The 72,089-nt window shown below is 31.5% G+C and overlaps 2 protein-coding genes, 1 long non-coding RNA gene and 1 pseudogene across 3 annotated transcripts; 3 read left to right on the top strand and 1 right to left on the bottom strand.

The window, feature by feature from the left end:
• Positions 1 to 34,232: 34,232 nt before the first annotated feature.
• Positions 34,233 to 36,784, bottom strand: LOC123901252 (annotated as a pseudogene).
• A 953-nt stretch (positions 36,785 to 37,737) lies between these two features.
• LOC123901251 (uncharacterized mitochondrial protein AtMg00810-like) lies at positions 37,738 to 38,679 on the top strand. Its single transcript, XM_045951590.1, has one exon. The coding sequence runs from the start codon at positions 37,738 to 37,740 to the stop codon at positions 38,677 to 38,679; it is 942 nt and encodes a 313-aa protein (XP_045807546.1).
• A 2,955-nt stretch (positions 38,680 to 41,634) lies between these two features.
• On the top strand, positions 41,635 to 43,448 carry LOC123901254. Its single transcript, XR_006806666.1, has 4 exons — positions 41,635 to 41,714; positions 41,801 to 42,184; positions 42,307 to 42,357; positions 43,183 to 43,448. It is a non-coding gene; the product is annotated as an uncharacterized LOC123901254 (long non-coding RNA).
• Positions 43,449 to 62,162: 18,714 nt separating this feature from the next.
• Positions 62,163 to 63,629, top strand: LOC123901250. Its single transcript, XM_045951589.1, has one exon. The coding sequence runs from the start codon at positions 62,163 to 62,165 to the stop codon at positions 63,627 to 63,629; it is 1,467 nt and encodes a 488-aa protein (XP_045807545.1).
• The last annotated feature ends 8,460 nt before the right edge of the window (positions 63,630 to 72,089 follow it).

The following is a 72,089-nucleotide window of genomic DNA, read 5'->3' as shown; positions in this document are numbered from 1 at the left end:
CTTAAATTGGCCAAAAACTAAAGAACGACCCTAAAATAGGCCAAAAACATTAAAACCACTACAAACACTAAAATTGGTCAAAATCCCAAATATCGACCCTAAAATATGCCAAAAACCATAAAATGACTACAAACAATAAACGACTACAAACACTAAAATTGGCTAAAAACCATAAAAACGACTACAAACAATAAAATTGGCCAAAAACTATATAAACGACCCTAAAATAAGCCAAAAACCATAAAAACAACTACAAACACCAAAATTGGCCAAAAACCATATAAACGACCTAAAATAGGCGAAAAACCATAAAAAAAACGACTACGAACAATAAAATTGGCCATAACCCATTAAAACGACTAGAAACACTTAAATTGGCCAAAAACTAAAGAACGACCCTAAAATAGGCCAAAAACATTAAAAACCACTACAAACACTAAAATTGGCCAAAATCCCAAAAACGACCCTAAAATTGGCCAAAAACCATGAAAAAGACTAAAACCACAAAAATTGGCCAAAAACCATAAAAATGACTACAAACACTAAAATTGTCCAAAACTACATAAACGACCCTAAAATAGGCCAAAAACCATAAAAACCACTACAAACACTAAAATTGGCCAAAAACTATATAAACGACCCTAAAATAGGCCAAAAACCATAAAAACCACTACAAACACTAAAATTGGCCAAAAACTATATAAACGACCCTAAAATAGGCCAAAAACCATAAAAACAACTACAAACACCAAAATTGGCCAAAAACCATATAAACGACCTAAAATAGGCCAAAAACCATAAAAACGACTAGGAACACTAAAATTGGCCATAACCCATAAAAACGACTACAAACACTTAAATTGGCCAAAAACCATATAAACGACCTAAAATAGACCAAAAACCATAAAAAAAAAAAACGACTACAGACACTAAGGGTCTGTTTGGTAAAAATAAGCTATAAGCTAGCTGATAGCTGAAAAGCTAGCTTATAGCTGATAGCTGAAAAGCTAGCTAATTGAAATTAAAGTGTTTGGTAAAATAATTTTTAAAGTGGTTAATAAATATAAAATGACATAATTGTTAGTGGGTAGTTTATTTTTTAGAGTGGGTAGTTATTAAATTAAAGGGTAAAAATGGAATAAAGTATAAAAAGCTAGAAGCTATAAGCTCAAATGCTACTTGAAATAGCATCTGAAAAAAAGCTATAAGCTAGTAAAAAAAGCTTGTTACCAAACACCTCTAATTTTTTGAAACAAGCTTATAAGCTCATATAATAAGCTATAAGCTAGCTTATTTGTGTTACCAAACTCACCCTAAAATTGGCCAAAAACCATATAAACGACCCTAAAATAGGCCAAAATAAAAAAAAATGACTACGAACACTAAAATTGGCCATAACCCATAAAAACGACTACAAACACTAAAATTGGCAAAAAACTATATAAACGACCCTAAAATAGGCCAAAATCAAATAAACGACTACGAACACTAAAATTGGCAAAACAAACTATATAAACGACCCTAAAATAGGCCAAAACATTAAAAACCACTACAAACACTAAAATAGGCCAAAAACCATAAAAACGACTACAAACACAAAAATTGGCCAAAAACCATATGAACGACCTAAAATAGGCCAAAAAACATAAAAATGACTACACACACTAAAATAGGGCAAAAACCATAAAAAACGACTACAAACACTAAAATTGGCCAAAATCCATATAAACGACCCTAAAATAGGCCAAAAACCATAAAAACGACTACAAACACTTAAATTAGCCAAAAACTAAATAACGACCCTAAAATAGGCCAAAAACATTAAAAACCACTACAAACACTAAAATTGGCCAAAATCCTAAATATCGACCCTAAAATATGCCAAAAACCATAAAAACGACTACAAACAATAAAATAGGCCAAAAAGCATAAAAACGACTACAAACACTAAAATTGGCCAAAAACAATAAAAACAACTACAAAAACTAAAATTGGACAAAAACCATATAAACGACCTAAAATAGGCCAAAAACATTAAAAACCACTACAAACATAAAAACGACTAAAAACACAAAAATTGGCCAAAAACCATATAAACGACCTAAAATAGGCCAAAAACCATAAAAACAACTACAAACACCAAAATTGGCCAAAAACCATATAAAAGACCTAAAATAGGCGAAAAACCATAAAAAACGACTACGAACAATAAAATTGGCCATAACCCATTAAAACGACTACAAACATTTAAATTGGCCAAAAACTAAAGAACGACCCTAAAATAGGCCAAAAACATTAAAAACCGCTACAAACACTAAAATTGGCCAAAATCCCAAAAACGACCCTAAAATAGGCCAAAAACCATAAAAACGACTACAAACACTTAAATTGGCCAAAAACTAAAGAACGACCCTAAAATAGGCCAAAAACATTAAAACGACCCTAAAATTGTTCAAAAACTATATAAACGACCCTAAAAAAGGCCAAAAACCATAAAAAACTACTACAAACACTAAAATTGGCCAAATATCATATAAACGACCTAAAATAGGCCAAAATCAAATAAACGACAACGAACACTAAAATTGGCCATAACTCGTAAAAACGACTACCAACACTTAAATTGGCCAAAAACTAAAGAACGACCCTAAAATAGGCCAAAACATTAAAAACCACTACAAACACGAAAATTGGCCAAAATCCTAAATATCGACCCTAAAATATGCCAAAAACCATAAAAACGACTACAGATAATAAAATAGGCCAAAAAGCATAAAAACGACTACTAACACTAAAATTGGCCAAAAACCATATAAACGACCTAAAATAGGCGAAAAACCATAAAAAACGACTACCAACACTAAAATTGGCCATAACCCATATAAAGACCTAAAATAGGCCAAAAAACATAAACACGACTACAAACACTAAAATTGGCAAAAAAACTATATAAACGACCCTAAAATAGGCCAAAAACATTAAAAACGACTACAAACACTAAAATAGGCCAAAAACCATAAAAATGACTACAAACACAAAAATTGGCCAAAAACCATATAAACGACCTAAAATAGGCCAAAAAACATAAAAATGACTACAAACACTAAAAATTGGCCAAAAGCCATAACAACGACTACAAACACTAAAATTGGCCAAAATCCATATAAACGTCCCTAAAATAGGCCAAAAACCATAATAACGACGACGAACACTAAAATAGGCCATAACCCATAAAAACGATTACAAACACTTAAATTGGCCAAAAACTAAAGAACGTCCCTAAAATAGGCCAAAACATTAAAAACCACTACAAACACTAAAATTGGCCAAAAACCATATAAACGACCTAAAATAGGCCAAAAACCATAAAAAAACGACTACCAACACTAAAATTGGCCATAACCCATATAAACGACCTAAAATAGGCCAAAAACCATAAAAACGACTACGAACACTAAAATTGGCCAAAATCCATATAAACGACCCTAAAATAGGCCAAAAACCAAAAAAATGACTACGAACACTAAAATAGGCCCAAAACTAAAGAACGACCCTAAAATAGGCCAAAAACGTTAAAAACCACTACAAACTCTAAAATTGGCCAAAATCCTAAATATCGACCCTAAAATATGCCAAAAACCATAAAAATGACTACAAACACTAAAATTGGCCAAAAACCATAAAAACGACTACGAACATTAAAATTGGCCAAAAACCATATAAACGATTACAAACACTAAAATTGGCCAAAACTATATAAACGACTCTAAAATAGGCCAAAAACATTAAAAACTACTACAAACACTAAAATAGGCCAAAAACCATAAAAATGACTAAGAACACTCAAATTGGCCATAACCCATAAAAAACAACTAAAAACACTTAAATTGGCCAAAAACTAAAGAACGTCCCTAAAATAGGCCAAAAACATTAAAAACCACTACAAACACTAAAATTGGCCAAAAACCATATAAACGACCTAAAATAGGCCAAAACCATTAAAAAGATTACAAACACTAAAATTGGCCAAAAACAATAAAAACGACTACAAAAACTAAAATTGGCCAAAAACAATATAAACGACCTAAAATAGGCCAAAAAGCATAAACACGACTACAAACACTAAAATTAGCAAAAAACTATATAAACAACCCTAAAATAGGCCAAAAACATTAAAAACCACTATAAACACTAAAATAGGCCAAAAACCATAAAAATGACTACAAACACTAAAATAGGCCAAAAACCATAATAACGACTACAAACACTAAAATTGGCCAAACACCATATAAACGACCCTAAAAGAGGCCAAAATCAAAAAAACGACTACGAACACTAAAATTGGCCATAACCCATAAAAACGACTACAAACACTTAAATTGGCCAAAAACTAAAGAACGACCCTAAAATAGGCCAAAAACCATAATAACGACTACAAACACTAAAATTGGCCAAAACTATATAAACGACTCTAAAATAGGCCAAAAACATTAAAAACTACTACAAACACTAAAATAGGCCAAAAACCATAAAAACGACTAAGAACACTAAAATTGGCCATAACCCATAAAAAACAACTAAAAACACTTAAATTGGCCAAAAACTAAAGAACGTCCCTAAAATAGGCCAAAAACATTAAAAACCACTACAAACACTAAAATTGGCCAAAAACCATATAAACGACCTAAAATAGGCCAAAACCATTAAAAAGACTACAAACACTAAAATTGGCAAAAAAACAATATAAACGACCTAAAATAGGCCAAAAAGCATAAACACGACTACAAACACTAAAATTAGCAAAAAACTATATAAACAACCCTAAAATAGGCCAAAAACATTAAAAACCACTATAAACACTAAAATAGGCCAAAAACATTAAAACGACTACAAACACTAAAATTGGCCAAAATCCCAAATATCGACCCTAAAATATGCCAAAAACCATAAAAACGACTACAAACAATAAAATAGGCCAAAAAGCATAAAAACGACTACAAACACTAAAATTGGCTAAAAACATAAAAACGACTACAAACACTAAAATTGGCCAAAAACTATATAAACGACCTAAAATAGGCCAAAAAGCATAAACACAACTACAAACACTAAAATTGGCCAAAAACTATATAAACGACCCTAAAATAGGCCAAAAACCAAAAATACGACTACAATCACTAAAATTGGCCAAAAACAATATAAACGACCCTAAAATAGGCCAAAAACATTAAAAACCACTACAAACACTAAAATAGGCCAAAAACCATAAAAATGACTACAAACACAAAAATTGGCCAAAAACCATATAAACGACCTAAAAAAGGCCAAAAAGCATAAAAACAAATACAAACACTAAAATTGGCCAAAAACCATATAAACGACCTAAAAAAGGCCAAAAACCATAAAAATGACTACAAACACTAAAATTGGCAAAAAACAATAAAAACTACTACAAAAACTAAAATTGGCCAAAAACGATATAAACGACCTAAAATAGGCCAAAAACCATAAAAATTACAACAAACACTAAAATTGGCCAAAATCCATATAAACGACCCGAAAATAGGCCAAAACTTTATAAACGACTCTAAAATAGGCCAAAAACATTAAAACGACTAAGAACACTAAAATAGGCCAAAAAAACATAAAAATGACTGCAAACACTAAAATTGGCCAAAAACTATAAAAACGACTAAGAACACTAAAATTGGCCATAACCCATAAAAACGACTACAAGCACTTAAAAAACGTCCCTAAAATAGGCCAAAAACCACAAAACGACTACAAACACAAAAATTGGCCAAAAACCATATAAACGACCTAAAATATGCCAAAAACCATAAAATCAACTACAAACAACAAAAATTTGCCAAAAACCATATAAACGACCTAAAATAGGCCAAAAACCATGAAAACGACTACAATCACTAAAATTGGCCAAAAACCATAAAAACGACCTAAAATAGGCCAAAAAGCATAAAAACGATTACAAACAATAAAATAGGCCAAAATAAAAAAAACGACTACGAACACTAAAATTGGCCATAACCCATAAAAACGACTACAAACACCAAAATTGGCCAAAAACCATATAAACGACCCTAAAAGAGGCCAAAATCAAAAAAATGACTACGAACACTAAAATTGGCCATAACCCATAAAAACGACTACAAACACTTAAATTGGCCAAAAACTAAAGAACGACCCTAAAATAGGCCAAAAACCATAATAACGACTACAAACACTAAAATTGACCAAAAACTATATAAACGACCCTAAAATAGGCCAAAATCAAAAAAATGACTACGAACACTAAAATTGGCCATAACCCATAAAAACGACTACAAACAATAAAATAGGTCAAAAAGCATAAAAACGACTACAAACACTAAAATTGGCTAAAAACCATAAAAACGACTACAAACACTAAAATTGGCCAAAAACTATATAAACGACCCTAAAATAGGCCAAAAACCATAAAACGACTACAAACAATAAAATAGGCCAAAAAGCATAAAAACAAATACAAACACTAAAATTGGCCAAAAACCATAAAAACGACTACGAACACTAAAATTGGCCATAAGCCATAAAAACGACTACAAACACTTAAATTGGCCAAAAACTAAAGAACATCCCTAAAATAGGCCAAAAACATTAAAAACCACTACAAACACTAAAATAGGCCAAAAACCATAAAAACGACTACAAACACAAAAATTGGCCAAAAACCATATAAACGACCTAAAAAAGGCCAAAAAGCATAAATACAAATACAAACACTAAAATTGGCCAAAAACCATAAAAACGACTACAAACATCAAAATTGGCCAAAAACCATGTAAACGACCTAAAAAAGGCCAAAAACCATAAAAATGACTACAAACACTAAAATTGGCCAAAAACAATAAAAACTACTACAAAAACTAAAATTGGCCAAAAACGATATAAACGACCTAAAATAGGCCAAAAACCATAAAAATTACAACAAACACTAAAATTGGCCAAAATCCATATAAACGACCCTAAAATAGGCCAAAAACCATAAAAACGACTACGAACACTAAAATTGGCCATAAGCCATAAAAACGACTACAAACACTTAAATTGGTCAAAAACAAAAGAACGTCCCTAAAATAGGCCAAAAACCATAAAAACGACCACAAACACCAAAATTGGCCAAAAATCATATAAACGACTACAAACACTAAAATTGGCCAAAAACTATAAAAACGACCCTAAAATTGGCCAAAAACCATAAAAACGACTAAAAAAATAAAAATTAGCCAAAAATCATAAAAATGACTACAAACACTAAAATTGGCCAAAAATCATAAAAACGACTACAAACATCAAAATTGGCCAAACACAATAAAAACGACTACAAAAACTAAAATTGGCCAAAAGTGATATAAACGACCTAAAATAGGCCAAAAACATTAAAAACCACTACAAACACTAAAATAGGCCAAAAACCATAAAAACGACTACAAATACAAAAATTGGCCAAAAACCATATAAACGACCTAAAATAGGCCAAAAAACATAAAAACGACTACAAACACTAAAATTGGACAAAATCCATAAAAACGACTACGAACGCTAAAATTGGCCATAACCCATAAAAACGACTACAAACACTTAAATTGGCCAAAAACTAAAGAACGTCCCTAAAATAGGCCAAAAACATTAAAAACCACTACAAAACACTAAAATTGGTCAAAAACCATAAAAATGACTACAAACACTAAAATTGGACAAAAACCATATAAACGATTACAAACACTAAAATTGGCCAAAACTTTATAAACGACTCTAAAATAGGCCAAAAACATTAAAACGACTAAGAACACTAAAATAGGCCAAAAAAACATAAAAATGACTGCAAACACTAAAATTGGCCAAAAAACATAAAAACGACTAAGAACACTAAAATTGGCCATAACCCATAAAAACGACTACAAGCACTTAAAGAACGTCCCTAAAATAGGCCAAAAACCACAAAACGACTACAAACACAAAAATTGGCCAAAAACCATATAAACGACCTAAAATATGCCAAAAACCATAAAATCAACTACAAACAACAAAAATTTGCCAAAAACCATATAAACGACCTAAAATAGGCCAAAAACCATGAAAACGACTACAATCACTAAAATTGGCCAAAAACCATAAAAACGACCTAAAATAGGCCAAAAAGCATAAAAACGATTACAAACAATAAAATAGGCCAAAATCAAAAAAACGACTACGAACACTAAAATTGGCCATAACCCATAAAAACGACTACAAACACCAAAATTGGCCAAAAACCATATAAACGACCTAAAATAGGCCAAAAACATTAAAACAACTACAAACACTAAAATTGGCCAAAATCCCAAATATCGACCCTAAAATATGCAAAAACCATAAAAACGACTACAAACAATAAAATAGGCCAAAAAGCATAAAAACGACTACAAAACTAAAATTGGCTAAAAACCATAAAAACGACTACAAACACTAAAATTGGCCAAAAACTATATAAACGACCCTAAAATAGGCCAAAAACAATAAAAACGACTTCAAAAACTAAAATTGGCCAAAAACGATATAAACGACCTAAAATAGGCCAAAAAGCATAAACACGACTACAAACACTAAAATTGGCAAAAAACTATATAAACGACCCTAAAATAGGACAAAAACATTAAAAACCACTACAAACACTAAAATAGGCCAAAAACCATAAAAACGACTACAAACACAAAAATTAGCCAAAAACCATATAAACGACCTAAAATAGGCCAAAAACCATAAAAACAACTACAAACACCAAAATTGGCCAAAAACCATATAAACGACCTAAAATAGGCCAAAAACCATAAAAAACGACTACAAACACCAAAATTGGCCAAAAACCATATAAACGACCTAAAATAGGCCAAAAACCATAAAAATGACTACAAACACTAAAATAGGCTAAAAACCATAAAAACGACTACAAACACTAAAATTGGGCAAAAACTATATAAACGACCCTAAAATAGGCCAAAAACCATAAAAACGACTACAATCACTAAAATTGGACAAAAACTTATTAAACGACCCTAAAATAGGCCAAAAACATTAAAAACCACTACAAACACTAAAATAGGCCAAAAACCATAAAAACGACTACAAACACTAAAATTGGCCAAAAACCATAAAAACGACTACGAACACTAAAATTGGCCATAAGCCATAAAAACGACTACAAACACTTAAATTGGCCAAAAACTAAAGAACATCCCTAAAATAGGCCAAAAACATTAAAAACCACTACAAACACTAAAATAGGCCAAAAACCATAAAAACGACTACAAACACAAAAATTGGCCAAAAACCATATAAACGACCTAAAAAAGGCCAAAAAGCATAAATACAAATACAAACACTAAAATTGGCCAAAAACCATAAAAACGACTACAAACATCAAAATTGGCCAAAAACCATGTAAACGACCTAAAAAAGGCCAAAAACCATAAAAATGACTACAAACACTAAAATTGGCCAAAAACAATAAAAACTACTACAAAAACTAAAATTGGCCAAAAACGATATAAACGACCTAAAATAGGCCAAAAACCATAAAAATTACAACAAACACTAAAATTGGCCAAAATCCATATAAACGACCCTAAAATAGGCCAAAAACCATAAAAACGACTACGAACACTAAAATTGGCCATAAGCCATAAAAACGACTACAAACACTTAAATTGGTCAAAAACAAAAGAACGTCCCTAAAATAGGCCAAAAACCATAAAAACGACCACAAACACCAAAATTGGCCAAAAATCATATAAACGACTACAAACACTAAAATTGGCCAAAAACTATAAAAACGACCCTAAAATTGGCCAAAAACCATAAAAACGACTAAAAAAATAAAAATTAGCCAAAAATCATAAAAATGACTACAAACACTAAAATTGGCCAAAAATCATAAAAACGACTACAAACATCAAAATTGGCCAAACACAATAAAAACGACTACAAAAACTAAAATTGGCCAAAAGTGATATAAACGACCTAAAATAGGCCAAAAACATTAAAAACCACTACAAACACTAAAATAGGCCAAAAACCATAAAAACGACTACAAATACAAAAATTGGCCAAAAACCATATAAACGACCTAAAATAGGCCAAAAAACATAAAAACGACTACAAACACTAAAATTGGACAAAATCCATAAAAACGACTACGAACGCTAAAATTGGCCATAACCCATAAAAACGACTACAAACACTTAAATTGGCCAAAAACTAAAGAACGTCCCTAAAATAGGCCAAAAACATTAAAAACCACTACAAAACACTAAAATTGGTCAAAAACCATAAAAATGACTACAAACACTAAAATTGGACAAAAACCATATAAACGATTACAAACACTAAAATTGGCCAAAACTTTATAAACGACTCTAAAATAGGCCAAAAACATTAAAACGACTAAGAACACTAAAATAGGCCAAAAAAACATAAAAATGACTGCAAACACTAAAATTGGCCAAAAAACATAAAAACGACTAAGAACACTAAAATTGGCCATAACCCATAAAAACGACTACAAGCACTTAAAGAACGTCCCTAAAATAGGCCAAAAACCACAAAACGACTACAAACACAAAAATTGGCCAAAAACCATATAAACGACCTAAAATATGCCAAAAACCATAAAATCAACTACAAACAACAAAAATTTGCCAAAAACCATATAAACGACCTAAAATAGGCCAAAAACCATGAAAACGACTACAATCACTAAAATTGGCCAAAAACCATAAAAACGACCTAAAATAGGCCAAAAAGCATAAAAACGATTACAAACAATAAAATAGGCCAAAATCAAAAAAACGACTACGAACACTAAAATTGGCCATAACCCATAAAAACGACTACAAACACCAAAATTGGCCAAAAACCATATAAACGACCTAAAATAGGCCAAAAACATTAAAACAACTACAAACACTAAAATTGGCCAAAATCCCAAATATCGACCCTAAAATATGCAAAAACCATAAAAACGACTACAAACAATAAAATAGGCCAAAAAGCATAAAAACGACTACAAAACTAAAATTGGCTAAAAACCATAAAAACGACTACAAACACTAAAATTGGCCAAAAACTATATAAACGACCCTAAAATAGGCCAAAAACAATAAAAACGACTTCAAAAACTAAAATTGGCCAAAAACGATATAAACGACCTAAAATAGGCCAAAAAGCATAAACACGACTACAAACACTAAAATTGGCAAAAAACTATATAAACGACCCTAAAATAGGACAAAAACATTAAAAACCACTACAAACACTAAAATAGGCCAAAAACCATAAAAACGACTACAAACACAAAAATTAGCCAAAAACCATATAAACGACCTAAAATAGGCCAAAAACCATAAAAACAACTACAAACACCAAAATTGGCCAAAAACCATATAAACGACCTAAAATAGGCCAAAAACCATAAAAAACGACTACAAACACCAAAATTGGCCAAAAACCATATAAACGACCTAAAATAGGCCAAAAACCATAAAAATGACTACAAACACTAAAATAGGCTAAAAACCATAAAAACGACTACAAACACTAAAATTGGGCAAAAACTATATAAACGACCCTAAAATAGGCCAAAAACCATAAAAACGACTACAATCACTAAAATTGGACAAAAACTTATTAAACGACCCTAAAATAGGCCAAAAACATTAAAAACCACTACAAACACTAAAATAGGCCAAAAACCATAAAAACGACTACAAACACTAAAATTGGCCAAAAACCATATAAACGATTACAAACACTAAAATTGGCCAAAACTATATAAACGACTCTAAAATAGGCCAAAAATATTAAAACGACTAAGAACACTAAAATTGGCCATAACCCATAAAAACGACTACAAGCACTTAATTTGCCAAAAATTAAAGAACGTTCCTAAAATAGGCCAAAAACCACAAAAACGACTACAAACACAAAAATTGGCCAAAAACCATATAAACGACCTAAAATAGGCCAAAAATCATAAAATCGACTACAAACACAAAAATTGGCCAAAAACCATATAAAAGACCTAAAATAGGCCAAAAACCATAAAAACACAAAAATTGGCCAAAAATCATATAAACGACTACAAACACTAAAATAGGCCAAAAATTATAAAAACGACTCTAAAATTGGCCAAAAACCCTAAAAACGACTAAAAACACAAAAATTGGTCAAAAACCATAAAAATAACTACAAACACTAAAATTGGCCACAAATCATAAAAACGACTACAAACATCATAATTGGCCAAAAACCATATAAACGACCTAAAATAGGCCAAAAACCATAAAAACGACTACAAACACTAAAATTGGCCAAAAACTATATAAACGACCCTAAAATAGGCCAAAAACAATAAAAACGACTTCAAAAACTAAAATTGGCCAAAAACCATATAAACGACCTAAAATAGGCCAAAAAGCATAAACACGACTACAAACACTAAAATTGGCAAAAAACTATATAAACGACCCTAAAATAGGACTTAAACATTAAAAACCACTACAAACACTAAAATACAAAACCATAAAAACGACTACAAGCACTTAATTTGCCAAAAATTAAAGAACGTTCCTAAAATAGGCCAAAAACCATAAAAACGACTACAAACACAAAAATTAGCCAAAAACCATATAAACGACCTAAAATAGGCCAAAAACCATAAAAACAACTACAAACACCAAAATTGGCCAAAAACCATATAAACGACCTAAAATAGGCCAAAAACCATAAAAATGACTACAAACACTAAAATAGGCTAAAAACCATAAAAACGACTACAAACACTAAAATTGGGCAAAAACTATATAAACGACCCTAAAATAGGCCAAAAACCGTAAAAACGACTACAATCAGCTAACACCACTGATGACCCACGTTCTCAAAAGAGGACAGACAGAAAGAGATTAGCTGTTCTGATCAGGCTTGAAAGGTCCTTTTCTTCATTGGTAGAAGAGTTGACTTGTAAAAGAGAATCTTTACAAACTTCAAGAAGATCATCAGAGTTTGATGAAGCTTAGACCTTAAGAAGTTCTGAAGACTTCATCGTCTGAAGATTACAACTTCTGAGTCTCACAATCTTCTGAACGCTTACAAACTTCTGAAGTCCTTATCTTCTGATCTTTAATCAGAGCTTAATTGAATCTAAGTCCTGCACACTTAAATTAAATTTTTAGTCCTTCCAATTGTTTATTAATACTTTGTTATCATCAAAACCTTAATAGATTTAGGGGCAAACATTTTTAAATCAATTTTGTTCCAACAGTAGTTGCTCAAAAGTTTTACTTGAAGCTGACTTTGTAGAAAGACATGTCTTATCTTCTTTATCATATAATCTTCTCCAAATATGTAGTTTGTGCGATTATCTTCATGTTGAATCGTTGCAAGAACCCTTTAGAAGAAAACTCACAAATTCTTGTATCCGATGAATCACACACTTCAACCAAATCACATTCATGATTTATCTTCTATAATGCTCAACTTTCCTCATCATTTTGTTTCATAATATTGTTATTGTTGTTTGTTTCATAGATCTCCATGAGTAATTATACTTCTTCATGTGATCGTATAGTTTGTTTGTGATCTATAACTTTACGAGGATTAAACCAAATACATGCATATCTAAAATAACAAAATATATACTTGATGATATATTGACAATAAATAAGAGGTCCATAATGTATTTGGCCCCAGTTGAACTAAAATGTGGTACTTCATGACCAATTAGTTCTTCATCATTTACTCGAACTCTAAAATATTCTTCAAATACTTATTTTGTAAGAAATGACAATATTTCAAGCTCTTAAGGAGTCTCTTGATGATATTTTTATCATCAACATAGATAGATAAAAAAATTCATTGCCAAATATTTTCTTAAAATGAACAAATTGTCATTTTCATATTTCTCACTTGGAAATATTCAACAAGAATATTATACAACATGCATATATATTGCTCGAGTATTTAAGGAGACTTATTTATGTTTATTAAGTCACCTTTCCAATAGTTTGATATATGTGTCTCACGAAAATTAAATCCTTTTGGGATTTTCATATAATTATCAAGTGAGATGATTTTCATGTAATCATCATTATTAAGTGAGTCATTCAAATACATATACTAAACTTAATCAATTATAAAGAAGTTCTGAATTCACTTCAGGTGAATACGCCTCTTGAAAATTAAGGATAGACGTTTATCATTATTCTTTAATAATGAGTCAAACTTTAAATATTTGTATATTTTCTTTTCGCGCGAAAACAAATTTGTAATAATTATTTTCATCTTCAAGTGTATGGACTGCTGGTCCAACAACCCTTTGCTTTGCAAAGCTGGTTTAATATTGTATCAATCACGTCTATCTATTTAGCCAATAATTTCATTGTCTATAATCTTCAATAGACTTTGATCTATGATCCTCATTGTCATTTATCACATATATAGCGCTTTACTATGTGCAAAAAATATTGTCAACGTTGACTTCATCTCGGTTCCATCATATTTCATCCATGACATAATTTATTGAGATCTCTTTATTTTCATATCTTTCAGGTACCTGATAAGTTCTTCTGGAACTCGGAAAATCAATTATTCATATCCTCTCTTGGTCATCTTTCTTTTTAGCTTCTTTTCTTATTTGAGGATTTTCATCTTTGGAACCGATTCGCTTACCACGCTTCAGGGTGGTTAAATTTCATTTGCTTGTCCATCAAGGACATCCATTTTGATTGGAGCATTAGCAGCTGTTTATTAATTTCATAGACTATGCAAATGAATTATCTTTAGAACTTCTGGTTCATGCTAATTTGTAAGAGGATCAAAACGAGATAAAAATAATAATAATTTATTTCAAGTGATTCAATTGAACTTCTGGTTCACAATTTCAGCTGCTTATTCCCTCCCCCTAATATTGGGAAAACTAATTAATCACTTGAGAAGCAGCCTTCTGGGCTATAAATAATTCTCCAATTTTTGCTCAAAAATTTATCAGCCTTCTGGGCTATAAATAATTCTCCAATTTTTGGCTCAAGAATTTATAATAGATGGAGATTCATATCAAATACATTTTTCCAATATTCTTTAAGATTTCATCTTAGTGCATTATATTGGAGCAATCAGAACATACCAACACATCCAAAAATGCTTATATGAAAAATATTAGGTTATAGACCTAAACTCATTTGTAAATTTAGGGGAACTTGCATATAATAACTTGTTGGCTTGATGCGAATCAATATCTCAACATACACGTTTGAGTGTTTTCAACATATAAAATGGAAGTTATGATCTCATAAGTAGCAGTCATGTGATTACTCTAGACGTCTAAAGAATAGATCTTCTAGTCCATTTTTTGTATGATCATATTCTATTTGATATCGATTTCAATTGACATACGATACTTATCAAATATTTTCTAAGCATTTAGAAAATGAGATCTTAGCAAAACTATTTGAGAAAACAAACTCACAAACTTCTGGTTGTGAGTAAACATGCATGTGACCAATTTAGTTGATGCATCAATTCAAGTCACAAAATATCTAAATGGTCCAAAATCTCAAATTATCAATTTCTTTTGGGAATTAGTAACCGATAAAAATTATTAGAATGAAGGAACTTCGTGCCCTTCAATATATATTTATAGTTTTTTTTTCGCATCATAATAAATCCGGGATGACCCAACCGGTATTGCCAACAATAAATTTAATATGATTTGTAAACTTCTGGTTTACAATAATTTGTGCTTCGATTGCACTAATATATTGATAAGTGTAGTATATAAACTTCTGGTTTATATCTTTCTCATTAGACTTATTTCCTTCAAAATATGTGTCATAGAGATATTCAACATCTCTTCATTTGTTTCAAAATAGGTGTCATATAAATATAATTTTGAACCTTCATATAACAATATATACTATACCCAAATGTACATAATTGACCTATTTTATATTTTCTGTAACCACAACATTAATTACTTCCTCTATAATATTCTGCGTTTAAAATATGAGAAAGGTTATAAAAAAATTGATTGGCAACTAGTTAAGAGATATTATTGCCAAATAATTAAAAGATTTCGATAAACGATTGCATACCTTGAATACAATTAAAATAATTGAGATATGATCATATAATATTAATCAAGGGGAAAATAGGAGTACTATTCATATTGAAAAATAATGTTTCTCTTTCATGATTCATTTCCTAGATGTCATCCTCTCATTTATCAATTTCTATGTGGCATTCTCTCAAAACTCCTCAAAAAATTTAATCCTACGTGGCAACTTTTAATGGCATTCTACTTATCAAAAAGTGAACAAATTCAAAATAAACAAAAATCTATATTAATCAATTTCACATCAAATAGTAATAATTATAATTGTATCGTAAATGGAAACAAATTAAATCAATGGTCAAGCATAATTTGGAATTATATCCAACTTTCATTAGAAAATTAAAATATAATGATTTATATTCTATATATACTTGATTCCATTTTTATGAGATTATTTGCTCTTTTAAAATTGTTAATTATTGATTGACATCCTGTAAAAGTTTATGCAAAACTTTAGGGATACTGCCTTTAATTGTTAGTAGCATCATGGTATTATATATACATCACATTTTCATTCGAAAACAGGTAGTATATACTTTTTCTCAATATAATGATAGTGTTATTGTTTTATTTGTTTGAACATCAGTTTATTGTTTGAATAGTTATTTTTTCTTTTGTTTCACTCTTACTCATTCATTTAATTTTTAATTTTTTTCCAATTTTACAGGTTTTTTATATGATTATTTTTTTCATTTGATTATTTGATCTTTTCAGGTTTTGAGGTTTCTTTTTAGTTTATTGTTTGAATAGTTTTTTTTTCCTGTTGTTTCACTCTAACTCTTTTCTTTAATTTATTATTTTTTCCCATTTTACAGGTTTCTTGGTTATTTCTTTCCTTTGATTATTTGATCTTTTCAGGTTTGAGGTTTCTTACTATTTGTATATTGCAATCGAAGTTAATTTTTTTTATCATTATTTTTTGTGTTTTGTTTTTACAACCGGTATTTGGTCCATTGGACAGCCTATTTTATTTTTCAACAGGATCTAATCTTCAAGTTTGATGAAACTTTAATTTGGAGGATAAAAAAAAAAAAAAATACTGCATTAACTTGTGCCCAGAATCACAGATGGTGCAATATTTTCTTTTTTTGTGACATTTTTTTAATCTGATTATATATTTGGCAGTCCGCACTCTACAAGCTTTCCTATGTTATTTGATATTAAATTGTAAAACTATTGTATTTTACTTTGTCAAAAAAAAAAAAGAACAACAAGTTATTGCATTTTTATATTCGCTGTTTGAAATATATTTATTTGTGATTCGATTTATGGCTTTGAATTTTTTTTATTTCTTAATTATTTGATATTTTAGTTTTCAAACTGTTCCATCAATTGTGTAAAAAAATTCTTTTCCATCAATTGAAGAATGACAGACAACTTGATGTTTTCTTATATAAGCTTAATTTAAATTGTAAGGTTACATAAGATATATTATATATAAAAATTATTCCATCAATTGAAGAATGTTAGACATTTTTGGTACGGGCACAAATTGTTTATTTTGTACTTCGGATAGATATTTGTATTTTTATTTTACATAATTAATTTTATAATATAATATATATTTTAATTATACAAATTACGTTTTGATTATAATCTTCTAATTTATTTATTTTTGACAAAAGTAAAACTAAACAAATTCATTAATAATCAATTTCAATAATGCATATTGGAACATCATCTGATCATCATAATATTGAAAAATAGCAATAAATATAGTCACCCCTACCAGAGCCACTACATGGACTTTCTTCCTTAAAAACTCTAACGACGAGTTGTAAAAATAACATAATAAACTACTCCAGGATAAACTCTTCTCTTCTAATTGAACCCTACAAAATTAGCTTATATGCATTTATTCAAAACCTGGTCAAAAGACCATAAACGATGTAAACTCTCTCTACACCAAATTCAAATTAAAATATAAAATGATAAATAATTTTTTTAATTAATATAAATGAACTGAATGTATATATATATTCAGTAACATATATAAGTTTATTATTATTTTTTATAGATATATAAGTTTGATAGATATATAAGTTTATTATAATTTATGAATTTGTGAAAAATCAATTTATTTTTATTACTTTCAACATAAAAGTTTATACTAATTAATAGTTTTTTAACTTAATTTCCGAGACAATTGTTAGTGCTTTAATATTTGTTTCCTTATCAATTTATTTGTAATTAATTTGGTACAATAATTTTGGGAAAATTTGGTACAATGATTTGGTTCATAGTAGTTACTTTTTTACCCTAAAAAAGAAGCAAAATATATGAATTTTTAATATTGGGATTCGATTAAGTATAATATAAGAATTGTTATTATATGCTTTAACATGGCATTATGACAACAAATAAATAAGGTCATCCGCATACTTATACATTTATTAAAAAAAAGGACAGATATACGCTCGAAATTATTTTGACTTTTGTTTTAATGTTATTTTTAGATGACTTAGAAAGATCAAAATCTATCTATCTATATCTATCTATATATTATATGTTTTAGAGTTTCTCTCTCATGCTCAATTTCTTAGGTGGCGTCCTCTCATTTCTTTTACCGGTCAAAATCTCACGTGGCAATCTCTCAATTCATTTTGCTGATGTGTCATTCTTCTATGTTTTTTCCTTTAGTCATTAGTGCTCAATTATAAATATAGAAATTGCTCAATCAGGTTTTATAAACAAATGTCTATATTAATATTTTGATACAATTGAAATTTTACATATGAAAACTTTTGATTATTGACCAACTCATTTTTGGAATATATATTGATTAAATTAAATCAATGCTGAAATGTATGGAAATTTCAAAAATTAAGGACCAAAAATCTACTATAGTTTCTATATATACGGGTCAAAAATGAAATAAATTTCACAAGTAATTTGAAAAACAAAAATATCAAAATGAACATCTATGGAATACGGGGAGCTATATTTCTATCCATATACCAATATTTGGACCACTTTTTCTTAAAATTTGTACGGAACCTTTATTTATACTCAGGGGTTTATTTTTTTGTAATTTTTACGGAGTTAGATTTCTACAGATGTTTTAATACGAGATTTATTAATACGGGGCGAATGACCTCTTTTCTTTTTTTTTTTCTTTTTTTTCTATGGGAACTTATATTTCTACACGTATTAATGCTAGATACCTATTTTTTTATAATTTTTACTGGGACTTATATTTACACTCATATTAATAATAGTGCATTTTTTTTATAGTTACATTTGTTTTTAGTGTAAACTCTGATACACTTACTTATTTACTTTAAAAAGTTGAAATTTTACTTAACAAAAAATACATTAACTAAAAATAAGAATAGAAAAACTAAAATTAAATTTAGAAAAACTAATATCTCAACTAATTGACTTTAACCTTAATCATATATAATAATAATCTAATTTTTTTATATGATGATCAACGAGATTCTTGCAGAGACTGATGAAGATGACTACGAGGGATAAATAACATGTGGATTGGGAACAGAGGAGTGGATAAAATATTCAAGTTTAATTCTACAATCAGAAAATTGTACTAATTTTGAGTTATAATTCTTTATTTGCAGGTCCATATACGGAAGAACAACATTGTTTGTTATTCAAATTAGGATTAAGTATTATCAATTGATGTTAGAGTTTTAAGTATTTATTTATATTTTTTATATTTTATTGTCATTTTTTTTAATCATATGTTTACTTATTAAAAAAGAATTGTTGTTCATATTATTTTTTATTGGATTTAAATCATGCTTATAAATGTTTTTTTACTATTATTTATAAATAAATGTTGTACTCTATTTTTTTACTCATTATTTTTTTATTTGTCTAATTTTTCATGTGATATTTAACAAATGTGGAATTGAGAAAAATGTGGAATTGAGAAATTGATATGCTTAAAAAAAATTATTCTTAAACTTCATACTTATCAAGTAGAGAAAAAGGTGTCATTGTCTGAAATATAAAAGGAATGAAGTAATTGACTTCATAGATTATTTTTCTATTTCATTTTATTATTCTATTAATTATGGTTTACCTTAACGTGATTTTTCTAATAAAAAAAAATACATAATGATTTGTACCAAACAAAATATTAAAATACGGGGGTATTGATAAAAAAAATAACCTACATGGAGGTATTAAGCAAAAAATAACTTACACGGGGTGAGACATACATTTGTAGATTTTATTATATAAAAAATACGATATCAATTGAAAGCAGGGAAAGTAACAATGATTTTATATATATAAAAAAAGAATTAAAAGCAATAATATCATGTATTACTTTATTTTTATTCTCCATACATCACTGTAAAATAAACAAATAAAAAAAAAACAAATAGATACATTTTTTAAAATTTGCACATTAACAAATGAGATATGCTTAAAAAAATTATATAATTATTTTTGTGTAAAGCAAATGACAAACAATTCTACTGTTCATTACTTTTAAATAAATAATATTAAAATTAAAATCGCCCCATTTTGCTTCTCAAATGTGAAATTTTTTCACACGGGGACATGAGATAAAATACTCCTGAAGAAAACAAATGTCTAAAGGAGAGAGATGACGATTAAGAACCAATATATTAACGTTAGATTAGTTTTTGCATAATGACATTTTTTTTATGAAAATAAAAGAACAAATATATGAACATGTGAGTTGGGAACGGGGAGTGGAGTATCACTCTCCATTATGCCATTTCTCCTTAAAATCTCCAAAATTTGGATCTTTTATCATATTTAAATAAACTATTACATTAAATATAAAATTAATTTTACAAATAATTAAAAAAATCACAATATTAAAATTTTAATAATCCATATTTTTCATGTGTGAAAAAAAATGATCTATATTTTTCATAGAACATTAACCCGGGCGATAGCACGGGTAAGTTATACTAGTAAAAATATAAGTTACAAAGACATGATCATTGCATATAAAGAAAGGAAGGTTAATTTCAAAGTAACTAAGACAGTAACCAAAAATAGATATGAATGTCAAATCAAAATTATAACTAATATCCATTAATTAACAATTAAGGTGATTTAACCACATCACAAAACTTCATTTTTCTTCTCTTTAACATATCTCACTTTTACCCTTTTGTTCCACACATATCTCACTTAATCATTTGAGAAAATTTCAGATCATGTACAATTCTTTACACAAAGAAAATAGGCTAAAAAAAATTATTTGTGCATGTATAATCCTTAGTATAAAATTGAACAACACCATATAAAAAAAATTATACTCAGGATAAGTAATCATAATAAATCATAAATCAGCCTAAAAATGCAGGTGATGCCATAGAAAAAATCGATGCTAAAATTAATAGCAACAAAAGGAGATAAAATAAATATAGTAAAATATTGCAAAATTCAAAATATATCCAACAATTTTTCTTTTGTTCAATCACAAATGTGACGGATTTTTCAACATACTCAAAAAAATTATTTCTTTAATTTGCTACTTTAGGAGTATATTAATGAAGATCTAACGTTGTTTGGATGGTCCTTAAGTTTAGAAAAGTTGGTTTAAAGTACCAAAATATTAGTGAATAAGTTGGTATCCGAAAAAAAAATTGCACACTTGTGTTCCTCTTTTGTTAAATTGCCTTAACAGTAGGTAAGTTAATTAGTTTCTATCTCTTTTGTTAAAAGTATGACAATTGGTATATGGAAACAAAATCAATTATATAAAAAAAAAAAAAATCCATAAGGAATATATATATATATATATATATATATATATATATATATATATATATATATATATATATATATATATATATATATATATATTTTAAAAATAAAACATTGATAGTTATATTTGGAAACAATATTAAATATGAAGATTTGTCTTGATTTAGAATTTTTAACAGAAAAATCAATACGGCTATTGACCTTTGTTTTTAAGGTTATATTACTGCAGGCCGTAAAAACAAACGGTGCGATTCATGCTACATGCTTTCTGTGAAATTTACTTAGCAATTGAATTTTACAATTTTATCCATTGAGTTCTTCAGGAACTATATAATAAATCACTATCAATTTACAATCCTTCAAGGATGTAGGAATATTGAATTCATCTAGAATTCATTGAAGAGAAAAAGAAGTTGTTTTATTAGTTCTTCAGGAACTATATAACACATAAAAGTATTTTGATGTGCAATCATTAGCGATGCATGGTGATAAATGGTGATATTTCGTAAGTTCTTCAGGAACAAAATTATTTTTTTCTAAGTTCTTCGGGAACTAAGATTATGAATTCTTCGGGAATTCATGTATTAAATGTCTAAGTTCTTCAGGAACTAAGAATAGGTTCTTTAGGAACCAAGATTATGAATTCTTCGGGAATTCATGTATTAACTTTCTAGGTTCTTCAGGAACCAAGATTATGAATTCTTAAACATGTTTATGTTCTTTTGGATGATCGAAGTGTCGATGTTTCACCATACAGGTGTCGGTCACGAAGCATAATGATGCTTCACCAGACTATTGTCGGTTACGAAACTCAAACAATATCAAACATCCAAAATATATATTATAAATAAATAAATAATTGATCAACATTTTATGTAATATTAATGATCAAAGTGTTATGCTTCACCATACAAATGTCGGATATCACGAAGCGTAAACAACATTGAATCAATTAAATACATAAAGAAATGATGCTTATTTATTTATTTAATTATTATTATTTGATCTTTATAAGTATACAAGGTTCAAACGATTCATAATCATATAATAATCAAAAATAAAAACTACTTGTGATTTCATAAAAATAGAATAAGAATTGCGTACCTCAGTTGCTAAGCTCGTGCTAATAACGTGATATAAAATATAAGCAAGAGTAATAATATATAAGTATAGAGGAGAGCAGAAGAGAAGAGAGAAAGAATAGAGATTGTATTATTCTCATCAAGGTGTATCTTTACATGACAATACAAGTCCTATTTATAGGACAATATAATGGGCCAGTGGAATGGGTCAATGCTTAATGGACATCCACCAAATTATTCATAACATAAATATAATAGAATATTTAAATTATTATTTTCAAAAATCTGTTTTTGTTTTTATTTTCATAAAAAATTCTGATTTTTTTTTATAATAAAAATCAGTACTTTATTTTTAAAAAATTTAAAAATACCCATTTTTTAAATAATAGAAAATGTTTTAATTTGTCAAAAAAAATGTTTTAAAATAATAGTTTTATTAACACTTTAGTGGTATTTTTAGTGGTCATTTTTTAATTTTTGCTTTTTTTTTGTTATTTTTGTTTTAAAAAATTGGCTATTTTTGATTTTTTTTTATATTCATGATTCATTAAATTTTAAAATTAAGATGGATGGATCCGATCAAATGGTATTCGTTTTGTATTTTTTTCTCAATTGCTATATCGTTCATTTATGTGAAATTATAATGATTGTTAAGTGCTTGCCATGCTTTTTATAAATGTAGATCAAAGTATTTTATGTTGATTCACGTCTCTTTTGTTTCTCATGTAGATTGTTGATCCATGTCCTACATGTGCGTTGAAAACCAATGTTCCATGTTAACTAACCTGATTAAAAGCAACGTGAGAGTCACTATCCTAAAATTTTAACTAACCTGATATGCTAATAAGAAACTACATTGGTTAAAGATATGTGTCAAATATCACTAGATTAATTAGTATTCACAAGGTACCAACTATATGATGACTTTTAACATTTATAGTAGTCCATATGTTTTTAGGATGAAATTATATTCTCTTTTTTGTTTTGGGTGCAGACGTCAAGTTCATGCGTGTCAATGCCTCAACGCATTCTGCAATTTCACTGAACAAAACAGAATTATGATCATTTTCCAGATGGTGTGCTTTTTTTTATATGAGGTGCGCTAATCTTTTGGCCAATTTTAGTGTTTATATCGATTTTTATGGGTTTTGGCTGAATTTACGTTTTTTGGCCAATTATTTGGGTTTAAGGTCTTTATTTGGATTTTCGGTCGATATTAAGGTTCGGGTCGATATTTGGGTTTTCGACCAATTTTAGTGTATGTAGTCGATTTTATAGTTTTTGGCCAAATTTAAGTTTTCGGCCAATTATTTGGGTTTATGATCGATATTTAAGTTTTCGGTCGATATTAAGCCTTTGAGAAGATCTTCTGCTTTACAAAATTCTCCGGTCTTCGCCAAAGCCCAAACCGTCAATATATCAAGATGTCAATCTATATACCAGTTGACCTATAATTTTGTACACACTCACACAGGGGCGGAGCTACATGTGGGCTCGGCAGGGCCGTGGCCCGCCCTAGTTTTTTTAAAATTTTTTTTCTTACATGAAAAATTACTATTATGCCATTGGTAACTCTTTTAAAATACAATATAATCTTTTCCTCCTAGAATCACACGCGTGAGAAACTGAGAATATTCTTGCTCCTTCACCTTCACACCGTTGCAACCGTTTACGGCAAGTCGGCAACCACACGAAAGCACCGTCTGTGCAACCCACGACACCACCTTCCACCGTCGACCTCGTTTTCTCATCTCTCTGATTTCTGTTCTCATGTATGTCTCACGAAACCCCTTTGTTCTCTCAGATTTTTATGTTAAAGTGTTATTATTGAATGTTGTTGTAGGTCACCTGTTGTTAAATTGTTAGAAAACTTGCTCAATTTTAGTTGTTTGTTGCTAAATTTGATAAAGAAGTGGGGTTTTTAAGTTAGTGGAACAGTGTCATTGAGTTTTATTTGCCTTCAATTTTGAGTTAGTAGAAAGCAATAGAATCAACAAAGTTGAAGTGGTGTAAAATTAATTAGTGAAGTGTTTGATTTTATTTAAGTGTTTGTTTGTACTGGTTTTGGAATGCAATGTGTAGGAGCTGTTTTGGGTTTTGTTGTTTGCCTGCTATTAGGAGTGTGTTGGTTCAATTTGCAACTTTTTATGGCTTGGGGTTGCACATCTTGTTGTGATTGTTTGAATTTGTTGTGGTGTTAGGTGCTTTGGTATGTAATGCAGCTTTGTAATGGTGTCCCTTTACCTTAATTTTTTTGGTGTTATAGATGTGGCTAGGTGTATTTTGTAATGGTGATTACTCAGATCGTTCATGATCTGATGTGGTGTCCTCCTAGTTATTGTGTATTAGTCGAGGCTTAGACAAAGATAGATAGGCTTGAGGTGTGTTAGTGTTGGTGTTGTGTATTTGGTGTTTTTGCATTCATGACTTTTTATTTTCTTTAAAAGAAAAATTGCGGCCCTCTCCAATATTTTGAGCTAGCTCCGCCACGGCACTCATACCAAAGAAATATATACAAGTATATTTTTGCTAAAGTTTCCTACAAAAGAAAGAAGTTGTATGTTTTATCTAGCAACACTTAATGAGGAAATGACAAAAACGTGTTTATGTAGAGTGTTTCTTAACTTACTTGATCAGTGATGCATTTTGCTTGCATCTTGAGGCGATCTCCAATGGTATCCATTTCACCAGGTACACACAACCTCAAAAGTAGACCTGAAACATTTAAATAAACCTATTTGCAAAAGAGGTTAGAATTTGTAATTGAAGAAATGAAGAAAACGAGAAACTGTTAGTTGCGATGAAGTTGAGTAGTTGACGATATAAGCTACCTCTGCACTCACAACATCAGTTTTGTCTAACTCCTTCCATATATGATGGTCATATATCTCAAGTACTCTTTTCGTTGGAGAATTACCTTCTAAGTAATAAAGTGCTACATGCCACCAATTGTGTGTCAGCCTGAAATAACGGAGATATTTTAACCGACTTATAGATAGTTAGAGAAAATTACAGTTACAGAGAATCAAATACATACATAAATGATGAACAAGAACTCCATGAAGATGAACATCCTTCCATGAATTTCACAGCTTCCTTAAGACGGCACTGATACTGAAAAACATGGCACAACTGCAGAAACAAAATTTTGACAATCACAACAACTATTTAGGTTATAACTTATGATAAGGTCTCCTTTTTTACATATTTCTGACCGTAATATACTTTTAATATTTGGGTTTTTGGTCGATATTAAGATTCAAGTCGGGTTTTGGGTCAATATTTGGGTTTTTTTGCCAATTTTAGTGTTTGTAGTCGATTTTATGGTTTTTGGCCGAATTTAGGTTTTTCGGCCAATTATTTGGGTTTTCGGTCGATATTAAGGTTCAGGTCGTGTAACATCTCAACTTTAATTAATAAAAGAATATTAATTAGTAATTATTTAAGACTAATTGGAGATAAGTAAGTGAAAAAGAATAATTAGAGTGATTTATCTTGACCAATGAGAAGAAGACATGGTGACAAGTGGGACCTCACTTTCATTATAAGCCACAAGACTACAAAGTGGCCAAACCATTCATTTTTTCACTTCCTGAAATAACAAAAAATCAGTAAGTAATGTTATCTCTTCTCTCCTCTCTCACGACAACAACAACACAACAACACCACTAACCTTTTCTTAGCCCTTTAATGGAACTTCCAAGCTATTTCTATTCACAAGTTCATGATACAAACATCATGACCCAAGTGAGAACTCAAGATTTCTCTCTACTTCACTCTTTTTCTTTCCCGACGCTCTCTCACCCATTTTGCATCTCAAACCCTTTGTTGTTCAAGAAAGCTTTGCATGTGTTAATCAATAGCACCCAAGGAATAAGGTGAGGAACAGAACCACCATTAATGGTGGAGGAGGTTAGGACGAACTGGACAAGGCCAGAATCAGAACTTGGAATTGGAGTTAGAAGGGATTCATGACCACCAAGGTATTTGGTAAGAAGTTTTTTGCAGAAATTCGTAATGACATACCTCCAGTAATTGAGTCATATATGTCAAACCGTAACTTGGTTTTGATTGGTATTTACATGTCTGGAAAGCTGACGAAATTACCTTCGTTATGGTGTCAAATTCGTGGAATTTGACTGAGAATTGAGATCTGGAGACCAGTTTGAAGTTGAGGGTCTGATATGGAAATTATGCGGAAAATCCTGTTTACCGGTTTAAACTGCTTTTGCTGCAAATTCTGCATTTTGGCTAGTTCCAGAAATATCGGTTGTATTGTTCGAGCGTCAACTCAGGTGGGTTCCCTTAGAGCCTTAAACTCTAGTTAGTTTAGCTCCATTAGTTTCCCCAAAATTTAATGTTTCCCGATTCAGTTATGTACACTCTTGTCGATATTCTAGATAAATCGATATGGGGCGTTATAATTGGTATCAGAGCAGGTCGATTCAGTATCGGACCTTGTCGCGGATCATTAAAGTTCAATAAAAGTAGTACGGACCCTTTGGAGTCTAGACTGTTTACGCTGAAATCATCGCGTGCTGAGCCCGATCAACTCAGTATCGTGTATGGTAGGCAGGGTATTACGGTTGAGAACCGAAGTGGACCAAGGAGGTCGGGTAGTAAGAACAAGTAGAAGTGCAAACTCAGGTGGAAGTATGAATGGAGATCGTTAGAAGCGGATATTGTAACTGCATCAGTCGATGCCACAAGAGTAAGTTGAGTAACGCCAACAAGTGGCGCGCAGGGAATAATATATGGCGTAATACCAGTAGTAAAGAGGAATAACGGGAAATGCACGAATCGGACGAGTGCAACTGAAGGTAGCTTTTGTAAGGATCTAAAGGATTTTGGGAATGGAAAAGCTAATATCAAGGTAAGTTTTGACGGAGTTGATTCAAGACGGAGTGCAAAAGTAAGATATTCCGATAGCCGCAGTAGGTCTGAATTGTGCAATGAGGCAGATGAAGTGTAATTGAAGCGTGTAGTACTCAAGTAGTATCCAACTAATGCGTATGTGTCATGTCGACTTCTTCGAACCTAGAAGCAAACTCCTCTCACTTGTGAAACTTTTCATCAGGAACATGTAGAATCAAGCAAGACCTAATGCTAGTCAGTAAACCAAAACTTTTCCCAAATCTGTCTAACCTTCATAGCAGCCGAGTAGTCCATCCCAGAGAATTCGAAGTTAGACCATAAAGATTCCATTATTGCGGTAATGTTCGTTATTTGTATAACTTTCTTAGAACAATACCACCAGTTGTCCTTAATTAAATCACTTCAGCCTCTCAGTTCACAATCAATCATCATATATGACCATTATAAGTCAAGCAATGTTTAGATTAACAATTATGAATTGTTTTTAGTATCGTCAAGTCATCGGAGTCGATCCGTTAAGCATCCTCATTGAGTGGCTCATGAACAAGTAATTCAGTTCGGTACTGAATTCAACAAGTTATCAGGATTTCATGTAGTCAATAACCCAACAAGTTCAATTAAGCCTCTGGTGAGGGTTTGTCAGCTAAATCATATAAAAGTCAAGTCATACCTGGTAGGACAATCAGAATTTTTTTATTAAACGATACTAGTCATCCAGATAGGCCTATTAAGTGTCATCATTCGATCACCCTTAAGCTAGTAACTCAGTGTCGTAGATCGATTAGATACTTAATAAGGGAAGCCAAGTTAGACAGCCTACATTTTATTATTCATCAATGTCAGCCTGATATATTGTCGCTTAGGATGTCACCATTGCATGCCGATGAAGTAGAGTCCGCTTATCAGTTTATAACAGTAATCACACCAAACCTTTAGTGTGAAGCCTTGATTAGAAATCACTTCCAAGGTCATCAGTCGCCTAATTTGATTCATTAAACGTCATTATTAAGTTGTTTAGAAACCAGTAACTCAGTTTGGCTTTAGCCCAGCTAGTCACCAAATAACCTTAGGTGCTTGAGACTCGCAGCCACTAGACATCAGTGTCAGTTATGCATTCTAGTGAGAGTTTTGTCATCCCAATTCAGAGTGAGAACCAAGCTTTCTAGTTCGATGGAACTGCCAGTAGACAATAGTAACTAGTGAGTATTAAGGTCCAGTGATAATCAAGCCGAGATAGCAAAAATCCTAACCCTAAACAAAGAGTAGCATGAAAACTAAGTGTGCAATATCAACTACAATTATATGACGTGTAAGACCTGAGAGTGCAAGTTACCATTCAATCCAGTTAATTTTCCTTAGGAGATTTTATACACTAGTTTCTAATCGTATCAGATACATCCGTGTCTAAGGGAATTAAGGAATAATAATAATAAGATCGGTGGCCAAGGCAAAGTCTATTAGGTACCACTCTTAGTAACCAGTTGGATAAGTGTAATCTGGGAGAGTTAGTCCATGAACATGAGTGCCTAGAAGGAATTATCAAATATTCTAGTAGGCTATTTGTTGACATCAGCTAGTAACTCAGAGTTAGACAAATCCAATAGTCTCACCACTAGCATTAGAGGATTGTATCATTTGTGACTCAACCATACAATAAGTAATCAAGCTAATTTAGCAAATTCCTCATTAGAAGCTTATTAACATTACCGACAGATATTTCCGTCTTAACTTAAGTAATTCTGACAAATGTCTTCGACTCTCCAATTTCATTACCACCGGCTTGTCCGAATCAATACAAGCTAAACCTTTTCGCTACATATCAAATTGTCTTCCTTGTGGACATCAGTTATCTTAGTGGATCTGTTAGTAACTCTATTCAGTTACAGTTTTAGAAGAATCACAAATTTTAGACGCTTAACTTTCAAGCAGTGACCAGTCTATCTTAACAAGTTCTGTGGAAAAACCTTACCAGTGAGCCTATCATAAGAACCAATCCTTATCCTTAAGATAGTTAAAGGTGGCGTGCAACTGTAAGATCAAATTCACAAGAGCATTCCGACAGTTGTTAGAGGTGAGAGAAGTAAGAGGTAGTAAGCGAAAGAGCAGTTCAAAGGAAATAGATAGGAGAAAACGCCGGATAAGATGAAACAAAATATGACAATGTCCGGAAATTAGTAAACGAAAGCCGTAATGGCGCATTCGGAAAATGTTAGTAAGTAGTCGAATCAGAGTGCGCAGCCGAGAAGTGGTTGAGAATGTAGTCGGCATATTGATTTGTAGGTCAACAACTCTTTGAGAGAGGAAATTTTATTCCAAGGAATTGAAAGTGGAGGACCGTAAAATGAATAAATATCGTGTGACGAGTAAGCTATGCCTACTTTCGCATTTAAAACTTGAATTGTTGGTAACAGAGTACCCATGAAAGCAGAGATTGCGTTGTGAAACTAGTTAGACTGAAAAGTTTGACGCGGTGATCTAATAAGATTAAATATTCTCCGGTGTTGAATTCAAGAGTGCAGGAAAAGGGAATATTGCGCCATGATCGCTTGTATTGAGGAGAATAACTGAAAGAACTAATATAAGACAAGGGCAAACCTAAAAGTTGTACTACGGGATGAGATTATGAGATCGATGTCATGAAATGAATAAGTACGATTTTCAGAATTAATATAAGCAAGTGATAATGTATGGAAGGATGATGACTCGTAACCTATTGAACGACAAATTGTGATAGGTTAAGAGACGAAGTCTAGAATTAGGTTAAGAATACAGACAATGTACTTGGTGATGAATAAAGAAGTTCTTGAATTTCGCGGACGAAATTCTTTTAAGGGGGTTAGATTGTAACATCTCAACTTTAATTAATAAAAGAATATTAATTAGTAATTATTTAAGACTAATTGGAGATAAGTAAGTGAAAAAGAATAATTAGAGTGATTTATCTTGACCAATGAGAAGAAGACATGGTGACAAGTGGGGACCTCACTTTCATTATAAGCCACAAGACTACAAAGTGGCCAAACCATTCATTTTTTCACTTCCTGAAATAACAAAAAATCAGTAAGTAATGTTATCTCTTCTCTCCTCTCTCACGACAACAACAACACAACAACACCACTAACCTTTTCTTAGCCCTTTAATGGAACTTCCAAGCTATTTCTATTCACAAGTTCATGATACAAACATCATGACCCAAGTGAGAACTCAAGATTTCTCTCTACTTCACTCTTTTTCTTTCCCGACGCTCTCTCACCCATTTTGCATCTCAAACCCTTTGTTGTTCAAGAAAGCTTTGCATGTGTTAATCAATAGCACCCAAGGAATAAGGTGAGGAACAGAACCACCATTAATGGTGGAGGAGGTTAGGACGAACTGGACAAGGCCAGAATCAGAACTTGGAATTGGAGTTAGAAGGGATTCATGACCAGGGGCGGATCCACCACCCGGCATGCCCTGGCACGTGCCCGGGCTCGGCACCCAATTTTTTTTTTTTAGGGTTGTTACTTTAATCTGAAAATTCGAATGTTTGAGTAAGAATTAATAAAATTTAAGTGTATATTCATAATCCTCATGAAATTCTGAGCAAAATGGTATATTTAATTGTCCAATTTGGTGCTAGAATTGAAAAATTCGATTTATGATTTTGGTTGTTTTGGAGGTTGAAGATGATGAACAGTAGATTAAAGGGTTGTTTTAATATATATTTATATATATTAATGAAGCCTTATTTAGACACAAGCGTGCATACTAGCTCAGTGCCTGAGAGATGAATTGGTCACACTAGAGGCCTGTGTTCAATTCCCAACTTCCTATCATTTTTCAAAACTTTATGTTTATTTTGGTTTTGTTTTCTTTATTTTTTTACATATATATTATCAAAATTACCCTTTATTTCATTTAAGTTAATTTTATGTTATTTTCTTTATTTAACATATCTAAAAATCACAAAAAATCTTTATAAAAAATACTAAAAATATCAATTTTGTTTCCCTTTTTATATATGGTAAAAATAGTAAACAAATGTATTATTATTGTTTTTATTTGATTTTAATTTTTTACCTCATGCTTAAGTATAACCCAAAATACCAAAAAAATATTATTCTTTTGTGTTAATCTCAAATATGTAAAATATGTTGTAATTATACTTTCTTTTATATGTAGGATTGTGAGGAATTTATGACTTTTACTTATATAATTATTATGAATCAAATATTTAGATGAAATTCTTAAAATTAATTACTTTTATTATAATTTAAGTATGGAGAATGTTAACTTGTGCCCTTAAGGCACATATTAAGGAAGCAAAAATAGAAATTATTAAATGCTAATTTGTGCATTTTGACTTTTGAAGCATTAAATTTCTTGTATCATTAAATGATGAATTTCTATTTTGGTATATCTTAACATGTGCCCCCTAGGGCACATGTTAACAAGACCCACCCTTTAAGTATATAAATAATATATATTATTAGTTTAAAACCATCTGATCGATCCGAAAATCTTAAACCAATAAATATTTGTGCATTTGTGGTTAAAATTGTGCCCGGGCTTAACACCATTTCTGGCTCCGCCACTGTTCATGACCACCAAGGTATTTGGTAAGAAGTTTTCTGCAGAAATTCGTAATGACATACCTCCAGTAATTGAGTCATATATGTCAAACCGTAACTTGGTTTTGATTGGTATTTACATGTCTGGAAAGCTGACGAAATTACCTTCGTTATGGTGTCAAATTCGTGGAATTTGACTGAGAATTGAGATCTGGAGACCAGTTTGAAGTTGAGGGTCTGATATGGAAATTATGCGGAAAATCCTGTTTACCGGTTTAAACTGCTTTTGCTGCAAATTCTGCATTTTGGCTAGTTCCAGAAATATCGGTTGTATTGTTCGAGCGTCAACTCAGGTGGGTTCCCTTAGAGCCTTAAACTCTAGTTAGTTTAGCTCCATTAGTTTCCCCAAAATTTAATGTTTCCCGATTCAGTTATGTACACTCTTGTCGATATTCTAGATAAATCGATATGGGGCGTTATAGGTCGGGTTTAGGGTCGATATTTGGGTTAATTTTAGTGTTTGTAGTCGTTCAGAGTCTGTAGTTTCAAAAGTACTTTGTAACCAAAATACAATCTATCGATCGTATCAAAATGCATTTTTTTTCTGGATAATATATGTCGATACTTTTTCTTTTAGAAATAAAAGTAAAAGAAAGAAGCAATCACTTGATTTACTTCTTCTGAGTGGCGCTATAATAGATGTTGAAGTTAAAATAAAAATGGAATCTACATTTGATTGCACATCAATTCACGGGCTCCACTATTATCAGCTACATTTAAATAAGTTTGAGGTTCAATTCCTACGGGATGCACGGCAATAAAAACCCCCTAAAGTTCATTTGTGTTCAAGAATTCGTATTTTAAACTGTCAAAAGTTCATCCTTCGCAACTCTATGAAACAAGCCTTTTATTTAGTAGGTAATATCGATGAAGCTACTTCGAAGGCTGTGAACTTACAAAATTAGAAATGGAAAACAAATTCAAGAAATGACTTTAAATCTTTGTGTACTAACCCCTAATCGAATTGTTTGGGATTCAGAAGTGAAGGAATCTACATATGGTCTTTTTTTCTTAGGTGCCCATTTTGTATGGGCTTTTAGTTTAATGTTTCTATTCAGCGGGCGTGGTTATTGATAAACCAACATAGTCGTTAAGAAATAAAATCTAACCGGAGCCATTCTATTAATGTTATTACTCAACAAGAGGAAGAAATTAGAAATCAGTGTTGTCAACAAAGATGCAAGGATAATCCAGACAAACGCAACATTAACAGTAACAGAGGCATTTCACCAATGTTTTACAAACAGTATGACTTAGAGATAATCCCAAACCAAATGCAGCCAATTAGAAATTTGGAATTTCATTACGAAAGGGGGAAATTTTGATCTTTGGCCAGATCCACTAGTCTATCTGAAAAATAAAAACAATGAAGAGATAGGCAATAAAGTATTCGAACAATCATGAACCAGAAATGTAATGCAATACATGCAAGCAACTTGCAAAATCGAAGTGCAGGCAAGGAGAAATCACCAGGGTTTGTCATTCTCAAAGGGGATTGCGGCTCAAGAAGCCGAATTTCATTTTTCGACTGATACAGACAGGTTCAGAATTTAAACAAATAGGTATAAAACATTGAGCTTTTAGTTTTTGGTTCGATTTTGAGTAAAGTTTTTTTTTTCAACAACCCTACTTATAGAAAGTCTATCATCATTGATTACAGTTCTCTATAACAGGTTTTGAAAGCTGGCAAAACTACACCACAAACATAGAATGTTGCAAGAATTGCTTTCATTCAAAATCTCTATGTACATCTTTCTATCCAAAAAAAATTCTATTACAGTTGTTTCTGTAACTGAGGGGGCAGCAAAAGGGACAAAAGCAGGCATGTCCTTCTTGCAAGATCTTAAAACAATAACCCCAACAAATCTCGAAGTGTCTTTAAATTTGAAGTTATTACTACCCGCTTTGTGTGTTTGTGAAATAATTTACTCCAGTGTTTTGCAAAACACCTTGAAAAGTCAAGCATCACTACCTTAATTTAAAGTTATTACTACCCGCTTTGTGTGTTTGTGAAATAATTTACTCCAGTGTTTTGCAAAACACCTTGAAAAGTCAAGCATCACTACCTTTAGGATGACAAAAATTGGTGTTAATGATGTCAAAGTTAATTTCAACTGAACCACCAACGAAGAATAGGACATAAGTCGACTAAGTTTCATTAACGAGACATTTCTCTATTGCTTCATCCCAAAGCTCAAGAGTAATTTCCCAGTTTCCTTCTTCATAGTTCACATCAACGAAAATGTCATATATATCTTTCTCAGCAACCAAACCATGTGTTCTCATCTCCTCAAACAGCTTCCTAGCTTCCACATATTTCTTCCTCTTATAGAAACCTCTTATAAGAGCGTTATATGTAGCAGTGGTGACATTAAAATATTGTACGTGTTGCTGTCAGGCATCACTCCTCGAGCGTGCATAGCCTTCTAAATCTCGGTAGATGCACGCATGTTATTTCTAATGCAGTACTGCTTCATAAGAGAATTGAATGTTGTAGCGTTTGGCATTACACCTTTCTCAAACATCCACTTGGTTAACCTTTCACCATCTTCCAATATCCCTGACATGAAAAACCCATTCATTAGCACATTGAATGTAACAATTGTAGGTTGAAGTCCTTTATCAAGCATAATGCGCAGCAACCAGTGAGCCTTGGCCATTTCCCCCATCTTACAATATGCATCCATGAGTGTAGTGTATGTAATAGTGTCAGGATAACCCTGCCAGGTCCATTTCATCCATAATTTTAACTGCTTGTGCTATATTTCCTATCTTACAAAGACCATTTACGATCGTGTTATACGTGCAGACATTCGGTCGAAGTCCCTTTCTAGACATTTCATGAAGAAGCTCATTCGCTACATCAATCTCTCCGTTCTTACAAAGGCCGTCAACCAACGCAGTATAAGTGACAACATTTGGAATCAGACCCTTCTGAACCATCTGGGGTGAACGGCGAAAGCCTCTTTCATTTCACCAGCCTTGCAATACCCGACATCAATAAGTGCAGTATAAGTAACTTCATCCGGTTTGAACCCTTTAACAAACATTTCATTAAACATTTCATGCGCTTCAGCAATCTTTCCACTCTTACAAATCCCGTGAATCACAGAAGTATACGTCACAAAATCAGGAACTATTTTCTTATGTTTCATTTCATTGAACAGTTTGCACGCAGCCAAAAAATCTCCAGACTTGCAAAAACCGCTATTGAGAGTCGTATACACTACAATAATGTTATTGTAAATGTATTCATTAGGTTTCGACCCTTTTCTCTTCAATTCATCCACAAGCTTCAAAACCTTATCTAGCTCCCCAAATTTACAATAGCCACTAACAACAACACCATAACTTACAACATCAGGAAAATCTCCTCTATGCTCCATTTGTACAAGCAAGTTGTGTGCTTCTTTCACCTTACCCAATTGAAAAAGACAATGAAGAACAATATTATACGAGACGGTATTCCAACAAACACCCAATTCAGGAAATTCCTCAAACACCTTAACTGCAATCTTTTTTTTTTTTGGTACATCCTTAGCTGCAATCTTAATCCCCTCAAAATTGCAAGACAGCTTAGACAGAAACAAATTACAAGAATCTACAGAAACAACAAGACCATACCCTAACAACTTATGAAAAAGTTTCTCAGCTTCTAAAACAAAGCCAGTTTCAACAAGCACTTGGAAGTAGACATCAAAAACAACAGGATGTGAACCCCAATCTTTATAAGTATAAATTAACCTCTCAGTAAAAAGCTCAAAATATTTCAAAACATCCAAACGCGGCCTAGCCCAGAACTCATAAACAAGTCTTTTAGCAGTTCCAACGTCGTTTGAAGCAACAGCTATATGAACAACAATGCAAAGCGATTCCAAAGTAGGGTGAAGAAGTTGTTGTTCATGTGAACGTGATTTTGCCCAGTTGAAGAAATTTAATGCAAGTTTGTAATCGTTTTTAATGTTGATGAGAACCCAGGTGAGATGACTTGGTTTGAAGCGAGATTCGTAAGGTTTGAGAACACGACGAAGAGGTTCAAGACGGCGTCGTTTGATGGTTGTGGTGACGTGGCGGATGAGGTGAGTGTCTGTGACGACGGAAGGGTTTCGTGGAGAGTAGTCGGGAAAAGGGCGGGGAGTTGTTGAGAAATTGGCGTCGATGGTGTGTGGAGATCGGAGAAGATGATTGATATTGTTCTTCTCTTCATGTGTTGTTGTGTAGAAGATGAAGGACCCACAATTAGGATCCTCGGCTGCCAATTTGCCTGCAGCTGCATCATTTTGGGCCTCTTGATTCATCCAATGGTCGACATATATGATAGAAATTAAGATTAAAAATATGGGTAAAGTATTTTAGCCATCGTCTTTCCTTTCGGTATTACCACCGCCATAATTAATTTCCTTTATTTTATTCTTCACAAACACCATTTTTGCAGCATAATAGAAAATCATGTTTTTTTCATTTTAATTTTGTTAAACACTCACAATTATTTTTCAATTCATTTTCTATACAACGATTGTTAAGAATTCATGGCCTCTTCAACCTCAACTTTATATCTTCTAATGTTATTGTTATCAGTAATAGTAATGTCCTCGGCGACCAAAAATACTTATATACTGTAGTTCATATGAAACACAACAACCACAATGCATTATGTGCTCTTCCATTCTCCAATCTTCTTCTGATTCTATTTTTTATTTTGATTCTGATTCACTATTTTATTGTTAAATATGCTTGGATCTCAACCCCAAAAGTTAGCTCAAAGGGTGAGGTTGCCCTCACATATTTATACATTTCACATCCCGGGAACCTAAGCAATGTGGGACTTCAAACAATCTCCAACAACACAACAACATATTCAACAACATATTCAACACCCACCCTCACGCCTAGCGTGGTCCTGGGTCAAATGCCCACATTGCAGTCCTTAACCCGGCTCTGATACCATGTTAAAACTATTCAAAAAGAGGCTAGGGTTTTCCATTACAATAAACCAAAAAGTCATATAGAATAATAGATACAATAGAGTATATAAACTAGTAATTATGAAAGACTAAACTACCCTTACAATAATAATATAATTATTATCTAACAAGAATGTTTTTCTCAAGAATGTTTGCAATGTACTTGGTATGAGAAGTTTTCTACTGTGATTAGATCTCTTGGATTCTGCTCTAGTGATCACGATTCAGCTTTATTTGTTAGGACAACTTATCATGGTCGTATTATACTCTCTTTATATGTTGATGATATGATTATTACAGGTGATGATGTTGATGGAATTAATGAGTTGAAATTACAGTTAGCTAAAAGATTTGAGATGAAGGATTTAGGCCCTCTTCGCTGCTTCTTAGGGATTGAAGTTGCTTATTCTCCTAAGGGCTATCTCTTATCTCAATCCAAGTACATTGCAAACATTCTTGAGCAAGCTCGTCTCTCTGATACTCGAGCAGTAGATAGTCCTTTAGAGTTGAATGTGAAATATGTTCCCTCTGATGGGATTCCTCTACCGGATCCTACTTTGTACCGTACTTTGGTTGGAAGCTTGGTATACCTTACTATTACTAGTCCTGATATTGCTCATGCAGTGCATGTCGTTAGTCAGTTTGTTGTTTCTCCCACTACAATACATTGGGCAGCCGTGCTTCGTATTCTCCGTTATCTTCGGGGAACTCAATTTCAGAGTCTTTTGTTTCCGTCATCCTCTTCCTTAGAGTTACGTGCTTACTCTGATGCTGATTGGGCTGGTAATCCTACTGACCGTAAGTCTACCACAGGCTTTTGTATTTTTCTTGGAGATTCTCTCATCTCTTGGAAGAGTAAGAAACAAGACATCGTTTCCCGCTCTTCTACAGAAGCTGAGTATCGTGCTATGGCATCTACCACTACTGAAATAGTTTGGTTGCGTTGGTTACTTTGTGATATGGGTGTGCCTCTTTATGAACCAACCCCTATGTACTGTGATAACAAGAGTGCCATTCAAATTGCGCACAACTCTGTCTTTCATGAACGTACCAAACACATTGAGATTGATTGTCACTTCACACGTCACCATCTTCAACATGGTACCATTACTTTGCCGTTTATTTCTTCCTCCTTGCAGATTGCTGATTTGTTCACGAAGACGCATTCTACTAAGCGTTTTCGTTTCTTAATTGACAAACTCTTGATGCTTCATGTTAACACATCGTGAGTTTGAGGGGAGATGTTAGATAATAATTATATTATTATTGTAAGGGTAGTTTAGTCTTTCATAATTACTAGTTTATCTACTCTATTGTATCTATTATTCTATATGACTTTTTGGTTTATTGTAATGGAAAACCCTAGCCTCCTTTTTGAATAGTTTTACATTTATAACTATACTAACTCCTATAATGGCTTCGCCGTTAATGAACAAGATCAAAAACTGGGTAGTTCTGATTCAGCACAATCAATCAATTGGGATTTTTTTTTGAAGCACAATCAAAAAAGATATTAAACGCATTATTAATATCATATACAACAACAATACATCACTTCTCTATGATATTAAACTTCAACAACAACAAATTTGTTATTGAGTCGAGGGCAATTTGCGTTTTTGATATATGATGACAGTACCATCCGGATATGATCGTTAAGCTAAGCGCTGGGTATAACATAGATTTAGCATAACAATAAATAATAGCGCGTATTCTGTTTGGCTTGGCAAGCGTAACAGTTTAATTACATGCATCAGGATTAATATGTATTAATAGGGACCTAGATGCTAGATTAAATCAAGGGTCAGGATCCAGCAGCAGGCGCCGCAGCAGAGGTCGCCGCTGCTGAGGATTCGGATCATATCGAAAAACCCATCACCATGATGTTAGTGATAGATAGTGTTTGGCCTTCATTAAGCACTTATCCTTCATTAAAGAGACTCTCCCTTTGCCCTCACATAATGCTTTAGCCGGTAAGTCATTCAAAAGGGCCTAAAAAGGGCACATTTCTACTTGTTCAGACAGTTAGACGTACAAAAGACAAAATTAAGGAAATGAAGTAAATTAGTTCTATTAACTTGGCTAATAAGCAAAATTTATTAAGTAAAACTATTACTAAAATGACGTATATTTTAGAAGTGTCAGTTGCTCATACTTTTGCTATGGTTGCAAATTTTTGAGTTAGTTTCCATAGATTTAATTTAATTTTTTTATTATAATGAAATGCATTAATTTTGTTTTGGTAAAAAAAAATGAAAAAAAGGGATGAAGTATTATATAAATGGAAAATCGTTAGAGATGATATTACAATTTATTTTAATATTCCACGTGGAAGTATACTATTGGCGAGTAAGATTTTGTCCAAACTATTACCATTATCCATTGGGTGCTTCCGGCGTGAGACCATAAAATTAGTCTCACTAATGAGGTCAATTTAATTGCCCAATAGAATTCTAAGTGATGTCACATCAGCTCTACGATGTAATGAAAGTTTATGGTAAGTCTTTTTAATAAAAGTTTTACTTATTGCACGCTCCTTCTTTTAGTTGAAATTATTTTAATAATTAAAACTTATTTTATTTAGATTTAAATCATATAACTAATATCCAACTTTTAATTTGTCTTTTTAAAATCCAAATTTTCTCATTATTTGTGTTCTCCATTCTTCATGTGTTCATCATTCACCATCCAGATCATCCATTTTCATTGAACAACAACAACCTTAACATTAAATTTTCTGGAAATTACTACCACTATTCTAGATATGCGATTTTTCTCCAAACGCATTCTAGATCTTCATTCCTTTGATGTATGGATAATTGCAAAAGCAAATCCCAGATCTGTAGCCCCAAACGCGAGTGAACTCAACTATTTGGTTTCTTCTCCAATTGTGAAAAGTAAAAAATATCTATGTTTAAATTTGTCATCCAAGTGTAACCAAAAAAAATTTGTCATACAAAATCGATTCTAGATTCAAAATATAATTGAAGTTTTAATTTGGATTTCTGCGTTTACTGGAATCGAGACTGGTACTGCGGGTCTGAAACCGGGTCGGTGTGACCCGGCTGAAGGTTGGAGATGATGCTTAATTTAATATATTAACGCTATCTTTATAAATATTACATGATGCGAGGATAAAAACAAAAAGTTCCGATGTCGTAGCGGTTGGTGTGTCTTGCCCTTGCAAAGCAGTGGTGGGTTCACTTCAAATTGGAATCATTTTGCGAATTATAATTTTTTAAACAGCGTTGATAAAAGTACAGCGAAAAATTAAAATGGAAACTATGGCACAAGCATGATTCGAACAGAGAACGCATAGTTACAAATCACCAACACTTGCCAACTTGCATGTAAATGTTTCTTGTTTAATTAAGCACTCGATACATACATATTTCTATTTAATTGTGTTGCAATCATCCCTACAGAGATTAAAATTAATTGAATATATTATTAGGGTTTTGTTTGAGAAAAAAATAAATAATGCTCCTAGAAATTTAAAAAATGCTTATAAAAAAGATAAAGAAAGATCTTAAGAAGGTTATATATTTAGGGTGTAGAATTTAAAAATTTAAAATCATGTTTGTGATATTATTAATAATTTAATATATTGAACCCAATGATTATACTCTGATTCAACTGAAATACTATTACCCCTAATCTTTTTTTGAGGGTATATTCTAATTCAACTGAAGCACTGTTAACCCTAGTCTTTGACTGAGGGTTATATTCTGGTTGAAGCTAATGAATTAAAAATCATATAAAGAAAGTAAAGTTTAAAAATAAAGTAAGATTATACTCTGATTCAACTGAAGCATTATTTATTAACCTTATACTTTGACGGAATATTATACTCCGATCCAGTTGAAACACTATTAACCTTAGTCTTTGACTGAGGGTTAAACTTCGATTGAAGTTAATGAATTAAAAAAATTATATAAATAAAGTAAAATTTAAAAATAATGTAAGATTATATTCCGGTTTAATAGAAACAATATTAACCCTAGACTTTGACGGAATATTATACTCAGGTTCAAATTGTAGCACTGTTAACCCTAATCTTTCACTACTAGAAAAATTCAGATTAGGACGGAATTTTGGGACGGAATATTTTTTCGTCACAAAACAATATAATTGGGACGGAATTTGCGACAATATTCTGTCCCCAACGTTTTTTCTAAAGGATATATATTATCTTGCGACATAAATTATTTCTGTCTCAATCTCGTGACAGAATTTATATTTCTGTCCCAAATTTAAGATGAAAGTATGTTTTCCGTCTCAAATCAGTTTTATTTTTTTCAGTCCAAGTATTAAATTTCTTCTTCTTGTAATTTTCTTTTAACTTTTCAGAGGATAGAACACGAGATAAGTGAGAACCCTAAGTACCTCTCTCGCGCCGCCGTCACCTGAGTTCTAGATCTGCATCGCTCCTTTTTCCGCCTCAAGCTTCATCCCACTCCTCCATCTCTCCATTCCTCCATGTGTTGATAAATTTGTTGTTTCTTCTAGATTTACTAGCAATCTTCAACAATTCTCGATTTCAATCTGTGTTTTGATTTCTTCTACTTGTTTGATTGTTTCTATTCTTAGATCTAACTGATGTTGTTTTGATTTATCATCCTAGTCGTTCTCCTTCCGTGTCTCCGGCGTGTCTGCGACGTTGCTCCTTGCGTCTCAGCTTCCTATTTCTGGCGGTGCTTTTCGTTCCTCCTGTTGCTGGCAAACCAAAAGAAGGTTGTGATAATTTTTCTGTATTTTTAAATTTTTATATATAATATATTGTTGTGTATCTCTGCAATGCATATCCTTTCATGTTTATCCTTTTATGACTTTGTAAGGATTTCCCCATTGAACAGACGACAATGAGTAGTAGGATTTGTCTTTGGTGATTATGGCAAAACTTTCAGGTACAATTTTGCATTCCCTAAGTCATAATACTCTTTTGTTTTGCTCAAATTAGTTTTGCCAATATGCATAATTTCTAGTTGATGATTCTGGTTATTTTATTATATCTATAAGCTCCTTAGTCCTTAAATAATTTAGTCAATTGCTCAAAAAATTGGAAAATTAAATTGGGCTTAAGTTTAGCTATGTATGTATTTTGTCAATTGAATCTTCATTCATGGTGGGATATTGAATATGAACACTTACCCTTTTAATTTGAGACTTCATTTTAATGGTCTGTGTTTTCCTCATTTGTTAATTTGATTGTTTAAATTTCTATGGATCTTAAGTGTTTGTATAAAGAGAATGAAAGCACAAATAATTATATTGTTGTGCATGCATTTGGAATTATAAGCTCATTCCTTGTTTTTCATAGTATACAAAGATAATTGGAATTTTGATTCAAATTCTTAATGGTTCTTCCAACATTTGTTGAAAGTTCAAAACCATTCCTTTTTATTCATCCATCAATGTCTTCTTCAATAAGATATTTATACAATGTTCAAAATCATGTGAATCTCGGTAATTAACACAAAGACAAACTCAAGGCAATTGTAGTTGTAGTAGCCATGAATAGGAATAACTCTTGACAACTTTCTCTACAACAGTAGTCAAGGGGTGTGTGTGTCTTAAGTTATGATATTTGTATTTACACAAACTTGGATAAGCATGGGTATGATTCTAAGTTCAATGTTTCTTGGTTTTGTGTGGTCTTCATGACTTTCGCTCACTACTTAATTCTTGTATTTTCATAATCATAACATAACTTTGCTTTTTTTGTTTCTTAGGACATTTCACAAACCACATGATGATTTTATCAAAGGAAATCTCACAATCAACCATTGTTCATATGTGATTCCATCAACTTGTCTACTATTCTTATAGAAGGAAGAACATCAAGTTTTTCTTGGTTCAAGTATAGTTTGTATAGATCTGTGCAAAATATTGTACTTTATTTGTCTTGAATTTTTATGTAACAGTTCTTCCATTGGTGTAATTGTTGTTGGATATTGTTGTGGGTTTAATTTAATGAAATATAAAAGCTTTGCGTTTATGATCAACTTTTTTTTTGTTATTCAGACTTGATTAACATATATGAATTTTTATTAATCATTATTTTGTAATTATTGATGTTTATAAAAAAATTAATTTCATAGAAAAGCTATATAAAAATTGCGACGGAAATTTTAAATCCGTCACGAATTTAGGGACGGATTGAAAGAATCCTTCAAAAAAAATTATTAATTTCTGTCCCAAATTCTGTCCCAAATATGCGACGGAATTAAATATTCCGTCCCAAATGAATTGCAACGAGCGAATTGCGACGAAATATTTTTGTCACAAATTCCGTCCCAAAAATATTTTGGGACGGAATTTTCAACTATTGTGTGACATATTTTTCCGTCCCAAATGAATTTTTTTCTAGTAGTGTTTGACTGAGGGTTAAACTTCGACTGAAGTTAATGAATTAAAAAATATATATACAAATAAAGTAAATTTTAAAAATAAAGTAAGATTATACCCCCGGGTCAATTGAAGCTTTATTAACCCTATACTTTGACGAAATATTATACTCCGGTTCAAATTGAAGCACTATTAACCTTAGTCTTTGACTGAGGGTTAAATTTTGACTAAAGTTAATGAATTAAAAAAATTATATAAATAAAGTAAATTTAAAAATAAACTAAGATTATACTCCAGTTCAACTGAAGGACTATTAACCCTATACTTTGACGAAATATTATACTCCAGTTTAATTGAATCACTATTAACCCTAGTTTTTGACTGAAGGTTAAACTTCGACTGAAGTTAATGAATTAAAAATAATTATATAAATAAATAAAAAAATTTAAAAAAATGTAAGATTATATTCCGGTTTGACTGATGGTTATAATTCGGCTGAAACTGGACGTATTTAAAATCCACAATAAACATGTTAAAATCTCTAATTTGATGGTATTTAGTGTCATTTTCGATTTTAATTCTCTATATTTCATTTTTTAAATAAATAAATAAATTCAAATATTGATTAGTAAATGAATGCTCATATTCCAAATACTAATGTCCACTACCTGTGTGGGTTGACGGGGTTCCCAACGTACTATATGTGATAGAGAGAAAGTAAAATAAGTTGTTGTGCATTAATAGTTCCCAAAAAATATTGTACGAAAGAAAAACATAAAATTTATATTTAAAAATAAATAAATAAACAATTTTTGGTAAGAAAGTTAAAAATATATCGATTATATTTATAATAAAAATAAAATATACTATTAGAAACTACTTCTAAAATATGTACAAAATTAAAAATATTATTTTTATTCATTTTAATTTATTTTAATTTATCTATATTTCATATTCAATATTTAGGTTGTATGTAATTAAATTTAAATAAAATATTTAAAAAATTATTAAGAACAAATTGGTACAAATAGAAAATCAAACTAAAATTAGTAGTTATATTTTGTATTCTCATTTTATATTATGGTAAAGACCAATAACTTTTGCAATTTGTTTGAAAAGAAAAAACAGTTAGAACATTATAAAAAATAAGGGAGAAAAAAACTGTGAAAAGAAAAGCTAAAATAACCATCAACAGGCTTTGGCAGGGATAGAACACACCATCCTGCCAATATGAAACGAAACACGCCACCAAATGGACTATATAGCGCTTTACAATTTGTGACGGAGGCCTACATATGTATATATATATATTTGTCAAACATAAATTGTTTTTGGAGCCTAAAGCTAGGGCTTGGGCCGCTTTATCCTTGGGCCGGCCCTGCAGATCGTAATAACATTCTCATCGAAACCTAGTTTTAATAACGAAAGAGTCATGAAGTTTGTCTAAACCTAGTCTCATTTTACCCGTTCAATATCACCTAATTGGATTAACAAACAAATGAGAAAAAGAATTTGGAACATTGAACTCGAAATGTATATACAGTCTCAAACCTAATTTTAACGAAAGGGCATGAAGTTTGTCTAAACCTACCGATTTTATGAAAGATTTCGAATTTCATCAATCTGACCGTTGAATATCACCTAATTGGACTAACAAACAAATGAGAAAAAAAATTTTGATCTTCGGGTTCCAAATGTATAGACTGGTTGTAATAACAGTCTCACCAGATACCTAGTTATAATGAAAGGGTCATAAAGCTGGACTAAAACTACCTATTCCGACTGAAGATTTCGAATTTTATCAATTCGATCGTTCAATATCACCTAATTAGACTAACAAACAAATGAGAAAAAGAATTTTGATCACCGGACTCCAAATATGTAGACATATCGTAATTATAGTCTTATCGGAAACATAATTTTAATGAAAGGGTCACGATGTTTGTCTAAAAGTTGGGTCAATAGTGTTCAAGTTGATTTGGAGTTAGAACTTAAGTCAAATAATAATTTATTTTTAAATTTTACGTTATTTATATAATTTTTAAGTCATAAACTTCAACCGGAGTATAACTCGTAGTAAAAAACTAGGGTTAATAATAATTTTGAACCGAAGTATAATCCATAATCAAATACTATGATTAATAGTGATTCAGTTGAACCGGAGTATAATCTTAAATCAAATTATGTCTTATTTTTAAATTTTACTTTATTTGTATAGTTTTTAAAACATTAACTTCAAATTATAACAATTAGTCAACTACCACACTTAATAGTGTTTTAGAATAATTTTATGTAATTAAAGATGATACATGTACTCCCTAATCAAATATAAATTATATTAACATTTGATTCAAAATAATTAAGTTGTCTAAACATTACACAATTCATTTTAATCCATATAATTACATGTTTAAAATGACAAATATTATTTTTTTTTTAAAAAAAAGACAATATAGTGTATTAATCCTAAAAGTTCAGAAACAAACATATATTCATAAGGTGGGAAAAAACTCACATAAATGAATACAGCCAAGTTAGTAGGTCATGGGTTCGAGACTCTCTTCATCTGTACTTTTTCCTTTTCTGCCTTGAATTTCAAGGCAATTTAAAAAAAAAATCACAAAATGTTGTGAACAGGTATCGAACTCGCACACGTGCTATATAGAGATAAAAACTTCTACCACTCGGACATGTGAATAAATCATTAACATTTCTTGCGTCATATGATATATATTAAATCAGCCTTGATAAGAATATATATATATATATATATATATATATATAAATTAACATCATCTTCAATCTTCAGTCGGGGTCAATTCAAACCAGTTTCAGAACCGCGATCCAAGCTTAAAACCCGACAGTATCATGTCCATTTAAACGGCGAAAATAACAATTAATTATCCAGAAACATCACAAAAACCATTTACAATACACTTATGATTTTAATTTTGATTCAAATGGTCTAAAACAAAAAACCTAAAATTAAAATTTTCAAAAACTTAACAGTTTAGCAAGGCAGTTACGCGAACATCAACAAATTCGTTGATGAAGTGGTATGTTTGTTCTTATTTTTCAACGTTAAATCCAGATCTATTCATTTTATCGATTGATAATTAACTCAGATCTATTATTTTCGTATTTTTTTTTTTTACGTGTTTTTCATGAAAAGATAACTCAAGTCAAGAAAAACTCCAGCCACTACCTTCAACCATCTACACCATGAACTTCTTTTAATAAATCAGATCCGATCAATCAGGATGAGGAAGAAGTTTTTTTTTTTTTTTTTTTGATTTATTTGTGAACATTATATTGGAAGAAGAAGAGATTATTTTTTATTTTTTAATAGGAATGAAATAAGCAATTTGTTTGAACAGAAAATGATGATGTTGTTGTGATATTGTTTCAATTGATTTTAACAATAACAACTAAAATTAATAAAACAATATAAAGATCGAGATAATTATGTAACTTTTAATATCATAGGGACTTATTTACAATATTAATGGACATGAAGATGCATAATAAATAATATGTACCATATAATCCTATGTGGCATTTGAACAAGTATACGGTATACATACTTTTCTATTGGCCACGGTGGCCATCTTATCAATGAGAGGCCAATTTTGTGGCCTCACGCTAGAATTTGCCTTTATCCATTACCTAGACATAGGATGTGTTTGTGGTTGCCACTGTCTGTACCAGTCTCACACACACACACACAATGGCTCTTTCCTCCCCACTTCAGAACCTCTCTTCATTAATCAATCCGCACGGCATCGCCACCGCAACGGCACAGACACCAACACGGCGTCACTTGGCAATTCAAGCAGCGGCCTCCTCCTCCGACACAACAACACCTCCCTTCAAGTTAGCAGTTATGGACAAGGAAACTTAGTTCAACCCAAATGGACTGGAGAGACTCCTCTCTCTCTCGCATGGTTCGAGCTCTCATCTCTTTCAAACCCTTATACTCTATCCTCAAGCTCGGTGCTAGACAAGTTTTAGCAGTGGCGGAGCCAGAAATGGTGTTAAGCCCGGGCACAATTTTAACCACAAATGCACAAATATTTATTGGTTTAAGGTTTTCGGATCGATCAGATGGTTTTAAACTAATAATATATATTATTTATATACTTAAAGGGTGGGTCTTGTTAACATGTGCCCTAGGGGGCACATGTTAAGATATACCAAAATAGAAATTCATCATTTAATGATACAAGAAATTTAATGCTTCAAAAGTCAAAATGCACAAATTAGCATTTAATAATTTCTATTTTTGCTTCCTTAATATGTGCCTTAAGGGCACAAGTTAACATTCTCCATACTTAAATTATAATAAAAGTAATTAATTTTAAGAATTTCATCTAAATATTTGATTCATAATAATTATATAAGTAAAAGTCATAAATTCCCCACAATCCTACATATAAAAGAAAGTATAATTACAACATATTTTACATATTTGAGATTAACACAAAAGAATAATATTTTTTGGTGAACACTTCGGTACACGTATTATGTGGACGTGTACCGGTACACCGCTGACGTGGTTAACGAGTGGCAAATATTTAATGCAGATTTTGTTTCTTTATTAAATTTTCTATATTAAACACTAGTTTTAAATATTTGCAAATATATCTTTCACATAAATGTAATCACTAGTCATGTTCCACAATAAATCATGCATCAAATCTTCCAACTTAAATTTTCACTTTTTTAAAGATTCAAATATTATAATATCCTATAAAATAATATGATTTTAGTATTTTTTTTTTTTTTTGAAAAACATATGGTATTTTCTGGAAAAAAAAAAACAAACGTATGAATTTAACAACTTATTATTATTATTATTATTGCATCCAATGGTGATTTTAATATTTCAATATTATTACCTTTCCATTTTTTAATATTATTAGTTTATAAAGTTTAATATATTTACGGTTGAATCATTAATAGATATAATTATTAAAATACATTTATTTTATTTTTTAAAAAAACTTATAATTCTTAATATGTTTATATATATTATTGTAATAAGGTTAATTTTTAGTGTTTTCTAATATTTTATTGGTTAAATAGGTTTTTTTCTCTGCAAAATTACTAAATTTAATTTTTTGTCTTCATAAAAAAATGTCATGCTTTCATCCCTACAAATTGTTTATGTATGCAATTATCGTCATGTTGTTAAGTTGATGTATTTATCATAATTTTGCAAATACGTATTGAGCATTATAAAATGTTTATCCAAAAATAAGAAGCTCAATGTGATTTTTAAGTCAAAATATTTGTTACTTTTATCTTCATATTTTGATTTCAAAAACTCATATTTAATTCATTTTATTTTGAAAAATGCTATAGTTTTGTAAATAAACTTTTTATATTGTTCTAGAAATGCTTGATTGTCAAAATTTAAATTCATAAGTTATTGTTATTTCAATTAGGTGATATTGAACGACTTGATTGAGAAAATTAGAAATCCTTAATGAAAGTAAGTATAATTATAATGGTAGTATTTTTGAAATAAATCAAAGTTGAAAGATGTTGTTAACTTTTGTTTAGAAAGGTAGTATCGTTGAATAAAATCGAAGTTGAAAGATAATGTTGATTTTTGCTTAGAAATGTAGTATTTTTGAAGAAGATCGAAGTTGAAAGATGTTAATTTTTGTTAACTTTTGTTAATTTTTGAAAGATGTTGAATGACATTAAAGAATAAAGTTGGGATGTTGTTTTACATCTTTATTTTTATTTTTATTACTTTAACAAGATGAGTGAGTGGAGTGTCCGTGGTTCGAACCCCGACTCTTGCATTTAAAATGTGATGTCCCTACCAACTGAGCTAAGCTCAAGGAGACTGTTTGTTGGGGGGTTCTAATTCTAATCTAGATAAATTCTAATATGGACCACTTCATTAAGCGGTCCATTGTGGACCTGTCATGAATAACATTATAGCGAATACGAATTTTACAAAATCCACTGTTGGATTGAAAGTTTATAACATATCAAATGATTTTCAATTTTTCTAAATTTTTTTTATGGATGATTTATATGATATAAACTTTCAGTCTAACTGTAAATTTTGAAAAATTCGTATTCGGTAAACCACTTCTTCAAAATCACTAAATTGGGATGTTGGACAATAGATACTTAGAAATTGTAATTTAATGGTTAGTCAAACAGATTGCGGTACCATTCGCAGGATTTCTGTAAATACCCGAAATGGAATGATGGCAGAAAGAATTTTGATACAAACATAACAACTGTGACTAGGGAAATCAAATTTCTCTGAAACAATTCAATACCACCTAATTGGAATGACACACATATGATTCAAATTTTTGACAATATAAACGCCTCAATATCAACTAGTTTGATTAATTGTTACTCAAAAAACCTATTTATCAAGAACTGATAATTAGGTCTCTACCAATTCTATCATAAGAACTAAGGAATTAAATTGACCAAATTGAAATGAAAAATATTTATGAATTTAAATATCGACAATCTAACAGTTTAATATCAAGTAGTTAGATTTACTATTACAATAAAATATTTAAGTATATTAAAAAATTTAAGTTTTTTTGTACAAAAAAATAATTATATGTGTTAATGGTTAAATCATACGTTTTTTTTTTTTTAGAAAATATCATTTGTTGTTCAAATACTTAAAATTATATTATTTTAAAGGATATTAAATAATATTAAATTATTTGAATCTTGTTAAAAAAATGTGACAATCTAGATTAAAATATTTGATGCATGTTTGATTTATTCTGGAACATGATTGATGACTATATTTATGTGAATGATACATTTATAAATATTAAAAAGTAATATTTAATGATGAAAACTTAATAAAGAAACAAAATCCGCAATAAATGATTGCCACCTATTAACCACCTCAGCGGTGTACCGGTACACCTCCACATAATACGTGTACCGAAGAATTCACCTTATAAAAATTATAAAAACTGTATATTTTGAAAATACTCATCAAAACAAATCAAACAAGATCTCATGTGCTAATGTTTACATTTATATGTTATTAAAAAAATATTGTCAAAACAATATAAATGAATAGTACATTTAATTAAAGTAGATCTTATATATTGAGACGGATGAAGTATTAAGATAAAATATTTAGTAGTTCGTTAAGTTAATTTAAAGTTTTAATCAGTTATATATATATATTTCTTAAAAGTTAATCTTTTATGTCACAAAATAAAATTTAGTCTTTCATGGCAAAAATGTTAACACTTATAAGTTAAAAATTAGCACACTCTTTCTTTTAGGAGGGTGTATTGGATTGAGATTTCATGAGATTTTAAAAGACTTTTTTATGACAAAAAAATCTTGAAGTATTCAATCAAGACTTTTACAAAAGTTAAATAAATCTTGTGGTATTCAATTAAGACAAACATAATTTTTTTTTCAGGGCAATAAAATCCGTTGGTATTCAATTTAGATTTGGTACTACTTTTAAAATGTTTACTGGTATTCAAAAGTCTACCGATTTTGATGGATTCTTCTATGGAATGGATTTTGAAAGACTTTTTAGTTGAAAATACACTTGATAGACTTTTTCAACAATCTCACCAAAAGCCTTGAGACTTTTTTGAAATCTCCAAGACTTTTTATTTTCATCATCACTGTATCAAATTTTTTTTTCTTTATTTTTTCATAGTTCATCATCACTGCACTCCTTCTTCTTTTCTTTATTCACTTGTTCAAGAATCTCACCAAAAGACTTGAGACTTTTTCAAACTCTCCAAGATTTTTTACTTTCATCATCATTATATCAGTTCTTCTTCTTCTTCTTCTTCTTCTTCTTCTTCTTCTTCTTCTATCAAATATGTTTTTTTGCAAAAAAATATTTTAATAAATTTTACATCTTTTTTACAAACTTTTGATTCAATACAACTTTTTACGGCAAATTTTTTTTCGTTACCTTCATCTGCTTCTTTTCCCATCAATGGTGATAATGGTTTTTATTTGTGATTAGAAACATATACGTGAAAAAAATGTAAGGCTTTTTTTTTTGTTTAAAAATTTGGATTCCCAAAAAAATATAATTTCTTTTATTAAAATTTATTGATTCTTTTAAAATTTGCCTAATATACAAAAGTTTCTTAATATATAAAGTATTATGAAATCTTGATTGTAAAAAGTTTTTTGAAAAAAATCTCTCAAAATCCATTCAAATCATGTGTTAAAAATCTTGATTGTAAAAAAGTCTCTGTAAAAAAGTCTTTAAAATCTCACAAAATCAATATAGTCCAACAAAATCTCATAAAATCATCAAGACTTTTTTTGCCAAAATTGTCTCATGAAATCCCAATCCAATACACCCCCCTTAATTAGCACACTTATAAGTTAAAAATATCTAGACTAAATTGGATTTTGGACTCCTGATTTTGGTCCGTTAATTTTTAAAATAAAGTTTTTGACCCATTGACTTTCACAAACTTGTGATTTTAGCTCCCTAACTTTATCCCTTTTGCAAAAGGATGACCCCCACTGATTTTGACAAGGTCAACTCACATGTGGCAGTTGACTCACATTTTACATCACATCAACATACTTTGTCACGCGGACAATGACACACATGCTACATCAGAATGATGGCCTCACTGATTTTGACAAAGTCAACGCACATGTGGCAAGTGACTTACATGTCATATCAGCATGTTTTGCCACATGAAAAATGACTCACATGCCACATCAACATGACTTGCCACATATGCTGACATGACGTGTCTCATTGTCTGCGTGGCAGAGCACACTGATGTGCATATGAGTCACTTGTCACATGTGCGTTGACTTAACCAAATTATCAAAATTACAAATTTGTGAAAATTAGATGACTAAAAGTGTTATTTTAAAAGTTAAGAGCAAAAATAACAAGTTTGATAAAATTAGGAAGACAAAAATGCAAGTTAACCAATTATTTACGTGTTCATTGCAGTACTTATGTTTATGAAAGACATTGCTCTGAGTTCTAATGAGTAATTTTTTAAGAACTCTAATAAATTTGTATTTTTAAGACAAATTTTTATTTTATAAATTTTTTAACCAATAATTTATTAATTTTAGAGCTATAACCTTTTTTTTTTAATTAGGATTCTCCCGAAAAATCCCATTAAAATTGATATTTAAAACTAGCTTATAGCTAATTTTGTCGAACGGGACCTACGTTAATTGTGAACTCTTGAAATAAAAAGAAGGGCTGCAACTATATGAAAGCTACACTTAGAGCATCTCCAATGGTGATACCACTTTGGGTATCATACATTACTAACAAGTGATCCATACAATGTCATGTAATATTTATGCAATTCATATATATTTTACTCCAATGGTAATACCACTTGTTGAGTATCAGACCATCTCCAATGGTGGTACTTATATTTTTAAGTACTAGTACCTAATAGGTACTCCCATTGGAGTAAAAGCAAAATTGTACCTAATAGGTACTAGTTCTACAATAAGACATAGTACCTAAATAATTTTTGTTGAACCCATTTAAAATGATGTTGAGTTATTGAATAGATGTGCTACTAGTGGGACCAATTTAGCACTTTTAAAGAGGTTTTGAGTTGGAGGGATTGAATACTTATTATGTACTATTATTAAAAAAATTATAAATGAATGATGTGTACATGTGGAGCCCACTTAAGTACTCAAAAATGAGTAGCTCCATTGTGGATGCTCTCATACATTAATGACAAACAATAATATTTTGACATATATGGAAGCTATTAAATTGGATTTATATACCAAAAATAAAAATAATAATAATATTAAATTGATGATACGGTACCTTATTTAAGGTACCGGTATTATCAGTTTTGATACCTTCTGTGCCACGTCATGGAACTCCAATAATAAAAAAGTTAAGATACGGTATCATTAGTCTATGAAACTCTCTTAGATACCTTTATTGGATGTGCTCTTATGTATTTTTACTCATTAGACCAATTACTTTTCATATTAACATACCGCAGTTGGGGCATGCTATATATGCAATTTAACAATTGGGTAATTTTTTTTTTTTTTTGATAATCAAAATTTGTATTAGTAAGGAGTATAAGGAGTACTCAAATTCTTACAATACAAATAAAAACCCTTAGATATTAAGAATACATTCTAAGGGATTAGCACACCAATCAGAATACAAGAAAGTGCTAAATCTACCCGAACGGCCTATGAACCAAAACCAAGAAATGAGTTTTATTTGATCTACTAACAAATCCAAATCTGCTATAGCTCCCCTAAAAACAATGTTGTTTCTTAACTTCCAAGCACACCACGTTGTCGCGAGCCAAATCAAATGTTTTACTTTTAATCCCCTTTTAGATTTCACAATATCTCCAAAGAAATTGAAGTGCTTCCACCCCACATCATAATGATAAAAAGCACATCCCAACCAATTAAAAATTCTTCTCCAAACTTGTTGCATAAAATGACATCTGAAAAAGAGATGTGGACAGTCCTCTACCTCATTGAAACAAAAAACACAAGGTAACTCATGTAGATTAGTTAAAATACCTCTAGAAGCAAGGACTGCTCTTGTAGGTAATTTCTCGAGTAGCAATCTCCAGCCAAAGACACCTACTTTTGAAGGTATATCATTTTCCCAAAGAGACTGCAAAGTTGTTAACACCGAAGGGTTTAAACCCTGCATAACTCTCTCATCCATCATCAAAGAATAAGCAGATTTTACAAAAAATTGTCTAGAACTTTCCGGTATCCATCTCCATTTATCCTTGCTTTCTCCCACCAGCGCCACATCAAGAAGTAAATGTTGCAGACCCTGCAATTCCTCCTCTTCATTTGCCGTTAATTCACCACGCCAAGACCAACACCACTGTCTATTTGTGTTATTACCAATCAGTCGCTTAGCTACCTCAATATTAGGATCAGATTCCTTACAAAATAAATTAGGGAAGAGATGTCGAAAAGGAACCTCTCCACACCACTTTTCTTTCCAAAATCCAATAGTATTTCCATCACCTAATATGCTACTCACATTTTTACAAAACCAGAACTCGCCGTCTAATTCCCCCGTCTTCACCACATCACGCCGCCAAATTGAGTCTTTAGAACCCGGATATACACCGTCCCAGCTCAGCAAGTTACTAAAATTTGTACCATACCGATGTTTCAAGAGATCATACCATACCACATCAATATTTCCAACACATCTCCACCTCCATTTACTCAACAAAGCATGATTAAACAACTCTAAATCTTTCACCCCTAAACCTCCCTTCTCCTTTGGCAAACACACATACTCCCATTTAATCCAACATAATTTTTTCTCATCCAAACCTCCACCCCACAAAAAATTACGTTGTATTTTTACAAGCTGTTTAATGACTCCTTTGGGTGCCTTAAAAAAAGAGAAAAAATATAGCGGCAAACTAGAGAGCACGGAATTTATCAAAGTTACTCTACCTCCAATTGAAAGATGACGACCGTTCCAATTGCTTAACCGTTTTTTCATGGAATCTACCACTGGCCTCCACATAGATAATCTTCTTGGATTAGCTCCCACCGGTATCTCCAAAAATTTGAATGGAATAGTTTCTGAACTACATAACAAGAAATTGAAGGCTGCCTCCATAAAAAGTGTATCAACATTGAGTCCGTATAGCTTGCTTTTCACAAAGTTGATCTTCATTCCTGAAACAAGTTCAAAACCCCTCAATATAGTTTTGATAGTCCACACATTATCCCATGAACCGTTACCTACTAACACCGTGTCATCTGCAAATTGAATTACTTGAAACTGGAGATTGTCATGAACCTTAAAACCATGGAACTTTCCAATATCGACAGCTTTTTTAACGAACCTTGTGAGACCTTCAGCTACTATTAAAAATAAAAAAGGAGAAAGAGGATCACCTTGCCGTAATCCTTTATTAACCTTAAATTCCGCCGTCGGACTTCCATTCACCAACACTGACATTGAGCTCTCGAATACACAAGCCTTCATCCATCTCAGCCATCCCTTAGCAAACCCCATTTTAATCATCATGCGTTCTAAATAACTCCAGCTGACTGTATCGTAAGCTCGTTCAAAATCAACTTTGAAAAGCATACATTCTGTTTTACTTCGCTTAGCCAAATCAATTATCTCATTAATAACAACCACCCCATCCAGAATTTGTCTCGAAGGTAGGAAAGCAGATTGACATCCCGAAATCAATTTCCCCATCACATGCTTCAGCCTATTAGCCAGAATTTTTGAGAGAATTTTATACAAACTACCAATCAAACAAATCGGTCTATAATCTTCCAATACCTGAGGATGGTCCTTTTTAGGAACCAGAGTCAAAAAAGATGTTGTGATGGCTTTGGGAAGGATAGCACTATGATGAAATTCATTCAAAAATTCCATAATATCATACTTAACTGTCGTCCAACAAGCCTTAAAAAAATTGAAGTTAAATCCATCCGGTCCCGGGCTTTTGTTGCCGTCACAACTCCATAAAACCTCTCGTACTTCCTCCTCCCCAAATGGTTCCAAAAGAAATGCGTTATCATCATCATTCAATACATTAAACTCAATACTCGAAAGAAAAGGTCGATTCAGCCATTCTCCTTTTTAAGTGGCCTCGTTTGAATAAATAACTTATTTACGATTTATTTACGATTTATCATCATGATAAATGTTTGTGTATAAATTTATATATAAGTTATTTTTACACCAAAAGATTAAATATAGATAAATTGTTTTTATATATTCTCTGAAGTTGTTTTTTCATAAGCTATATTATTATATGATTTATAACACTAAGTTGAAATAAACTTAAACTGAAATAAGTTAATTCAAATAGATCAAGAGACCGTTTGAATTGATTTATTTTTTAGCTTATGAAAAATAACTTATGTAAATAAATAAATTTTAATGTATTATTCATAAGATTGTCTAGGTAATTTATGATAGAATAGCTTATGATCAAAATACAATTTTTATTAGTAAAAATGTATCTAATCTATATAAGAAAGTTGATTGTTCTGAAAAACTCTCAATTTCCCTTACTTAAGATGCTGACATGTGTCAAAAGTAAGGACAATTGATGTCAAAAAATTTGGTAACTAAACTAAAAGTACATAACTAACCAAGCCATCTAAGCCATATAACATTTTGTGAGTGAAAATGAAATGTATCATTGAGATTGGACCAAGTCATCTAAGCCAATCACATGAAAATGACACTTCAAGTTACAAATGAACCATAAGACATGTGACATCACTGTTTTGACTATTTTAACTTCTTCAAATTTCGGTTCCTAATGTATGACACCAAATTTCAAATTCAATTTTTTTCCCTCTCTTCACTTATTCAAAATTCTATTCAATTGTTTTTTTTAAAAAAAATTTATTCAATTGAATGTCTCTAAACAAAAAATTTAACTATCGTATGTGGGACAAATTATCATTGACAAAAAATTCAAAATAATTATCATATGTGAGACAAGTTTTAAATAATAAAATTTTTTAAAAAAAAAACTATTTTACACGGGATAAATTTTAACCGATGTATAAATTATAACTATCTTATACCGAATAAATTATCACTGATCAAAATTTTAAAATAATTATCAATATAAGGGATTTTTTGAATAAGTTGTGGTTGCTACTTGCTATCATAAATTATCAATAGAAGGGAAGCATCTTAAATGGTCTCTTATGGCAATACATATTGTTCACATACGGAAACTATGTTTGTTTCACAGTCAAGACATGACTTATGGTGAACTCAAAGCGTATTCATTTTGAAGTTTTAATTTGAGCCATTAAAATAATTATGGATGATGAGAATATGTGACCATTAAAAATTTCATATGTGAGATAAATTCTAACTAATAAAATTTTCAAAAAGACTATTTTACACGGGATAAGTTATATTATAACCGACATAAATTTTAACTATCACAATCAACCAAAAAAAAAATTAACTATCATATACGAGATAAACTATAACTGATACAAATTTAAAAAAATTATCATATGTGAGACAAGTTATAACTAATAAAACTTTCAAAAAAAAATTACTTTTTACAGGGTAAGTTATAACCGACATAAATTTGAACTATCGTACACGAGATAAATTATCACTGATGAAAAATTCAAAATAATTATCATATGTGACACAAGTTATAACTAATAAAAATTTCATAAAAAAACTGTTTTATATGGGATAAGTTCTAACTAATATAAATTTCAAACTAACTATGATATATGGGGCAATTCTAACTGACATAAATTTTAATCATCATATATGTGATAAACTATCACTGATAAAAAATTTAATCATCATATATGAGACAAATTCTTGTTATTAAAAGTTCAATATTTTTGGTATCCAAAATCACTATCATACATGAGACAAATTATACTACTGACTCATAATACTGATTAAATAAATTCATTTTTTAAAAAATTTTAATTAGCAAAATGTAACTGCAAATATCGACGTAACATTATGACTTGTGCGATAGCACGAGTCTATTACTAGTAAAACAATTTAAAAATTTATTTATTTACATTGACTATTTTCAATAAATTTAAAAATAAATTAATTCAAACAAATCTCAAGTTTATGGTTAGATTACTATTCTCTCACATTCTAAATATAAGTAATTTTGCTTACATTTAGAGGCGGATTCTAACGTGGGTCAATGAGACATGTCTCTCACCGTGAGAGAGTGATTTTAACTGGGTATTGGAGGTTGTTCCGGTTCTTAATTTTTTGTAATTTTTTTAGTAATATAATATTACTTAATCTGTTTATTTTTACTGAAACGGTGAATCCGCGCGTTCAGTTCACGCCAATCTTCATCATCACCACACCACTGGCAACCTTCGTCTCCACTTCTCTGACTGCCGTCTAATCCCCATCTTTATAGCTTCTTGTTTTTTATAACTTTGTTTTCATCATCTTCAAGTTTTTTTTTTTACATCATCATCTTCAAGTCTTATCTAATTTTAACGCAAAAATGATAAAACCCAATGATGGGTTTTCTAAATTCAGATTCAGTTTCGTTTAGGTGAAATTGGGGTCTCTTTACCTTAAAACTTAGATAAAAAAAACAAGTCTCAAAACGAACAACAACTTAGTGGCGGAAGGAAAAAAATGCAGGTGGAGAATAAGGGGAAGTAATTACTAGAAAATTTAATACTAAGATTGTTGCAGTTCAATGAAACTCAAAATAGTTATGTAAAAAAAATAAAATTAAACTCAAAATAGTTGAAACCCAAAAAAACTGCATGTGTGGATCTTGTAGTTCATAAGGCAAAAGCTTGAGACTGAACTCACAGTCACAACGATGGTAACAAAATGAGGGAGAAGATTGAAGAGATGAGGCGGTGAATCAAAAGGTTGAAGAAAGTGAAGTTGGGGTGTTGATGAATTGTGAATTTTTTTTTTATAAATGAATGAATTGCGACTTTTTAACCAACACATGGTTAATTAATAATAATAATAATAATAATAATAATAATAATAATAATAATAATAATAATTAGTAAACGTACTGTAGCAACAATTTGCATGTACTACATCGCAGCCGTTCCTTTATTTTTGAACACATCTAATGGTTGAAAATCACTCTTCACTGATGAGAGATATGACTAACTACCCACGCTAGACTGCGCCATATTTAGAATAGTAGGAACTAGGAAGTATCCCTTACCTTTCTTACATTATGTTATTATTTTATTATTATAATTATAAAAACAAGTTGCGCCAACCCCGCAGCCCAAGTTGGGTGGCGTTTAGTATACACAAAGAATAAAAACTGTGTATCATGCCCAAATGTAATAGTAGCCATTAATTTACAACCTAGAAATTCAATGGCTATGATTTAAGAAGGCTAAGTTACTAGGAGAAGTATGGAATTGTTTTCTGACAAAACGTAGGTGTACGTAGCCTGTGATGGCTCCAGTGCTTGTTTTGGGAACAGTTCATGGCTCGCCTCTAACTTTGGAAAAAATATTTATATGAACAAGTATTTACACTTCTCACGTAATCACACTTAAATAAAAATACTATATTACAGTATTTCATTATGTAAAATATATACATTTTATATTTATTGTAATTTTTATCCTAACTCATTTTTTTAATTTTATATTTTTGCATTTTTTCCTTAAAAGTATAATTTCTATCTTTTTCTTATGACAAGATATACAGTATGGCGATTAGGTCTCGTAGAATCCTTTAATTCTAACTATTTGGTAGAGGTGTCTATTCCCTACAACTACAATTACTCTACCTCGATGAATTCACAAAATTAGTTATGACTGTTGAGACAAAATCCTATTTTGATGTTTTAAAGATAACAACCCTTAATTAAATTTTAATTTGATTCTGATCATTTTGTGATCTAACAAGTGCTCTTGAGTGATTTAATTTAAGAACAGATGCAATGGATTAAATTAACCTTGTTTCACTCATAAGAAAAGAATCAAGCACGTTTTAGACAAATCTGCCTCAAGAGAATGATCTCAGATTGGTCTCCAGACTTATGTGTTCTAAAGCATAAGCACTTATTCAAGTCAACTGGTACAAGACAAGAAAGAACTTTTAAGTTGGACTTATTAAAGGATCATAACAGTGCAAATAAGTCATTTAAGGCAAGGAATTGATTTTGGTTCTTGAGCTTACTCGAATAAGCTTCTTTAAGGAATAATAACTTCACATCTTGCAACAAGGCTTTATGTTCTCCAAGGACATCATTAAAGAAGTTAATCTAGACCAATGAGAACTCAGCAACAAGTACATACAGCTTGCAATGAAGGTTCATATCTGATCCAAAGTACAAGCTTATGACATGGGTGGCTACACTCTCCCATAAAATAGTACTTATCTCACTATTCATGTGTCCTTTGAAGGACAAGTGAACAGTGGCTACTCTATGCCTTTGATGAAGAGTTTACAGCTGGTTGACAACTTGCAACAACTTGCAACAGCTATATTTTCGTTGGACCTTATCCACACCATCTCAGAGAATGGTCTCCAACGTCCTGGAGAATGATCTCCCAGTTTCTGCACTTAGGTGGCAATCTTATCCAAATGAATTCAAATCTTATTTTCCCACATGGGAAATACATTTGCAACGGATATACACTCAGAGACAACCCATTTACAGTTGGCCAAAGAATATTTCTGACCAACAAGTACAAGTAACTGTCAGAGACCATGAGAAGAACGGTCTCCTGAAGCATCTGAAGGACAGAATCACATGGGCTGGTTTGTTTGTCTCTCAACGGCTATTTCTCCACTCACAACGGATATGTGTGATGTCCAAGCAACAAAGGAGCATCTCCATCTATAAATAGCACGTTGGTTTAATTGGAAGAGCAAGAACTTCAAGCACACAAAGCAATCTAATACATTCAAACAAGCTCTCCTTTTCACTCTTACTCTAAAGCTCTTTTGAAATCTAGGATCATATATTTGTAGAGTACTTTGAGTGTATCAATTTGTAAGCTTCACATCCGGTTAGGTGTATAAGCTTAGATCCAAAGAAATTGTTGAAAAAAACCTTAGGATTATCTCAAGTCAATTGGGTATAATTGATTGAGGTAGAGCAGCTGGTTATAGCTGGATACTTTGTGATCTGGATTTAGGTCATAAAGGGTTCTTTGATCTGGGCTTAGATCAAAGGGAAGTTTTCTGTAATCTTGGTCTAGATTATAGTGGATAATCTCACGCAAGTGGGGACTGGAGTAGCCCATACTATTAAGGGGTGAACCAGGATAAATTCTTTGTGTGATCTTCTCTTCCCTTACTCTTTTATTTGTGCAAACACTAACTCACACTAATCACTATATTGCATTTACATTCGAGGAGAACGTTCTCCAGTTAATCTAACCATTTACTATCGTAGTGTGTTATTGTGCTTAAATTGTTTTGCAGTTAAATTTTTAAAGGGTCACAATTCAAACCCCCCTTTCTTGTGACAAACTTTGTTACTTCAATTGGCATCAGAGCACTGCCTCTAAAAGCTAAGCATCTAACAAGTGCTTGAGGAAAAGATTCAGGAAGGAAGTAATGTCTAAACCTGCAAAATTCATCTCAGAAGGAGGATCATCAAATAGACCACCTCTTTTTGAAGGAAATGACTACTACTACTGGAAAGACAAGATGGAATTGTTTCTTAGGTCACAAGATATCAATATGTGGGCTGTAGTAGAAGTTGGAGACTATGCTCCACTGGTCAAAGACTCATTCACACCAAAACCACAGCTTGAGTGGACAACTCAAGAATCTGACAGGGTACTACTGAACACTAAAGCTCAATTATTTATTAAAAGTGCTTTGTGCAGGGAAGAATATGACAGGATCATGGAATGCAAGACGGCCAAAGATATGTGGACCACTCTTCAAACACACCATGAAGGAACCAGCCACATAAAAGAAACAAGGATTGACATAGGAGTAAGAAAGTTTGAACTGTTTGAAATGAGTAACAGTGAAACTATAGATCAAATGTATGGAAGGTTTACAGTTATCATAAATGAGCTAAATTCTCTTGGTAAAAAATATACCACACATGAGAGAATAAGAAAGCTACTAAGATGTCTACCAGAAGAATGGAGACACATAGTAACTGCAATAACTGTAGCAAAAGATCTCAAAACAATGGATCTGGAAGATTTCATTGGATCCTTAAAAGCTCATGAAGCAATACTTCAAGAAAAGAAACCAGCAAAGAACAAAATGATTGCTCTAGAATCACAAGTAGAAGAGAACTTAAAAAGAGAAATAAGATGTGATGAAGAGAATCATCTTCAACAAGACGATGAGGAAGAAATGGCTTTTCTCTCGAGAAGAATCCAAAAGCTAATGATGAGAAGAAATCAAATCAAAAGATCATTCCCACCAAGAAGAAATGAAGCTGACCTAAGCCAAGTAAAATGCTACGGATGCAATCAAACTGGACATTACAAAAATGAATGTCCAAATCTAAAGCAAAGAAAACCTCCCTACAAATCTATGATGGCTACATGGGACGATCTAGAAGAAATACCAGAAGAAGAAGAAGCAAATGTTTGCCTAATGACAAGAACTGACTTTGATGAGGTAAACCTTGAACCTTGTTCATCATGCATGAAAACTGAAAAATTATTTGATAATCTCTTATATGATTCACAAATTACTGCTCAAAAATATGATCAACTTAAAATTGAACTTACTAGAATAATTCAAGAAAAAGATGAATATAAAACTAAAAATAAAATTTTAGAAGAAACTTTAAAAAAAGCTCAGCATGATCTAGATAAAGTTTATAAGTTAAAAGAAAACTTAGAACTAAAACAAAGTGTTTCAGTTTTAGAAAAAGACATAACCAAATGTGTGAAAGCTACTGAAACTTTTGAAAATATTATAGGAGTTCAACAAAGAGTTGTTGATAAAGATGGAATAGGTTCTAAAACGTATCAAACAATTTATGATAAAAATTTCTTACCTAAAAAGGATCAAAAAATAAAAAGACTATTTTGTTCCTTCTGTCATAAACATGGACATATAAGATACTTTTGCTTTAAGAAAAGATCTACACACCATGTAAAAGATCATTCTCCAGATAATCTCCAAAACTATTTTCAAAAGAAATCATACAAAAGATCACCTCATAAGAAAATACCATTTAAAAACACTAACCATCAAGGACCCAAAACACTATGGGTACCAAAAGTCTTACTAAACTCAAATGCAGGAATGTCTGCTAGCAGTCAAGAAAAAGCCATGGTACTTGGACAGTGGCTGCTCGAGGCACATGACCGGAGACAGACACAGCTTCCTTTCCCTTGAGGAAAAGGAAGGAGGAACCGTTACCTTTGGTAATAATGAAAAAGCTAGTATCAAAGGTAAAGGTATAATAGGTAAAATTAATTCTGCTAAATTAGAAAATGTTCATTATGTAGAGGGTCTAGAACATAACTTAATAAGTATTAGTCAACTGTGTGATAATGGTCTTGAAGTAATTTTTAAAACTCATACATGTGAAATTAAGCAAATATCTACTGGAAAAACTCTTTTTAATGGATCAAGAAAAAAGAATGTATATGTCATATATCTAGATGAACTGCCTGTTGAGTCGTGTTTTGTATCTCTTGAAAAGGATAAATGGATTTGGCACAAAAGGGCAGGACATGTAAATATGAGGACAATTGCAAAACTTTCTCAACTTGATCTAGTAAGAGGATTACCAAAGATAAGTTTTGACAAAGATAAATTATGTGAAAGCTGTACAAAAGGAAAACAAACCAAAAGTAGTTTTAAACCTAAAGACTTTATTTCAACTAAAAGACCTCTTGAATTACTTCACATAGATTTGTTTGGACCTGTCAAAACTACTAGTCTAGGTGGTAAAAATTATGGCTTTGTTATTGTTGATGACTACTCTAGATACACATGGGTTTTGTTTTTAAAAAGTAAAGATGAATCTTTTAAAATCTTTTGTAAAAAGGTTCAAAATGAAAAAGGTTCAAATATCATTTCCATAAGAAGTGATCATGGTGGAGAATTTGAAAACTCCTATTTTGAATCATTCTTCAATGAAAATGGTATTTCTCACAACTTTTCTTGTCCAAGAACTCCTCAACAAAATGGAGTTGTTGAAAGGAAAAATAGAACCTTACAAGAAATGGCAAGAACTATGATAGATGAATCCAATGTTGAAAAATACTTTTGGGCTGAAGCTATCAACACTGCTTGCTATATCTTGAATAGAATGTCTATAAGAAAAGTTTTAAACAAAACACCTTATGAACTTTGGAAAGATAAAAAACCAAATGTCTCTTATTTTCACATTTTTGGGTGTTATTGTTACATCTTAAATATTAAAGATAATCTAGGAAAATTTGACTCTAAATCTGATAAAGGAATTTTCTTAGGATACTCTCTAACCTCTAAAGCATATAGAGTTTATAATCTAACATCAAAATCTTTAGAAGAAAGCATGCATGTAAAATTTGATGAATTTGATGATATATCATGTGTAAGAGAAATAGATGATGAAGATGAGCAAAACTCATCAAAAGAACAAGTTATAGAACAGGAATCACCACCACAAGAACCTCCTAGAACTTGGAAGGTTGTAAGCAATCACCCTCAAGAACAAATAATAGGTGACACTGCAGAAGGTGTAAGAACCAGAAGATCATTTCAAGTTGATGAGAACAATCTAGCTATGATCTCTCAAATTGAGCCAAAATCCATAGAAGAAGCAATCACTGATGAATCATGGATAATTGCTATGAAAGAAGAACTTTCACAATTTGAGAAGAATGAAGTTTGGAAGCTAGTACCAAATCCTTTAGACCATTCTATCATTGGAACTAGATGGGTCTTCAGAAACAAAATGGATGAAAATGGTAAGGTAATTCGCAACAAAGCAAGACTTGTTGCTCAAGGTTATAATCAACAAGAAGGTATAGACTATGATGAAACATTTGCACCAGTAGCAAGGTTAGAAGCAATAAGAATCTTACTTGCATATGCATCTCATAAATGTTTTAAACTTTTTCAAATGGACGTAAAAAGTGCTTTTCTAAATGGATTTTTAAATGAAGAGGTTTATGTCCATCAACCTCCTGGTTTTAAAAATGAACAAAAACCTAATCATGTTTTTAAACTTACCAAAGCTCTATATGGACTTAAACAAGCACCAAGAGCATGGTATGATAGACTAAGCTCTTTTCTAATTGAAAATGGTTTTTCTAGAGGAAAAATTGATACAACACTTTTTAGAAAAACAAATGAAAATGATTTATTAATTGTACAAGTGTATGTTGACGATATTATATTTGGTGCTACTAATGAAAAAATGTGCGAGGATTTTTCAAACCTTATGCAAAGTGAATTTGAGATGAGCATGATGGGAGAACTCAGATTCTTTCTTGGCTTGCAAATCAAGCAACAAGATGATGGAATTTTTATTAGTCAAGAAAAATACATCAAAGATCTTCTCAAAAAATACAACATGAATGAAGCAAAGATCATGACTACTCCAATGCATCCATCAACAAATTTAGACAAAGATGAAAATGGTAAAACTGTGTCTGAAAAGGAATATAGAGGAATGATTGGATCACTTCTATATTTAACTGCAAGTAGACCAGACATTGTATTCTCAGTTGGTCTTTGTGCAAGATTTCAAACATCTCCAAGAGAATCTCACCTTACAGCAGTCAAAAGAATTTTTAGATATTTGGTGGGAACACCAGATGTTGGGCTATGGTACAAGAAAGGATCTCATTTTGACCTAAAGGCCTATTGTGATGCTGACTATGCTGGTGATAAGCTTGAAAGAAAAAGCACAAGTGGTGCTTGTCAATTTCTTGGTGAAGCGCTTGTAAGTTGGTGCTGTAGAAAGCAAAACACCATAGCACTCTCAACAACTGAAGCAGAATATGTATCAGCTGCAAATTGTTGTTCACAAGTGATATGGATCAAAAACCAGCTTGAGGACTTTTCTCTAAGGTACACAAATATTAAAATTCTGTGTGATAATACTAGTGCCATTAATTTATCAAAGAATCCCATTCAGCATTCTAGATCTAAACATATTGAAATTAAACATCATTTCATACGTGATCATGTTTGCAAAAAGGATATTGAATTAATATTTGTTGACACTGAGTCTCAACTAGCTGATATTTTTACAAAACCTCTAGTTGAAGATCGTTTTAATTTTATTAAAGAAAATTTAAGAATTATAAAAATTCCAGCTGAACATTGTTGAACAAAATTCCTCTTCCTGGAGAACGTCAGGAGAACATTCTTTCCCTGAACGAAAAAGATCATGTCTTAAAAATGATATAAGCTATGTCTGAAAACTCTTGAGTGTTTATTTCTCCAATTAATTATAACTTTTAAATCTTTTACTCTTCCCATGACATTTGTCTCTCTCTTTCTCACGCCTTAACTCTCTCTCTCTCTCCTTTTAGTTTTCCTAAGTACAATTTACAACTATTCATAATTGTACTAAGCTACACCTAACCTATCTATCAAATCCTTTCCTATTCTCTAGACACTCTCTCATTAGTGGTTTATTTAATCCAAACAAACTCTACACTCTTTCATCATCACTTCCGTAATCCTTATCTCTTCTCCACTATTCATCAAACCCTCACTGTTCATCTTCCCAAAATCAATTTGATTTCAATGGCTCGATTGAAGAGACCAGCCAACAAGAACAAAATGGAAAGTTGTTCATCCTCTTCTCAAAAGTCAGGTACCAAATCATCCTCCTCTACCTCGTCTAAATCCCTTTCAAATCGTGAAAATGAGATTGAAGTTCAATCAAATCCCTCAAATATTCCTCAAACAAACCAACCCACTTTAGAAACCACACCGGCATCACCACCACCATCATTGGTTCAAACCTCTGAAGTTTTAATTGGAACCATTCCAATTACTTGTAAAACCGTCATTGAACCCATTCAATGTTCTCAAACCGCTGCTGAAATCAAAACCACCACTCCAAAAATCAAAACTAACCCTATCTCTAAGAAGACTTCAACTTCGAACAAAACCAAAAAATCCAAATCACTTGATGTTTCAAAAGTCAGAAAATCAAGTAGATTAGCCTCAGGTGCTGGGAGAAGACCAGCAATAGATAAAACTGTGTATTCTCTCTCTGATGATGATTCAGAAAATACACACTCAGGCTCTCCAAAAGCCAAATCCGTTCCTGAAATTAAAACCTACTCAAAAAGACCTTCATCGTCCAAACACCACTCCAAACCCTCAAAATCTGAATCTTCTGGAGAAGATATCATGATTAGAAAACTCAAAAAACCTGCTCCTCTTATTCATGAGGATTGTCAACAAAGCTTCGAAATCTTTTCAAAGAAAAAACCTGTTCTTCCTGGTAGAGTATATAACTTTGATGATCTTATCAACACAGATCATGACCTAACTCAATATACCAACCCTCTTGGATGGACAAACTTGTTCAACATTAGAGAAACTCATTATCCTAACCTTATCTCAGCTTTTTACTTCAATGCTGTTATTTCATCTGAACAAACCTACATTGCCTCTGAACTCAAAGGAATCAAATTCAAGGTCACTGAACAACTCCTCAGTGAACTCTTAGATGTACCCTCATCTGGTCACAAACTGTATGGAGAAAGCTGGTTCTCCATAGCAGGAGTGAACAAGGAATTATTCATGTCTGAAATCTATGAACCCGGAACCTCTCTCAAAAATCCATCCTCTTCCAAACTTAAACTTGTGTTCAAAATGTTCCACAACATGTGTCTTCATGCCATCTTTCCCAGAAAAGGTAGCAAGGATAAAGTCACTGACAATGATATGTTGATAATGTATCATATGTTCAACAAAATTCCTCTCAACCTACCCTTTGTCATGCTCAAACATATGGTTTCTGTCATTGAAAATGAATCTAGAAAAGTCACTCTTCCTTATGGTATGTTTCTAACAAGAGTCTTCAACAAGTTCAAAGTAAGCTTTGAAGGAGAAGAAGGAAAGAATTCATCTACCACATTCTCTCTAAAGAATATTGGAAGAATGAAGTTCATAGGAGATATTGAAGACCACACCATTAGTGAACAAGGCCAGAAAAGGAAAAGAGAAGAATTTGAAAAGGACAACAATCTGGACCTTCTAGCTGAAGTCATGACTACACAACAGGAAGACCATCCAGAGACCGTTCTCCCTGTCTCAGCTAGTGAAAAAAGCAAGGAAAATGTAAGTGAGAAAACCACCTCCATTCAGTTTAATCCCTTTGTATCCTTAGAATTTGACAACTTAGGACATAACTCTGAAAATCAATTCACCACTGTCTTAACTGATGGTTTTTCAAACAATCCAGTGAATACATCAATTTTCTCACCTTTGATGACATCACCTCAAACCTCTTTCAACACCACCACTTCAGATTTTCTGAGAAATTTCATTCAAACCCCTCCTGAGTATGCTCAGATGCATCAACCTGTGTTTACTGATGCTGGACCATCACTACCTTCTTTTCCTCCAAATTTTGCTTCACTTAGCTCTTTTTGCACAAATATCCCACATGATTCCGCTGCATATCAAAGTTCTGCCAACATTCATTCCTTCACTAACAAGTCTTCCAAAAAATCAAAAGTTGAAAAAGATATGACTAAGCTCTTCCAAGCCATCAAAATCAACAACACTCTGATGAACTACACCATCCATGAACACCAACTCTTCAGAACTTGGCTCACAGAAGAATTTTGCCCAGCAATGCGTATCAATCCACCTCCATACAATCCTCCTCCACAAGTTCCTGATTTTCCAGAACTTGACCAGGATTCCAGCCCTGATAACTCTCCACCAGCTGATCCTTAGAAGCGTTTTCTAATGCCTCCCACCTCTTTTTGCTGTTGACAAAAGGGGGAGAATGAACTCTGTAGTAATTAGGGGGAGATTGTGAAGTTTTTAGACTCTTTTGAATTGCTATGTTTGTTTCTAATTATGTATTATCAGTCTTAGAATTTGTAGATATAGTTGGAAGTTGTTTTGGTTTCAACTTCTAATTGTATGTTGTTTGAATTCTAAGAATTAGATTATGTTTTAAATTACTTTTATGTTTTGAATCACTTTGTTTTGATCATTAATCATGTACCTAAACAATGTCATATTCTCTGATTATGAGTTTGATTAATGAATGTTATGTTTGATTCAAATTTATGTCTTTACATATTTTTGCTCAATTTGCATTTGCATATTTTATAAATTCATAAAGAATGCTAAAATTGAGGGGGAGCTTTATATGATTAAATCACAAGTATTATTACTGAATATGGTTTAATCAGAATCACAATCAAAAATTAATTAAAGGTTTTGTCATCATCAAAAAGGGGGAGATTGTTGAGACAAAATCCTATTTTGATGTTTTAAAGATAACAACCCTTAATTAAATTTTAATTTGATTCTGATCATTTTGTGATCTAACAAGTGCTCTTGAGTGATTTAATTTAAGAACAGATGCAATGGATTAAATTAACCTTGTTTCACTCATAAGAAAAGAATCAAGCACGTTTTAGACAAATCTGCCTCAAGAGAATGATCTCAGATTGGTCTCCAGACTTATGTGTTCTAAAGCATAAGCACTTATTCAAGTCAACTGGTACAAGACAAGAAAGAACTTTTAAGTTGGACTTATTAAAGGATCATAACAGTGCAAATAAGTCATTTAAGGCAAGGAATTGATTTTGGTTCTTGAGCTTACTCGAATAAGCTTCTTTAAGGAATAATAACTTCACATCTTGCAACAAGGCTTTATGTTCTCCAAGGACATCATTAAAGAAGTTAATCTAGACCAATGAGAACTCAGCAACAAGTACATACAGCTTGCAATGAAGGTTCATATCTGATCCAAAGTACAAGCTTATGACATGGGTGGCTACACTCTCCCATAAAATAGTACTTATCTCACTATTCATGTGTCCTTTGAAGGACAAGTGAACAGTGGCTACTCTATGCCTTTGATGAAGAGTTTACAGCTGGTTGACAACTTGCAACAACTTGCAACAGCTATATTTTCGTTGGACCTTATCCACACCATCTCAGAGAATGGTCTCCAACGTCCTGGAGAATGATCTCCCAGTTTCTGCACTTAGGTGGCAATCTTATCCAAATGAATTCAAATCTTATTTTCCCACATGGGAAATACATTTGCAACGGATATACACTCAGAGACAACCCATTTACAGTTGGCCAAAGAATATTTCTGACCAACAAGTACAAGTAACTGTCAGAGACCATGAGAAGAACGGTCTCCTGAAGCATCTGAAGGACAGAATCACATGGGCTGGTTTGTTTGTCTCTCAACGGCTATTTCTCCACTCACAACGGATATGTGTGATGTCCAAGCAACAAAGGAGCATCTCCATCTATAAATAGCACGTTGGTTTAATTGGAAGAGCAAGAACTTCAAGCACACAAAGCAATCTAATACATTCAAACAAGCTCTCCTTTTCACTCTTACTCTAAAGCTCTTTTGAAATCTAGGATCATATATTTGTAGAGTACTTTGAGTGTATCAATTTGTAAGCTTCACATCCGGTTAGGTGTATAAGCTTAGATCCAAAGAAATTGTTGAAAAAAACCTTAGGATTATCTCAAGTCAATTGGGTATAATTGATTGAGGTAGAGCAGCTGGTTATAGCTGGATACTTTGTGATCTGGATTTAGGTCATAAAGGGTTCTTTGATCTGGGCTTAGATCAAAGGGAAGTTTTCTGTAATCTTGGTCTAGATTATAGTGGATAATCTCACGCAAGTGGGGACTGGAGTAGCCCATACTATTAAGGGGTGAACCAGGATAAATTCTTTGTGTGATCTTCTCTTCCCTTACTATTTTATTTGTGCAAACACTAACTCACACTAATCACTATATTGCATTTACATTCGAGGAGAACGTTCTCCAGTTAATCTAACCATTTACTATCGTAGTGTGTTATTGTGCTTAAATTGTTTTGCAGTTAAATTTTTAAAGGGTCACAATTCAAACCCCCCTTTCTTGTGACAAACTTTGTTACTTCAATGACCAATTTTTTGGCTCATAACGCTCTCTATTCATATATAACTCCCTGATGTTTTAGGTGAGTTCATAATTAAACAAGATTTTCAAGCAAGTTGATTCTTAAAATCACAATTAACAATTCAATAAGTCTAAAGTAATTGATAATTGAACAATCATGCTTAATCTTAATCTAGTACCAAAATATAGTGTTAATATTGGATCAATCTCGGGATCAATCAATGTTTTTTAATAAATTCAATTTTTCTTATATTATTTAGTAGTTAGGTTCAAATTATAAGTTGCTCATAGCTCACCAAATCATAGAAACGGCCCCGAAAGAAACGAAAGGAGTACTAATGTACTACATGTACATGTTTGGTAATTATGTATATTAATTTATTTAAGTATTTTCTCCGGTGTATAAATAAAAATTGATATTTTAGATTCATTGAAGAAGTGACGTATTTAGTTTATATTATACATTAGATATATATTTTTTCTTTTCAATGAATCTAAAAAATCAATTTTTGTTGACGTAAGATCGTAACAGTAATATTATTTGAGGAAGAAGATATATATTCTGTTTGGTAAAAATGACTGGTGGTTGATAATAGCTTATAGTTGATGACTGATAGCTTATAGTCGATGGCTTATAACTGATAGCCGATAAACTAATTGAATTTTTTGATAAAAATAGTGGTTCAACCAACTAAAAAACGTAAAATAACATAAAAGACGACATTCTCTATC

The sequence above is a fragment of the Trifolium pratense genome, unplaced genomic scaffold (assembly GCF_020283565.1).
Source record: "Trifolium pratense cultivar HEN17-A07 unplaced genomic scaffold, ARS_RC_1.1 scaffold_60, whole genome shotgun sequence".
In the NCBI taxonomy this organism is placed as follows: domain Eukaryota; kingdom Viridiplantae; phylum Streptophyta; class Magnoliopsida; order Fabales; family Fabaceae; genus Trifolium; species Trifolium pratense.
This window is presented reverse-complemented; position numbering and strand designations above follow the sequence as displayed.

Bases quoted from the DNA above. Each gene is read 5' to 3' on its own strand.
- LOC123901250 (XM_045951589.1), top strand. From the start codon at position 62,163: ATGGAATGCAAGACGGCCAAAGATATGTGGACCACTCTTCAAACACAC.
- LOC123901251 (XM_045951590.1), top strand. From the start codon at position 37,738: ATGATTATTACAGGTGATGATGTTGATGGAATTAATGAGTTGAAATTA.